The 70,326-nt window shown below is 39.6% G+C and overlaps 3 protein-coding genes across 6 annotated transcripts in view; 2 read left to right on the forward strand and 1 right to left on the reverse strand.

Annotated features, from left to right (window-relative positions):
* LOC109213090 (protein TORNADO 1) lies at window positions 31,700-37,967 on the forward strand. The gene is made up of 4 exons (XM_019376848.1): window positions 31,700-32,134; window positions 33,371-34,880; window positions 34,974-36,214; window positions 36,350-37,967. Exons 1-4 carry the CDS (start codon window positions 31,868-31,870, stop codon window positions 37,733-37,735), a joined length of 4,404 nt encoding a protein of 1,467 aa, XP_019232393.1. The 5' UTR covers window positions 31,700-31,867; the 3' UTR covers window positions 37,736-37,967.
* On the reverse strand, window positions 38,492-40,251 carry LOC109223043. The gene has a single exon (XM_019387306.1). The coding sequence runs from the start codon at window positions 39,706-39,708 to the stop codon at window positions 38,782-38,784; it is 927 nt and encodes a 308-aa protein (XP_019242851.1). The 5' UTR covers window positions 39,709-40,251; the 3' UTR covers window positions 38,492-38,781.
* Window positions 67,146-70,326, forward strand: part of LOC109213098 (mediator of RNA polymerase II transcription subunit 6) — a 14,290-nt gene continuing 11,109 nt past the window's right edge. For 3 of the 4 annotated variants that reach the window (XM_019376858.1, XM_019376871.1, XM_019376877.1), the window contains exons 1-2: window positions 67,195-67,509; window positions 67,887-68,061. In XM_019376858.1, the coding sequence (XP_019232403.1) occupies window positions 67,259-67,509; window positions 67,887-68,061 (426 nt within the window). In that variant the 5' untranslated portion in view covers window positions 67,195-67,258. Of the gene's footprint in view, window positions 67,510-67,886; window positions 68,062-70,326 lie in introns of all 4 variants that reach the window. The other variant, XM_019376864.1, reaches the window with a different exon arrangement.

Raw genomic sequence — 70,326 nt, forward strand, 5'->3', positions numbered from 1 at the left:
AGTTTTGTGACTTTTGTCGGATTTCAAGACGTGGGCCCGAGGGCCGGGTTGAGCCGATTTCGGATTTTGGCTATAATTTAGTAGTTTGCTTGTGGAATTGATCCCTTTAGCCTATATTAATTGTATTGTACAGCTTGTGGCTAGATTCGGGACATTTGGAGACCGATTTGAGAGGGAAAGGCATTGCAGAGTAGGATTTTTCCCTGATTGAGGTAAGTAACGCTTTCAAACTTGGTTCTTAGGGTCCAAAACACCAAATTATGTGTTATGTGATTGGTATTGAGGTGACGCACATGCCAAGTGACGGGGGTGCTGGCATGCGCGCATGGGAATTGTGACCTGGTTCCATGGCACTATATAGTGACTCCATCTTGTTGATATCTGTGTTTTCATCATGTGATAAAGTAATTGAGCTATAAATCATGCTAAATATAATGTTTAGGCTTTACGCCGGTACTATGGTACCCCTAGTGGTCGTTTCTTCCTGTCATCTCACCGATTTCATTGATATTACGTACTCAGTCATGTTCATGCATTTCATATCATATCTCAGTCTCAGTTGTTACTTTTTGATACATCATATCATTGCTTTGGGCTAGTTTTCTTGGCATTGTGAGCCCGTGAGTGAGATTGGAGAGATTGATGACTGAGTGAGGCCGAGAGCCTGATTATGAGTGACAATTATTGTAACGACCCGACCGGTCGTTTTGATAAATTAAGCTCTATTCGGCAGCGTAAGGTCTGGAACAACTTCATAATATGAGTATCGACTTGCGTGCATGGTTGAATTCAGTTAATGGATGACTCAAAGTCAAATTGGAAGAATGAATCTAGTTTTGGAAGTTTGAACGGTGAGAATTTGACCAGAATTGGACTTTTGAGTAAACGGCCCAGGAATGGGTTTTGGGTGATCTCAACAGCTTCGTATAGTGATTTTGGACGTAGGCATGCGTTCGGATTGTGTTTTGGAGGTCCGTAGCTAATTTAGGCTTGAAATGCCGAAAGTTCAATTTTTGAAGTTTCCGGTTCGATAGTGAGATTTTGATATCGGGGTCGGAATGGAATTCCAGAAGTTGGAGTAACTCCGTAGTGTTGAATGTGATGTGTGTGCAAAATTTTAGGTTATTCAGACGAGGTTTGATAGACTTTTTGATCGAAAGCGTGATTGTGACGACCTGGCCGGTCGTCTCATGAGTTACCGTTCCGTTGTCCCCATTTTTACTTCTATTTGCTTTAATTATCGGTTTTACTGTGATCGGGGTTGGTTGGTTCGGGTTCGGAAAGGTTTTGAGGAGGTTTGAGACACTTAGTCTCTTTTAAGAAGGTTTAAGTTGGAAAAGTCAACTGAATGTTGACTTATGTATTAGAGGGCTCGGATCTGAGTTTTGATGGTTCGGATAGCTTTGGGAGGTGATTTGGGACTTAGGAGTGTGATCGGAATGTGATTTGGAGGTCCGGAGTAGAATTAGGCTTGAATTGGCGAAATTGAGTTTTTGGCGTTTTCCGGTTGATAGGCGAGATTTTGATATAAGGGTCGGAATGGAATTCCGGAAGTTGCATAGGCTTCGTTATGTCATTTGGGATGTGTGTGCAAAATTTCAGGTCATTCGGTGTGGTTTGGTATACTTTTTGATCAAAAGCGGAATGCGGAAGATTTTAGAAGCTTAGGCTTGAATTTGATGTGTTTTGGTGGTTTTGATATTGTTTGAGGTGTTTTGAAGATTGGTATAAGTTTAAATAAGGTAATGGGATATGTTTGTGCTTTTTGTTGAGGTCCTGGGGGCCTCAGGATGATTTTGGATGGTTGACGGGAAGTTTGGAAGTTGGTTGTGGCAGCTGAAGTTTCCCATTTGCTGTCATAACCGCACCTGCGGCTAGGGGACCGCAGGTGCGGTCTCGCAGGAGCGCAAATGTGGTCGCAGATGCAGCCAAGGGCCTGACTAGCTAGAACCGCATAAGCGGTAGGGGAAGCGCACATGCGATAGCGTAGGTACGGGCAGCATATCGCAGATGCGATTTTGGCCCGTTAAGTGGAATCCGCAGGTGCGGCCATAGGGACCGCAGAAGCGGTCTCGCAGGTGCGAAAAGCCTGGGTCAGAATGTTATATTTCCTCCTTCGCGATTTTTAGAGGGTTTCTTCACTTTTAAACACGAATTTGAGAGCTTTGGGCGATTTTTAAGAGAGAATTCAAGGGCAACTCATTGAGGTAAGTATTTTGGACCTAATAACTCGATTCTATGGTGTTAATGCACGGATTAGAGCTGCAATTAAAGGTAAAAGTAGAGAAACTAGGGCTTAGAAGCCTAGGCCTTTGATCGAGGTTTTGGAAGACCATTTGTGGTCGAGTTTTGGAACTTTCTATATGTATGAACTCATGGGGAGATAAGAAATCTAATGATGTTAATTTTATCGAATTCCGAGACATGAGCCGGGGGGTCGGGTTTTGGTAATTTCGGGATTTGTGATGTTTTTCGATTATTTTCGAGTGGGCTTCGTCCCTTTAGCATAATTTAATGGTTACGTTCTAATTTTTGGCAGATTTGGAGCATCCGGAGACTGATTTGAGGGGAAAAGGCATTGGGAGCTAGATTTCGGGCCGGATTGAGGTGAGTAATGATTTTAAATGTTGTCCTGAGGGTATGAAACCCCGAATTACACAACGTTCGGCTGTGTTGAGGTGACCCACACGCTAGATGACGAGCGTGGGGTCGTGCACCGTTGGGGATTGTGACTTAGTCTATCCCGAATGACTGTTTACTGCGTATTTGATAGTTAATTAATTGATATTGTTATGTTTTGGGATAAATGCCATATTTGGGCTTCGTGCCAACTGTTTGAACCCTTGGGGGATTTTTACTGATATTTTCCTCACTATTTGATTTCATACTTGTGTTCAGTCATGCCATATTTTCCTGTTTTCAAAAACTCAGCTAAGTTATTCTGTTTTAGACATCTTAAATGATATTTTAAAAGATGTTTTGAGCCGAGCATCATATTTTACTGTTGCCCGATGAGCTTATGAGATTCTGACTGAGTAAGGCCGAGGGCCTGTATTGTGAGGATACTTTTGGGTCGGGCTGCACGCCGCAGCGGTGATATACTAATTATGATAATAAGGCCGAGGGCCTGAGACTGTACGCCACAAGGTGGCTTGTGAATTATATGAGGCCGAGAGCCTGTAAATGATGCCACAAGATGGCTTGATATTGCGCTTGGGTCGTAAGGGGCCCCTCCTGGAGTTTGTACACCCCAGTGAGCGCGGGTACCCATTGTGATATGAGATATAGCTAGAGGGGCTGGTATTGTTCTGTGATATTGCCCGAGGGGCTGATTGTGCTGTTGTTACTGAGCCCGAGGGGCAGTTCTTGTGTGTTTCCATTTCTAGCTGCTTTTCCTTTACATGTTTAACTGCTTAAAAGGTGTTTTATGAGATTTTACTGTTTAATTGTGTTTACTGATTTTGTTCTGCCTCTTATAGCTTATTGTTGTGTTTAACGTGATTTTATATCGCTCAGTCTTCATTTATTGTTATTACTCACTGAGTTGGAGTACTCACTTTACTCCCTGCACCCCGGTGTGCAGATTCGGGCGCTACAGGTCCTGCTACTGAAGGTTGATAGTTTCCAGCAGATCTTCGGAGATTTACTAGGTAGCTATTTGGCGATCCGCAGCCCATTGCATTCTCCCTCTATTTTATTTCCCTAGTTTGATTCAGTTATGTAGTAGTGGATTAGACTTTCAGATTTGTAGTATTGTTTTAGATGCTCATGACTGGTGACACCCTGATGTCGGGCTGTGTTGGTTTTTAATTCCGCAACTTATACTATTATCTCGGGATTTTATTTCTATTTAAGACTTAGTATTTATTTATTTAATTGCTTAAAGTGAATTGGAAGTGTGTCGGCTGGCCTTGTCTTCACGAGAGGCGCCATCACGATCGGGTTTGGGTTTAGGGTCGTGACAAGTTGGTATCAGAGCCTAGGTTACATAGGTCTCACGAGTCATGAGCAGGTTTAGTAGAGTCTCGCGGATCGGTACGGAGACGTCTGTATTTATCCTCGAAAGGCTGCAGAACCTTTAGGAAAATTCCGTATTCTTGAAGTTCTTGTCGTGCGAATTTGTTGATCTGAGTACTAAACTTCTGCTATTCTATTCTCTCACAGATGGTGAGGACACGAGCGACCGGTCAGGATGGACGACCACCAGTACCACCAGCTAGAGCTACTAGAGGCCGAGGACGTGGTCGAGGCCGTGGTAGGGGCAGAGGTGCAGCCCCCACAGCACCCGGGGTAGCACCTGCTGATCCACCAACCGCCCCGGTTAAGGAGCAGGTCCCAGTTGTGGAGACTCCAGCAGCACTAGCTCAGGCACCAGCTGTGCCCATTGTGATTCCGGGTCTTCAAGAGACGTTGGCTCAGATTTTGACAGTATGCACGAATCTCGCTCAGGCGGTCACGGTCTCTACTACCGCAGCCACTTCTCAGTCAGGGGGAGGCTCTCAGACTCCCGCCGCCCGCACACCCGATTCGGTGGTTCAGGGAGTGCAGACACCGGAGGCACAACTAGCCAGCCAGTGGCAGCTACTCAGGGTTATGTAGCTCCAGTTATGCCAGATGATGAGCAGCGCAGATTGGAGAGGTTTGGAAGACTCCAGCCTCTTACTTTCAGTGGTGCAGAGGGCGAGGATGCCCAGGGTTTCTTAGACCGATGTCATAGGATCCTTCGCACTGCAGGTATTCTGGAGACCAGCGGGGTTGCATTCACGACCCTTCAGTTTACTGGAGCTGCCTTCACTTGGTGGGAGGCATATGAGAGGTGTAGGCCTGTTGGTTCGGCACTTCTGACTTGGCAGTAGTTCTCCGCTCTATTTCTGGAGAAGTATGCTCCACAGTCCCCTAGAGAGGAGCTGCTTAGGCACTTCGAGTAGTTACGACAGGGGGATATGACTGTTACCCAGTACAAGATGAGGTTCTTGGAGTTAGCTCGACATGCTATTTGGCTGGTTGCTACTGAGAGAGAGAGGATCAGGAGGTTTGTTGATGGCCTCACCTACGAGCTTCGGGTTCTCATGACTAGGGAGAGGGTGTCAGGTGCTACATTTGAGGAGGTTGTGGATATTTCTCGAGAGATTGAGTTAGTTCGTCGCCAGGAGTGCGAGGAGAGGGAGGCCAAGAGGCCTCGTGGTCATGGTAGTTATGGGGGTGCTCCTTCGAGGGGCTAGTTTCAGCACGACAGAGGCCATCAGTTCAGGCATGCTCAGTCAGCTCGCCCATGTTATCGTGGGGCATCATCAGGTCATGGCTCTCACAGTTCTCAGCAGGGTCATTCCTTACTCAGTGCACTTCCAGCCCAAGGTTCGTCCCGCGCTCCATCAGTTCAGGATTCTTCTATACTAGGTGCGTCTGCTAGTCATTCCGGTGCTAGGGGTTCCCATCAGTCCTCGTCTCCAGCACTCGGGAGTTGCTATGAGTGTGGAGAGATAGGTCACATGTGGAGGCAGTGCCCTCGTCGTCTTGGGGGTTCATCTCAGCAGAGGGGTCAGTCATCAGCCTCAGCCCCAGCCACTTCACCACCCACCCAGCTAGCTAGGGGTGGAGGACAGTCATCTAGGGGCTGCCCCAGAGGGGGAGGTCGATCCGGTGGTGGTCAGGCCCGCTTCTATGCACTTCCAGCTAGTCCTGATGCAATTGCTTCAGATGCGGTGATTACAGGTATTGTCTCAGTCTGCCACAGGGATGCTTCTGTGTTATTTGACCCTGGTTCTACTTTCTCTTATGTGTCGTCTTATTTTGCCCATTATCTGGATATGCCCTGCGAGTCCCTTGTTTCTTCTGTTCTTATCTCTACGCTGGTGGGCGATATAGTTGTGGTAGACCGTGTGTCGTGTGTTGTGACTATTGGGGGTCTGGAGACCCGAGTTGATCTGTTATTGTTATGTATGGTGGACTTCGATGTTATTTTAGGCATGGACTGGTTATCTCTATGCCGGGCTATTCTGGACTGTCATGCCAAGACAGTGACTCTGGCTATGCCAGATGTGCCACGGATTGAGTTGCGAGGTTCGACCGATTATGTTCCCAGCAGAGTGATTTCTTTCTTAAAGGCCCAGCGTATGGTTGGGAAAGGCTGCCTTTCATATCTAGCCTTTGTGAGGGATGTTGGTGAAGAGACTCCCAGTATTGATTCTGTTCCAGTTGTGAGGGATTTTCCCGACGTATTTCTTGCATACCTGCCGGGTATGCCACCGGACAGGGATATAGATTTTGGTATTGACCTGGTGCTGGGCACTCATCCCATTTCTGTCCCACCATATTGTATGGCACTAGCGGAGTTGAAAGAGTTAAAGGAGCAGCTTCAGGAACTCTTGGATAAGGGGTTCATTCGTCCTAGTGTGTCACCGTGGGGTGTGCCGGTTCTCTTTGTGAAGAAGAAGGATGGCACGATGAGAATGTGCATTGATTACAGGCAGTTGAACAAGGTAAAAATTAAGAACAAGTACCCCTTGCCTCGTATCGATGATTTGTTCGACCATCTTCAGGGAGCGAGAGTGTTCTCCAAGAATGATCTCCGTTCGGGTTATCACCAGTTGAAGATGAGGGACTCAGATATACTTAAGACAGCTTTCCGGACCAGATATGGTCATTATAAGTTCTTGGTGATGTCTTTCGAGCTGACCAATGCCCCAGCAGCGTTCATGCATTTGATGAACAGTGTGTTCCGGCCGTAACTCGACTCGTTTTTCATAGTTTTCATTAACGATATTCTGGTATACTCGCATAGTCAGGAGGAGCACACGGAGCATTTGAGAGTGCTGTTGCAGAGATTGAGAGAGGAGAAGCTTTATGCAAAGTTCTCCAAATGTGAGTTCTGGCTCAATTCAGTGGCTTTCTTGGGGCATGTGGTGTCCAGTGAGGGTGTTCAGGTGGACCCGAAGAAGATAGAGGCGGTTCAGGGTTGGCCCAGACCGTCCTCGGCTACAGAGATTCGCAGCTTCTTGGTTTGGCGGGTTATTATCGCCGGTTTGTTCAGGGATTTTCGTCCATTGCATCGCCCTTGACCAAGTCGACTCAGAAGGATGTTTCATTCCAGTGGTCTGATGAGTGTGAGGAGAGCTTCCAGAAGCTCAAAACTGCCTTGACCACAACTCCAGTGTTAGTTTTGCCATCAGCTTCAGGTTCTTATACCGTGTATTGTGATGCTTCAAGAGTCGGTATTGGGTGTATTCTGATGCAGGAGGGTAGAGTTATTGCTTATGTTTCTCGTCAGTTGAAGCCTCATGAGAAGAACTACCCTGTTCATGATTTGGAGTTGGCTGCCATTGTTCACGCGTTGAAGATTTGGAGGCATTATTTGTATGGTGTGTCTTGTGAGGTGTATACCGATCATCGTAGCCTCCAGCACTTGTTCAAACAGAAGGATCTCAATCTGAGGCAGTGGAGGTGGTTGGAGTTGCTTAAGGATTATGACATTTTATCTTGTATCACCCGGGGAAGGCCAATGTGGTGGCCGATGCTTTGAGCCGAAAGGCGGTGAGTATGGGGAGTTTGGCGTAAATTCCAGTAGGGGAGAGACCTCTTGCAGTTGATGTTCAGGCTTTGGCCAATCGGTTCGTGAGGTTGGATATTTCGGAGCCCAGTAGGGTATTGGCTTGTGTGATTTCTCGGTCTTCCTTATATGAGCGCATCAGAGAGTGCCAATGTGATGATCCTCACTTGCTTGTCCTTAAGGACAGAGTTCAGCATGATGATGCAAGGGATGTGACTATCAGCGATGATGGGGTGTTGAGGATACAGGGGCGGATTTGTGTGCCCAATGTGGATGGGCTTCGGGAGTTGGTTCTGAAGGAGGCCCATAGCTCGCGGTATTCCATTCATCCGGGTGCCGCGAAGATGTATCAAGATCTGAGATAGCATTATTGGTGGAGGAGAATGAAGAAAGACATTGTGGGATTTGTAGCTCGGTGTCTTAATTGTCAGCAGGTGAAATATGAGCATCAGAGACCGGGTGGCTTGCTTCAGCGGATGGATATTCCAAAGTGGAAGTGGGAGCGGATCACCATGGATTTTGTAGTTGGGCTCCCATGGACTTTGAAGAAGTTCAATGTTATCTGGGTAATTGTAGATCGGCTGACCTAGTCCACGCACTTCATTCCTATATGTACTACTTACTCTTCAGAGAGGTTGGCAGAGATATATATCCGGGAGATTGTTCGTTTGCATGGTGTCCCGGTATCCATCATTTCAGTTCGGGGCACTCAGTTTACTTCACAGTTTTTGAGTTCTGTACAGCGAGAGTTGGGTACTCAGGTTGAGTTGAGCACAGCTTTTCACCCTCAGACGGACTGGCAGTCCGACCACACTATTCAGATATTGGAGGATATGTTACGCGCTTGTGTCATTGATTTTGGAGGGTCATGGGATCAGTTTCTACCGATCGTAGAGTTTGCTTATAATAACAGCTACCAGTCAAGTATTCAAATGGCTCCATATGAGGCTTTGTATGGGAGACGGTGTAGATATCCAGTTGGTTGGTTTGAGCCGGGCGAGGCCAGGCTATTGGGTACATATTTGGTACAGGATGCTTTAGACAAGGTGAAGGTGATTCAGGAGAGGCTTCGTACAGCGCAGTAGAGGAAAAAGAGTTATGCGGATCGGAAGGTTCGTGATGTGTCCTACATGGTTGGTGAGAAGGTTCTGTTGAAGTTTTCACCCATGAAGGGTGTTGAGATTTGGAAAGAAGGGTAAATTGAGTCCGCGGTTCATTGGGCCTTTTGAGGTACTTTGGAGGATTGGGGAGGTGGCTTATGAGCTTGCTTTGCCACCCAGCTTGTCGAGTGTGCACCCGGTGTTTCATGTTTTCCATGCTCCAGAAGTATATTGGGGATCCGTCTCATGTTCTAGATTTTAGCACGGTTGAGTTGGAGGGTGATCTGACATATGATGTGGAGCCAACAACTATTTTGGAGCGTCAGGTTCGAAAGTTGAGATAAAAAAATATAGCTTCAGTAAAAGTATAGTGGAGAGGTCGGCCCGTGGAGGAGGCTACCTGGGAGATTGAGCGGGAGATGTGGAACAGATATCCTCACCTATTTGAGGCTTCAGGTATGTTTCTTAACTCGTTCGAGGACGAATGTTTGTTTAAGAGGGGGATGATGTGACGACCCGGCTGGTCCTCTTATGAGTTACCACTCTGTTTCCCCCATTTCTGCTTCTATTTCCTTTAATTATCGGTTTTACATGTGATCGGGGTTGGTTGGTTCGGGTTCGGAAAGGTTTTGAGAAGGTTTGAGACACTTAGTCTCTTTTAAGAAGGCTTAAGTTGGAAAAGTCAACTAGATGTTGACTTATGTGTTAGAGGGCTCGGATGTGAGTTCTGATGGTTCGGATAGCTTCAGGAGGTGATTTGGGACTTAGGAGTGTGATCGGAATGTGATTTGGAGGTCCGGAGTAGAATTAGGCTTGAATTGGCGAAATTGAGTTTTTGGCGTTTTCCCGTTGATAGGCGAGATTTTGATACAGGGGTCGGAATGGAATTCCGGAAGTTGCAGCAGCTTCGTTATGTCATTTGGAATGTGTGTGCAAAATTTCAGGTCATTCGGACGTGGTTTGGTATACTTTTTGATCAAAAGCGGAATGCGGAAGATTTTAGAACCTTAGGCTTGAATTCGATGTGTTTTGGTGGTTTTGATGTTGTTTGAGGTGTTTTGAAGATTGGTATAAGTTTGAATAAGGTTATGGGATATGTTTGTGCTTTTGGTTGAGATCCTGGGGGGCCTCGGGGTGATTTCGGATGATTGACGAGAAGTTTAGAAGTTGGTTGTGGCAGCTGAAGTTTCCCATTTGCTGTCATAACCGCACCTGCAGCTAGGGGACAGCAGGTGCGGTCTCGCAAGAGCGCAAATGTGGTCGCAGATTCGGCCAAGGGCCTGACCAGCTGGAACCGCAGAAGCGGTAGGGGAAGCGCACCTGCGATAGCGCAGGTGCGGGCAGCATATCGCTGATGTGATTTTGGCCCGTTAAGTGGAATCCGCAGGTGCGGCCATGGGAACCGCAGAAGCGGTCTCGCAGGTGCGACTTCTGGACCGTAGGTGCGAAAAGCCTGGGTCAGAATGTTATATTTCCTCCTTCGCGATTTTCAGAGGGTTTCTTCACTTTTAAACACGAATTTGAGAGCTTTGAGCGATTTTTAAGAGAGAATTCAAGGGGAACTCATTGAGGTAAGAATTTTGGACCTAAAAACTCGATTCTATGGTGTTAATGCACGGATTAGAGCTGTAATTAAAGGTAAAATTAGAAAAACTAGGGCTTAGAAGCCTAGGCCTTTGATCGAGATTTTGGAAGACCATTTGTGGTCAGATTTTGGAACTTTTTATATGTATGAACTCGTGGGGAGATAAGGAATCTAATGATGTTAATTTTATCGAATTCCGAGACGTCGGCCCGAGGGTCGGGTTTTGGTAATTTCGGGATTTGTGGTATTTTTCGAGTGGGCTTTGTCCCTTTAGCATAATTTAATGGTTACGTTCTGATTTTTGGTAGATTCGGAGCATCCAGAGACTGATTCGAGGGGCAAAGGCATTGCGAGCTAGATTTCGGGGCGGATTGAGGTGAGTAATGATTTTAAATGTTGTCCTGAGGGTATGAGACCCAGGATTACACAACGTTTGACTGCGTTGAGGTGAAGCACACGCTAGATGACGAGCGTGGGTCATGCACCGTTGGGGATTGTGACTTAGTCCCTCCCGAATGACTGTTTTACTGCGTATTTGATAGTTAAATGTTTGATATTGTTATGTTTGGGCTAAATGCCATATTTGGGCTTCGTGCCAACTGTTTGAAACCTTAGGGGATTTTTCCTGATATTTTCCTCACTATTTGATTTCATACTTGTGTTCAGTCATGCCATATTTTCCTGTTTTCAAAAGCTCAGCTAAGTTATTCTGTTTTAAACACCTTAAATGATATTTTAAAAGATGTTTTGAGCTGACTTCATATTTTATTGTCGTCCGAGGGGCTTATGAGATTCTGACTGAGTAAGGCCGAGGGCCTGTATTGTGAGGATACTTTTGGGTCGGGCTGCACATCGCAGCAGTGATATACTGATTATGATAATGAGGCTGAGGGCCTAAGACTGTATGCCACGAGGTGGCTTGTGATTGATATGAGGCCGAGAGCCTGTTTATGATGCCACGAGATGGCTTGATATTGCGCTTGGGCTGTAAGGGGCCCCTCCCGGAGTCTGTACACCCCCAGTGAGCGCGGGTACACATTGTGATATGAGATATAGCCCGAGGGGCTGGTATGGTTCTGTGATATTGCCCGAGGGGCTGGTTCTGCTGTTGTTACTGAGCCCGAGGGGCAGTTCTTGTGTGTTTACCTTTCTAGCTGCTTTTCCTTTACATGTTTAACTGCTTAAAAGGTATTTTATGAGATTTCACTGGTTAATTGTGTTTACTGATTTTGTTCTGCCTCTTATAGCTTATTGTTGTGTTTAACGTGATTTTATATCCCTAAGTCTTCATTTATTGTTATTACTCAGTGAGTTAGAGTACTCACTTACTTCCTGCACTCTTGTGTGCAGATTCGGGCGCTACAGGTCCTGCTACTGAGGGTTTATAGTTTCCAGCAGATCTTCGGAGATTTACTAGGTAGCTGCTTGGCGATCCGCAACCCAGTGCATTCTCCCTCTATTTTATTTCCCTTTTTTATTCAGTTATGTAGTACTGGATTAGACTTTCAGATTTGTAGTATTGTTGTGGATGCTCATGACTGGTGACACCCCGATGTCGGGCTGTGTTGGTTTTTAATTCCGCAACTTATACTATTATCTCGGGATTTTATTTCTATTTAAGACTTAGTATTTATTTAATTAATTGCTTAAAGTGAATTGGAAGTGTATCGGCTGACCTTGTCTTCACGAGAGGCGCCATCACGACCGGGTTTGGGTTTAGGGTCGTGACAGTAATTTGAGAGTTTTTGGAATTCTTAGGCTTGAATCCTATGAAAAATTGGTGTTTTGATGTTGTTTTGAGCGTTCCGAAGGTTGGAACAAGTTGGGATGATCTTTTAGGATTGGTTGGCATGTTTGGTTGCGGTCCCGGGGGCCTCGGGTATGTTTCGGGTGGGGCCACGGGTCATTTTTCCCTATGTTTGTACTGCTGTTATTCTATCTGGTGTTTCCTTCTATGCGATCGCATAGGCATAGCCGCGATCGCGTAGTACAATGTCAAGCTGCCATATATTCCTTCATTGCGTTCGCACAGATAGCTTCGCGATCGCATGCTCTGGGCCTCAACATTTTTCTTTCTTTGCAATCGCATTGTTTTGTTCGCGATCCCGCAACACAAAATTTGGACAGTAGCCATTTTCCTTCTACGCGATCGCATCAGCCCTTTCGCGATCGCGTAGCACATTTTGGGCCAGCAACTATTTCTTCTATGCGATCGCATTTCTTCTCCCGCGATCGCGATGTGCAAATACCTGGGCAGTATTTAAATAGCCCATCCGCGACCCTTCTTCATTTTCCCACCATTTTTGAATGGGATTGAAGCTTTTGAGGGAGATTTTTGAGGAAACCAAAGGGGAATCACTTGGAGGTAATATTCTTGACTTCATAACTCATTTATATGTGATTAAAGGTCTAATTAGTGGTGAAAAATTAGGGAAAAATCAGTGCAAAATGGGTAGTTAGGGCTTAAGATTAAGAGACCTTAAAATGGGTATTTGAGGGGTCAATAGAACTCCGATTTCAGTGTTCTTGATATGTATAGACTCGTGAGAGTACAAGAGTTCTGAAAATGTAAATTTTACCCAATTCCGAGGTGTGGGCTCGAGGGGCGTTTTGGTCATTTTACCTAATTTCGCGTATTAGCTTAGAATTTGTTTGTAGAATCAGTTACTTGAAGTGTTATTTACATTATGCAATTGAATTGAGTAGATTTGGGCCATTTGGAGTTAAGTACTCGTGGCAAGAACGTGGTTTCGGGTTGATTTTGAGCCGGTTCGAGGTAAGTATCTTGCCTAACCTTTTGTGGGGGACTTCCCCTTAGGATTTGAGTCTGCTGTGTTGATTGTAGTTCGTGTACGCGAGGTGACGAGTGCGTGCTTGGACTTATTTGTTGAAAAATTGGCCTTTTAGGGTTCTTAGGTCCTTATATTCACTGTGTATGAATGTGTACTTAATATGCTTGAGTTTTCCACTTACTAGTTTCACCTCTACATGCTCTAATTGGAATTAATTGCTCATGATTCATTATTATTGCCTATTTGACTCTTATTTCACTTAACTGAAGATTTTTACCTCTTCTATTGTCATGCTATCTTTTATAACTGCTCATCCTTAATGGAAATTATTGTATATTCTTCGTAAATTGCCCAACCTTAAAAGAAGTTTAGATGATCTATATTTAGTTGACATTTTCTTATTTGGAATTATTTGATCCGTGTTGGCTTCCTTGTTGTTGAATTACATATTGTGGGATCGTTGCTTCATATTATTTTCTCCCTTGTTGAGTTGTTCTTATCACGCTTAGTATTCTCTATTGTGGTTATTCCTTGTGAGCTAGTTTTACCGTCTGTTTGAGATCGAAAGTTCTTGAGTTGATTTACTTGTCGTGTTATTGTATATATTGTCATTGTTGCTGTTGTACTTTTGTGGTGGTGCACGAGGTTTCTGCCGTGCAGTTGTCGATATTGTGATGCACGAGGTTTCTGCCGTGCGGCTGTTGTTATGGGGTTGCACGAGGTTTCTGCCATGCTATTGCTACTATTGGTATATTGCACATGCGGCGTGACAAGGCGGGGTATGTATATATATGCTTATATGTGGGTTGTGCATGTGGCGAGACAAGGTGGGAACATTATGATGCACGTGTGGCGAAACAAGGCGGGCACTTATTATGTTATTATTTGCACACGTAGCGAGACAAGGTGGGCTATGTCAGGGATTGATTGTGATGATTTGTGATGGCCTGGGGGCATTCTTGGTGTTTAATATTGTGTTGTGGTACGCTTACCTGTATGAGCTTTATCTCGTGGAAGTTGTGAGGGAACATCTTATATGCTGTCCGTTCTTTTCCTTACGCTTATTAGCTGGTAGGAACTATGTTAAAGCACTTGCACAAGCATACACGTAGTTGAACACTCCTATTGGATGTGAGGTCCTCCTGATTCTGCTGAGTATAGATATACACCCTTGTTTACTTGTTATATGTGTGAAAGTGGCTCTAGTTAGCAAGTGAGTTGTCAGCATGACCATGAGGTTGATGGGGGCACAGGATGCCAAGTGTTAGATTCAGGTATCGGGACTCGTGAGCTGTAATTTGTCCGAGATTAGGTACTTTGTGGAAATTGTTGGATAAGACCTGATGTGAACACTGTCGTAGGACCTGAGTTATTGCTTACCTTTACTGTATTGTGAATTTAGGATTTGGGTTTGTGTTTTCGCTCGCTCTTCTATGTCATTATTTTGGTATTTCCGCTGTTACTTCCTGATTTCTTCCCTTATTGTGCTTGTAGTATTGTTAGCCGTTTCGTGTAGTCTTTACATATACATCATGTTCCGTTATTCCTATATTTGTACAGTTTATTGGATCGCTATGTGTCTTGACTGTTCCTCGTCACTACTCCACCGATGTTAGTCTTGATACTTACTGGACACCGTTGTGGTGTGCTCATGCTACTCTTCTGCACATTTTTGTTGTGCAGATCTTGGTACTTCCACTCAGTATTATCATCCTTGAGGTGAGACGCTTCTGTAGAGACTTCGAGGTATATCTGCCATGTCCGCAGACCGAAGAGTCCCTTTCTATCTTTCTGTAATAAGTATAGCCCTTCAGTAGTTTTCCTTTTTGTTAGACATTCTGGAGTTAGAGCTTCTTATGTATCTCTTAGCTTGTGATTCATGGGGTTCCTGATTTTGGGAGTGTTAGGTTGAGATTTTGTACTGTTATGTGCCAGGCGGCATCTTAAACACTGTTTTATTTTACTATTTTAGTTTTTAAATTATTTCTTCCGCAATTGTTTTTTATATTCCGCATTGTTAGGCTTACCTAGTCGTAGAGACTAGGTGCCATCACGATGGTTCACGGAGGGCGAACCGGGGTCGCGACAGTTATGGGATTGGGCTGCACGCCGCAGCGGTTATGTTGATGTTATGATAGCGGTTGGGCTGTAGGAGACCCTCCGGAGTCTGTAACACAAGAGCGGCTCAATGGATTTTGTGACCTAAAGCCAAAACATACTAAAAAGCCATTAAATTTCTTTTGCAAAATCCATAGAATAAAAAGATACAAAGTAAATTTATAGGACTTTGGCCTAGTGTTAACTATATAACGCGTGATGTGTGAATTAGGTGCACGTCACGGTTTGAAACTCTATCGTAAATCAAAATATGGCATTAATTAGGCGGAAGAAGGTAGATGAGGCACGACGATAATCTGTTGACTTTTGAACCTTGTTCCCCATTGCATTCGGGGATTTCTCTTAAAAAGATGAACAAAAAATAATTGCTTTCTAATTGATGGATCAATAAACTATGGTGAAAAGAAATAGACAATTCAGAGAGACTGAGTTAAACTAAAAAGTGAAATTATTAGAAACATTAAAAAACATGAGTGTACATAGAGGAGAAAAAAATTAGATTTGGTAACGTTCATATTTTATTAAATGAGAGAGAAATTTATCATTATTTATTACTCAATTGTATAACCTTAACTAAAACTTTTAAAATATTTTATTAATAATAATGACATAAAATATATGTGACACATAGATTGGGACCCTTAATATTTTGGGGGCCTAAGGCAATGGCTTCATTTGCCTTACCCTTAGGCCGCCCCTACTGTAACACACCCCTAGTGAGCGTGGATGATATTATTGAGGGATGGATCTTCCTGGACATGGATCTTGTCCGAAGTACTTGATACCTGGAGATGGATCTTCTCCATTGGGCTGGATTGGCCTTCCTAGGAGCTGGGTGACTTATAATCAGTGACGTATATATTCTGGGATGGATCTTCCCAGGGCCGTATGGGCCATATACAGTACCGAGTGATTGAGTATTTGAGAGTGTGAGCACATGAGGCTGATAGCATGGTGCATCACGTACAGTATGTGCATTGGTATGTAGAGGAAGCATCGTTATATTCTTTATATTGTTCGGATCTGCTTTACTTTACTGTTTTGAGGTGCCTATTTGATTTAAAAGCATGCCTACGTTTCTGCACAATTATTTCTATTATATCTGTACCGATTGAGTTCGTCACTACCTTTCAGTCCATAGTTTGGACTCGTTACTTACTGAGTTGGATGTACTCACGTTACTCACTGCACCTCATGTGCAGATCCAAGCGTTTCTGGTCACGGCGGAGGTTGATGATTGAGGCTTCAGAGCTTGGAGACTATTAAGGTAGCTGCACGGCGTTCACAGGCCTTGACTCTCCTTTTTTATTACTAGTTGCATTTCAGTTTATTTCTTTAGACTCTGTAGTGGACTGTACTCTGATTTAGACGCTCATGTACTCAGTGACACCCCGGTTTTGGATTGGATTATGATGCATTTTGGGATTTATTCCGTTTTCAAAAGGTTTCTTTAATGTTAAATGATTCCGTTGTTATTTTCAAAGTTATTCTTATTGTGATGAGTTGTTAAGTAGAGGCTGGCCTAGTTTCACGATAGGCGCCATCACGGCGGTTGATTTTGGGTCGTGAATCATATTTGTTCTGAACCTACTAATTAACTCTAAATGATGGATCCATGTATATATATATGCCAAAAAAATAAAAATACAAAATTTCTATATGCAATACATCATATATGTTCTGGACCTACTAATTAACTCTAAATGTTTGGATTCGTCTCGCCTCTTCGAGCTATGCTTGACATTTCAATTTGAAAATGAAGGTAGTCACCTGATCAATGAGATACGTGGATTTCAACCAAGAATACCAAATGGCTATTTCCTCCTCACCTTTGTCGATAAAATTGCTCACTTCTTTTAATTCATACTGACAGAAGGAACACTTCGTATTGAATCCACATTCTTTACCACATTCTAACACAGGCATCACCTGTATTTTAAACAAACATAAGATATAGATAACACACTAATTATTACTTATCAGACAAGCAATCAACCTAAAGCAAATGACTATCACATGTTTGCCGCATTTCGGATTTAACTCATATACACGAATAAAGTAATTTAACTTTCTAAAATATGTTACCTAATTTATTTTTCAGGTTACTATCCAACCTATTATAAACATTACCTGAAGTTCTTTTTCAGGTGACGTTACGTATAAAAGTTAAATTCTTATGTCTTGATGTCTACAAATAGGAAAGTATAAGGGTGTGTTTGGTGCGAAGGAAAATATTTTTCAATTATTAGAACTTTTTTTCAACCTTCCCACCTTATTTCTCATTCCCACCAACCAACCCCACCCAACCCTCCAAAACCACCCCTACACACCACCACCCCACCCCCTCACCCTCACCCCACCACTCACCCCCAACCACCCACCCCACCCCATCCTAAATAGAAATATTATTTAGAGTACTTTCTTTTTATGTTGTTATAGTAATTTTTTTTTCATCTCCCAAAATTGAGTATTTTCTTTTCATGATATAAAAAAAGCATTACCTTCATTTCAACAAAATGAGACTTTCTTTTCATGAGGTAGAAAAAGTATTTTCTTTCATTTCAACAAAATGAGTATATTCTTTTCATGACGTAGAAAAGTATTTTCTTTCGTTTCAACAAAATAAGTGGTGCTTTCTTTTCATACTGCAGAAAAAGTATTTTCTTTCATTTCAACAAAATGAGTACTTTCTTTTCATGTTGTAGAAATTAAATTGTACTTTTGTTTTGTTTCAACAAGAAAAAGAGTATTTTCTTTTTAGTTATGGAGCTCACATTTCAACGTTGTTCATGTGTAAAAAAGGTAAAACAACATATTGGTTCATTTAGGTTTGTGTGAATTTTTAAAAGAACAATTAAATTCTTGAAAAAAATAGAGTCCTGAAAATATTGGGTATTTGGGTGGGGGTGGGGGAGGAGAGAGGGGGAGAAGCACATGAAACATGCGGATTTGGGGGAAGGGGGGGGGAGGGGGGGGGATGAGGAGAGTTGCATAAAGAATTATTTTTCTAGGAATTTCCTACTCTCTAACCAAACACTTAGAAAATATTTTTCAGAAAAAGTTTTTCATTCACCAACCAAACATGGAAAAATAAGTGATAAGACTAGGGTTCTGCATAATATGGTAAATACCGAATTACCGTACCAAAATCAAAAATTTTGGTATATGATTTTCAGTATTTTGGTATTTGGTATGGTATTTGGTTTAAGTTTTGAAAATTATTTGGTATTAGGTATGGTATTTGGTATTTAAAAAAATAATACTGAAATACCGATGTCGTACCGAAATATACATACTAAGTTACACAATACTTTTCTTTGGGAGGTTGGAAGTAAAGCCAATGTACTTCTTTAGGAAAATGGAGGAACAAGGTAGGATGCAGTTCTAATCTTGCTCTCTAGGTTGCCAAGAAGTTTAACAAAATATTTTAACGGTTTTGGGGTGTTTCTTACTCCGTTACTCTTGTATTGTTATTGCATATGTTGGATTAGCCCTTGTTGTATTCTCTAATTTTAACAATTAACTCTAAGTACGTAACAATATTTCCAATGATTAAATGTATACCTTTATGTCATTTTTCTCTTAGTTGATACTTGATGGTTTTGGACAAATATTTTGTCAACGGTCAGGTGAGTTTAGAACGTTTTCATTGAGTACTTTAATTTAAACTATGGCTCTATACACTAGTTAATCTTCAAGCTGAATGAACCAAAATTACCGAGCCGAATAAAACGAAACCGGAAGGTGAAAAGCGAACCATACCGAATGTAATTACGTATGGTATTGGTATAGAATTGTAAGAAACCGAATATAAAAAATATCGAACCGAAATGACTAAATACCGTATCGTACCGACCGACGAACACCCTTAAAATATTTTCTTTTCCTTCGTACTAAACACACCCTAAGTTTGAAAGGATTTCCAAGTAGAGCAAGAGATTACCTGGAGTAGTATGCTATTTGTACATGGAAGTATGGACATGATTTTGGGTCCGTAGAACATTATATTGTGTATGACTGATTGAAAATGCAGCATAGGTGCAATGAATATCTTGACATCATAACTTGGGGGAACAACATTTTCTCTGGATCTTCATAAATAAGGATGGTGTTAATCTGCAACAATTTTGTCAATGACATAGCTTAAACGAAACCCAAGAAGTTCATAAATCAAGTAAAGTAAACAACTGAAATATATTTTACCCATGTAGCAAAAAAAGAAATAGAAGTACTTTCACTTACCTTCTTGCAAAATATTAGTAATATCAAACCTTTAGAATAGTTGAGCTTCTGAACAAAGTTATGAGGGTTTCTGTACCAATTCCTGTCCACATCTCCAAAGTTTGATAGCACTGAGCCAGGCAAGACAAAATCGAGCGTGGCTCTCTCCAGGGAAGAAGGATCCATAGATGAGAAGGGCATATTTTGTCACCATGGAAACCGAATTCCAATAATGTTGGAGCTTGAATCTCGACTTGTTCTAGATTTGTAGAGAAATTTCATCAGATTTAGAGTCTGGACTGTCAAACTTTCGAGTTTGCACAATAGAATCCTCAAATTTTCCAGATGTTGTAGCCCAAAAACATGCAATTTGTTTAGTTCTAGATTCCTGATTAGCGGGCATCCACATATAACCCTTTGCAGTTGACCTTCCGAGATATGGACATGATGCAAAAAGAGATCCTTAAGACAAGAGAATCTTATGCTAGTGGTGCTAATGTCAAATTCAAACTTGCACCTGCTTAGCCTCAATTTCGTCAGACTTTTAGCAGCATAAATAGTACTTATCAACTATAGTAGAAAAACGGAGCGTGAATTTTCAGCACCTTGACCTTAAGTTTGACCGCCAATTCAATCCAACGATCCATATGAGAAGCCAAATTTGGATCATGATACGTAAGACTAAAGTTTTGTTCGCCATGGTGTTGTAAGGATTGATCAACGAATTAACTTGACTAACTTTTCCAGGGACATATAGCAAGAGGAGTTGCCTCTTGATTGACCGAGTACCAGATTAGGTCTAGAGGTCCAACAATAGTACCATCTCTTGGATAATACGCAAGTTCGAGCCGCCTCTTTCAGGTTAAGGCTAGTGTGCATAAGATGTGATGAATGATATGCACATGCAATTCTGATATTCTATCCTCGCCATGAACTGTTTCTGCAATCTTAAGCAATTTGCTACGTTTTGCTTTTCTTGGTTGTGTAGTACACCCTTCTTGCATTGCTTTACTAGTTCTATTATAAGAAATAAGGGAACACTTTTATTAGGGTTTCACATCCCTAATATAAGATTAACTCTGGTGGTCCATCTCTGATATATAAGATCTACTGTTCTTAATGTTAGGTGTTGCCATAATTCTCTTTTAACATATTTGGTTTTCCTATCTCTTGAAAAAAAGGGCAACATATTTACCATAATTGGGTTTTTCTTTTCCTAGAGGAAAATATAATTCTTCCATATTTGGCTAGTCCCTTTTCTTGTAGGAAAAAGTTTGGAGTTCTATAAATTGAAGATTTGTCCTTCTCATTCGTTAGCATCCACAATGTAGCCATAGGGGGCTTGAGTGTCTTGTTTAGGGGGAGAACTTTACGGGACAAGTGTTAGTGTGTCACTTGTGTTTGCCTCTTCGTGAGGTTGTTCTCTCGATATTTTGTACTCTCTTTTTATTATAATGGATTGCTCATCTCCGTTGTGGACGTAGGTCAGTTGACCGAACCACGTTAAATGTTTGTGTCTCTTTTGGTAGATTTCTCTTTCGTTGTCTGATTTATGGTCATTGAAGGTTTGCATTACCAGCTTCCGCATGGCACCTGACTTTTTTCGGTCCTAACAAGTGGTATCAGAGCGAGGTTCAAGACAGGTTCATCTTTGCGGGTTCAGTTCTAGCCGCAACATATTTGACGATAATCGTAATTTTTGTCTGAGAAATTTGACCAGTGTGCTACGCACGTTGAGACAAACTTTGTGGTGGAGATTTGGAGATGCGAGCCTGTTGAAGGCTATGCGAGGAAGGTAGATCAAGTTTATTTTGTCAGAAAATTCAGGCCAAGGGGGAGAATTATTAGGTGTTTGTCCAAATTTTCTTACCATAATTGGTTTTCCTATCTCATGAAGGAAAGGACAACATATTTACCATAATTGGGTTTTTCTTTTCCTAGAAGGAAAATATAATTCTTCCATATTTGGCTAGTCCCTTTTCTTGTAGGAAAGGTTTGGAGTTCTATAAATTGAAGATCCATCCTTCTCATTCAGTAGCATCCACAATGTAGCCATATGGGGTTTGAGAGTTGTGTTTAGGGGGAGAACTTTACGAGACAAGTATTAGTGTGTCATTTGTGTTTGCCTCTTCGTGAGGCTTTTCTCTCGATATTTTGTACTCTCTTTTATATAGTGGATTGCTCATCTCCGCCGTAGACGTATGTCAATTGACCGAACCACGTTAAATATTTGTGTCTCTTTTGGTATATTTCTCTTTGTTGCATGATTTATTGTCGTTTAAGGTTTGCTTTGCTAGCTTTTGCATGACACCTGATTTTTTCGGTCCTACCACCAAAAGTACTCCTATGATGACATTGACTGCTTTTATCGTCAAACTTAAACCCTAGAACGAAAAATTGTTTTCCAAAATAACACCTTTCATGTAAATGGAATTAATTACATATGCATAGATGGTATAAGCTATTTTTACATTATTAGTACTTTTACATATACAGTATTGTATTGTAATTCTTATTAGTCCCACTCCTACATTTTATGAACGTTATATAAAGCTGTCTTTTAATAATCTGATAGTAAAAAAGACTTAACTATGTATGTATATAGTGCGAGATTACAATTCTTCAATAAAATCTCTTGGACATTTATAAATGCTTTAAATCTTCTGAACAGAGTTCACAATTTGGAATACTATTTCATGATAGGCTATAATTACGTATTTTAGTCGCTTATTACACTCTAATGTACTGCACTTTAATTGAGTTTAAGCTTTAATCGCTAGTGTGTTGCACTGAATTGTGTATTTTATGCCTTGTAGGAGTGATTTCGAGCTATGTAGATATTATGGAATGAATTCAAGTGATTTGGAGCTTTGAAGTCTGAGTAAAAGCCCAAGGAATCAAGCCGGGATCATGTTCGGGGATCAATGGATGATAGTTAAGAACGAAACGGAGAATCGAGCGGGCATACGGTGCATTGTCTAATAAAATGCACATAACTTTTCGCTCAGAACTCCGTTTGGGATCCACAATATATTGTTGGAAAGCTATTTGAAAGGGCTACAACTTTCATGTTTTGCATTTTTGCGAATTCCCACTAGCGCGGCGCATGGAACGGCGCGCCTGTGGAAAATTCCTGCAGCCTGTCAAGATCAGCTCTCTGAACTTCCCCACAAGCACACCGCGTGGCGCGTCGCCCCATGCGGCGCGCCTGTGCAAATTTTACAGAGCTAGAGTCCTATTTTGTGCAGGAAAAGATATTTCATCTGGGCCCGACCCTACTTGGTATAAATACATGTAAACACGCTATTTTGAGGGAGGGGGACATACTTTGAACAGACTTTAGACCTAGGGAGAGCAAGGAGCTGCCGTGGAGGCCGGGTATTCGACCTAAGGAAGCAAGAACACACTAGGAGCAAGGCGGAGAATTCTTCTACGAGTTTTTCACTTCCTTCTTCCTATTTTCATTATTGGTTATGAATTCTAGTATTGTAGTTATGCATACTTGTTTACCTTGAAAATGGTAACTACAATTATATTTGATTTTGTGGTTCTAAAAATACGTGATTTATTTTAATACTAATTGTTAAGCAATAGATGCTAGGTATGATTAAAGAGAATAAGATATGCAAACCAATGGGGACACAAAGTTAGGCCTCGAGCTGGCTGAAGTAGGGCCTCGAGGTCTAGACGGAGCTAATAACGATGAACTATTGATGAAGAATCAGTGGCAGTGAGGGCCTTAAAGATGGCTTTTTACGATTAATAATGAGCAATAAATGAAGAACAATAAATGAACAATGAATGAACAGTGTAAGAATAAGCAATAAATGTAAAGAATAGTTGTTTTAGCAAAGAGAGCAGAGAATGTTGTATGTTATTCAATCTCCAGGTTCCTTACAAAATGACAAAGGTCCCCTTTATATAGGAGGGGTGAATCCCAGCATAGTACATGTCTAATAAATGATGAATAAATGCTACTAGTACAGCTGTATAACGGCTCAATGCGGATTTGTACTATTCTTGTAGACTCTGTCAATCCTTATCGCGTGCCCTCGAGGGTTTCTCTCCTTTCCATGTCAATCATCGACGCGTGCCGCTTTAAAATGGACCTTCGATGTGCCCCCTCGAGGGAAGCACCTCGGGGTCCGCCTTCAAACTCCACTTCGAGCTCCTCGAGGTCGGGCGTTGGAGTGCCATAGTAGCCCTAAAGTCGAACTCTCCGATTTTGGCTGTATACAGATAGTCCCCACGTTTCTTAGAATGAAAAGATAAGAAACGATTTTGACTTCGACTGTCTCGAACCTCTTGTGATGACGTTATGCTGACGACGCTGGCGTTTGAAATGATTGAAATGACCTGTTGGTTCATTCCCCCAGAAGCATTGAGTGCTCTGCTGGTCCGTTTCCCCAACAACATTGAATGTGCCGTCAGTTTCGTCGCCATTCCACTATAAATAAGGGATTTCTGAAACTAAAGCTTCATTCATTCTTTCTTCAACAATCTTTAGTCCTTCCCTTTCTCTGTATCCTCTTCTGATCTCATATTCTTATGGTTCAAACCTGTGACCATAAGGTCATAAGGCAGCAACCTCATCAGTTATGCCATGGCTCTTCTTCGAAACCTTTCCCCTCTGACAGGAACTATGCTGAGTTGTTGTTGTTGGCCCGAATCGATGAGAGGAGGGCATAAGATTTTTCCCGTATCAGAAGATATGTGGACTGTAAACTGCTGCTCATCTCTCTTATCTTCAACCTGATGTGGCGCTTCACTCCTCTTGCTTTCCATGGAGTGAGGTGGCACTATCTACTAACTTTTGCATCCCACACAGGTACAATGTCTCAAAAAGTGGCTTCAGAATAGTAGTGCTAATGAGACCCGTACTCGCCAAGCTTTTCACCAGGCCACAATTTTCCTTGCTTGTCAAAAGCTTTTGCTCTTTGATAGGCTATAGCCTTTTCTTCATCTATTGCTGCTTTGGAGGAGATTCTCGAAGGCAACGTTCTAAAGATCAAAGTGAAGTCTCCGAAAAAAAGGTTCTCGAGGATGTTGCTCTTGAAGATAATCCCTCGAAAGTAGATTAGGCCTAGGTCTGTTGTTTTATGCTTCTTCTTTTCTGTGTAAGGGCCCCCGTGGGCTTTGTAAATCATCTTTTATTAATATAAGAATATCTTCATTTTGCCTTCAATTTGGTTTGAACTCCATTCTGTTATCGTTTGTGAAAAGTCCAGATGTACGACCTTAACGATTGGTCCGAATACCGGATCCGAAACATAACAATAATAAACCCTTGGGTTTTTAATTTAATTAATGCGATGCTTCTCGAAGTCCTTTGTTATCCCTTGGACTGAGCTTGGATTGATTCGATGCGAATTTAGGTCACCGGGACTTCTGAGCCCGACTTGATTGAGAGCTGGTTCTCGATTTTTGAAATAAATCTAGCCCTTTTAGGTTTTGTCAGCAGCCCTCGAGTAAGAGTTTTCTCGAACCCAAATGACCTTTGGATTTAGCAATCGGGTGCCCATTCGTTCGATGATCTGAAAAATGGGGTTGCACCTGCGTGCGTGCTCGTGCGGAAACTGTCCGCTTCTGCGGTCCTACGCCGCATCTGCGGTTCCTTAGGCGCATTTGCAGGCATCGCAGATGCGGTACTACCCTCGCACCTGCGATCCCTGGCCAAGTCTCCGAACTTCGCATTTACACCCTTCACTCCGCACGTGCGATCCCGCACCTGCGGTCTCCCCACCGCAGGTGCGAAAACACCAGAGGCCTGATCACTTCAGCAACAACACAACTTCAATCTTTGATTTGTCAAGCACCCGAAACTCACCCGAGACCCCCGGGACCTCAACCAAACATACCAACCAATCCTAAAACACCATACAAACTTAGTCGAGCCCTCAAATCACATCAAACAACGCTAAAATCACGAATCGCCCTCTAAATCAAACTTATAGAACTTGAAACTTCAAAATTCTACAACCGATGCTGAAACCTATCAAACCACGTCCGGATGACCTCAAATTTTGCACACAAGTCATATTCAACACTATGGACCTACTCCAACTTCCGGAATCGAATTTTGGCCCCGATAACAAAAATTCCACTACCGGTCCAAATCTCCAAAAATTCGACTTAGGCCATTTCAAGCCTAAATGAGCTACAGACCTCCAAACCACAATTCGGACACGCCGTTAAGCCCAAAATCACCCAACGGAGCTAACGAAATCGACGGAACTCCATTCTGAAATCGTCTTCACACAATTCTGACTACGGTCCAAATCCTACGACTTAAGCTTCCGTTTAAGGGACTAAGTGTCCCAAAACACTCCAAAACCAAAACGAAGCCTCCCGACAAGTCACACTAGCAGAAATAGATATAGGGAAAGCAGTTAATAAGGAGATTGGGGCTATAACTCTCAATACGATTGGTCGGGTCGTTACATCCTTCCCCTCTTTAAACAATCGTTCGTCCTCGAACGAGCATAGAGACATACCTGACGTGGTAAAAAGATGAGGATAACAGCTGCGCAAATCCTGCTCGGTCTCCCAAGTCGCCTCCTCGACCGGATGACCTCGCCACCGAACCTTTACTGATGCAATGTTCTTTGACCTCAACTTTTGAACCTGCATGTCCAAAATAGCCACTGGCTCCTCAACATAGGATAGATCCTTGTCCAACTGGACTGAACTGAAATCCAACACATGAGACGGATCGCAGTGATACCTCCGAAGCATCGAAACATGAAATACCAGATGAACTCCTGCTAGGCTGGGAGGTAAGGCAAGCTCATAAGAAACCTCCCCAACATGCTGCAATACCTCAAATGGGCTAATAAACCTTGGGCTCAGCTTGCCCTTCTTTCCGAACCTCATAACGCCCTTCATAGGCGAAACCCGGAGCAAGACCTGCTCTTCGACAATGAATGCCACATCGCGAACCTTCCGGTCCCCATAACTCTTCTATCTAGACTAGGCTGTGCGAAGTCTATCCTGAATCACCTTAACCTTCTCCAAGGCATCCTGAACCAAGTCCATGCCCAATAACTTGGCTTCACCCGGCTCGAACCAACCCACTGGGGACTAACACCTCCTACCATACAAATCCTCATACGGTGCCATCTGAATGTTGGACTGATAACTGTTGTTGTAGGCAAACTACACAAGTGGCAAGAACTAACCCCAAGAACCTCCAAACTCCATCACACATGCACATAGCATATCCTCAAGAATCTAAATAGTGCGCTCGAACTGTCCGTCCGTCTGAGGGTGAAATGATGTGCTCAACTCCACCCGAGTACACAACTCATGCTGTACGGCTCTCCAGAATCATGATTTAAACTGCGTAACCCGATTAGAGATGATAGACATCGGCATGCCATAAAGTCTGACAATCTACCGGATATAAACTCGAGCCAGCTGCTCAGAAGAATAGGTAGTCATCACAGGAAGGAAATGAGCTGACTTGGTCAGCCTATCTACAATCACCCAAACTGCATCAAACTTCTGCTGATTCCGTAGGAGCTCAACAACGAAATCAGTAGTGATCTACTCCCATTTCCACTCCGGAATCTCTAACTTCTGAAGCAACCCACCAGGTTGTTGATGCTCATACTTCACCTGCTAGCAATTTAGACACCAAGCAACATACTCCACTATGTTCTTCTTCATCATCCTCCACCAGTAATGCTGCCTCAAGTCCTGGTACATCTTCGCGGCACCCGGATAAATAGAGTACCGGGAGCTATGAGTCTCCTGAAGAATCAACTCACGCAAACCATCTACATTAGGCACACATAGCCTTCCCTGCATCCTCAATGCACCATCATCCCCAATAGTGACCTCCTTAGCATCACCGTGCTAGACCATGTCCTTAAGGAAAGCAGATGGGGGTCATCATACTAACGCTCCCTAATACGATCATAAAGAGAAGACCGAGAGTCCACACAAGCCAATACTCGACTCGGCTCAGAAATATCCAATCTCACTAACTGGCTAGCTAAAGGCCTAAACATCCAATGCCATGGGCCTCTCTACTGCTGGTAGATATGCTAAACTTCCCAAACTCTCTACTCAGCGACTCAAAGCATCTGCCACCACATTAGCCTTCCCAGGGTGGTATAAAATGGTGATATCATAATCCTTAAGCAACTCTAACCACCTCCTCTGACGCAAATTAAGATCCTTCTGCTTGAACAGATGCTGCAAACTCCTGTGATCGGTGTAGATCTCACAAGGAACACCATACAAATAGTGCTGCCATATCTTCAAAGCATGAACAATAGCTGCTAGCTCAAGGTCGTGGACAAGATAGTTCTTTTCATGCACCTTCAGTTGTCTGGATGTGTATGCAATCACCCTACGGTCTTGCATCAACACCGTGCCGAGGCCAACTCGCGACGCATCACAATAAACTGTATAGGACCCCGAACCTGAAGGTAATACTAATACTGGGGTTGTAGTCAAAGCCATCTTGAACTTTTGGAAGCTGTCCTCACACTCTTCCGTCCACCTGAACTGAGCACCCTTCTAGGTCAGCCTGGTCATAGGGGCTACGATATATGAAAATCCCTCAACAAATCGACGGTAATACCCCGCCAAACCAGGGAAGCTCCGGATCTCTGTAGCTAAGGACGGTCTGGGCCAACTCTGCACCACTTCCACTTTCTTCGGATCCACCTTGATCCCTTCACTCGACACCATGTGACCCAAAAATGCTACGAAATCCAACCAGAACTCACATTTTGAGAACTTTGCATATAACTTCTTTTCTCTCAAGGTCTGAAGCAATGTCCTCAGGTGCTGCTCATGATCTTCCCGACTCCGAGAGTACACTAGAATGTCATCAATAAAGACAATGACGAATGAGTCAAGATAAGGCCGAAATACATTGTGCATCAAATGCATAAATGCTGATGGGGCGTTGGTAAGCCCAAATCATATCACAAGGAACTCGTAATGACCATACCGAGTCCTGAAAGCAGTCTTTGAGATATCTGGCTCCCGAATCTTCAACAGATGATAACCTGAATGCAAGTCAATATTGGAACACACTCTGGCACCCTGTAACTGATCAAATAGGTCATCAATACGAGGCAAAGGATACCTATTCTTCACTGTGACTTTGTTCAACTGTCGATAATCAATGCACATACTCATAAAACCATCCTTTTTCTTCAAAAACAAGACCGGAGCACCCCAAGCTAACACACTGGGCCGAATGAAACCCTTATCAAGCAATTCTTGTAACTATTCCTTCAACTTATGAGGGGCCATACGATAAGGAGGAATAGAGATGGGCTGAGTGCCCGGCAACAGATCAATGTCTCTGCCGGGCGGCATGCCTGGAAGATCAGCTGGAAATACATCAGGGGAATCCCTCACTGGGACTGACTCAACTGTAGGGGTATCAATACTGACATCTCTCACATAGGCTAGATACGTGTTGCACCCTTTCTCAACCATTCGTTGAGCTTTAAGAAATGAAATAACTCTGCTGGGAGTGTAATCTAAGGTACCCCTCCACTCTAATCACGGTAAACCTGGCATAGCCAGCGTCACGGTCTTGGCGTGACAATCAAGAATAGCATAATGGGGTGACAACCAGTCCATGCCCAAAATAACATCAAAGTCTACCATTGTGAGCAATAATAAATCGGCTATGGTCTCAAAACCACTAATAACAATCAAGCACAACCGATATACACGGTCCACAACAAGAGAATCTCCCATATGAGTAGACACATAAACAGGGGAACTCAAAGGATCCCGAGATACGCCCAAATGCGGGGCAAAATAAGAGGACACATAAGAATAAGTGGAGCCTGAATCGAATAAAACCAATTCATCTCTATGACAGACCGGAACAATACTTGTAATGACAGAATCGAAAGAAACGGCCTCGGTACAAATTTAAAGTAGATTATGCACCTAAGGTGCTTGATAATATGTTTGCAAGAGGTGAATTTGGACTTTCATTTTCTGTTAGGTTTCTTTACTTATGATTATGTGCGGCTTTCACAATGGAACGAAATTACATTTTACTATTTGGTTTAATTACTCGCATCTTTTGTTAACTTATAAAGTATTCCCTGTCCGACATGAGAGTCCATGAAGATATGCACTTGCTCCATATCATTCTGAATCAAGAAATTAGAAGGCTGTCAAAACATGTACCTTAATCTCGTGGTTGCAAGAATTTGTATTGTATTTGGTTTAGTTACTAGCACCGTTAGTGTTCTGTGTTCATACATAACTGAAAATGATGTTAATATAGTTGGATAGCTAATTAAACAAATGTAAAATTTGATTTAATACAAAGACGTTTACAAGATAAACGTACACGCAAACATGTAGTTGAAGAAAAAGGTTGTTGTTTTCATCCAACCCGTTTACTGGATAAACGTACACGCGCACAGAAACATATAATATAATTGAAGAAAAAGATTGTTGTTTTCATCCAACAATTTAAATCGTTAAAATTAACAAATAAAATTTGGTGGTATATAGTTAGATGGATAGATTTCACATGACAGGAAAGAAGGTTAATATGGATGTGGTAGATTAAATGATGAGATGCTTCTGAATTAGATAGTTATGCTTGTGTGTATCAATATTTAATTGAGTTATTAGAAATACAAGGGTGGATAACTCATTATATGACTAGGTGTTTCCAGAGCCTAAAGTTGCAATTCTTTTGTACAACAGAACACGACTATGGCAAAATGAGGAAGAGAAAAAGATGGTAGCTTGCAGAAGCTCAAATTCAAGAGCTCGGGCATGTACTTTTGTGGCATTTAAGACTAAAAAGACGGTGACACACTTACATAGTTTGAAAATTTAAGCGTGATAAAAAACTTATTTTCAGGTATGTACTTTTATGGCATTTATAGCTTAAAACACAAACGTACTTATATGGATGGGGTCTTTGTAGTTTCAGATTTTATGTGTCTCTCTTTCCTAGCCTGCATGATGAATATATATATATCACTTGGTTTAGTAGGTTGTGTTGGCATTTTCCCAATGTAGTTTCTCATTTCATTCTTGTCAGAAGTTGATTCAGCAAATAGAACCTGAGAAATCAAGTGCTCTGAGATACCATTGCATCAGCATAAGGACCCGTGCATTTAGTGTCTTACAATCTTTTTCCTTTCATTTTGTTATTGCAATCTCAAATTCAACCGATTTTGTCCTCTTCGGTTATCGGTTTATCGATAAATCGATAAGATATACTAAAAAGACAAAATATTTTTTTTTTACCCTTATTCTATAATACCCTTTCCTTTGCCCTAAGTCCCTAACCCTATTATTTCATCTACCACATTTAATGAATGATCATATTTAAAGCTCAAGGGAATGAAGTTCAAATTAATGGAAAACAAAATTAGCCATGATGATGTATTTATTTTTTTTTATATACCGTTGGAGTGTTGGTGGCATACGTTTGATCCCTTACTTTAGTTTCGTTGCATGTGCTTGTTGACACAATTTTTATGCTATAATCGGCGTTCATCTTATTTTAGCTTCTTATTGTCCATATTAGTTAGGCGTGTTTGTAGCGATATACTTTCCGTGAAATCCCGCAAATTTTCTTATTGGTGTAACCGATAACCGAATCGATAAGCCCCAAAAATCGATAAATCGAAATCGAAAAAATTGAAACCTTATTGAAACGATAACGATAAGCATATGTACAAATCGATAATCGATAAGTAATTATCAATAAAGGTCAAAATCGAATCGATAAATCGAATGCACACCCCTACATGTAGTATATGAAAATAATTTTTATTTTCTATTTGGCGTAAAAAGCTGAGCTCACTAGATGATGGAAATTTGAGAAAAAACCGCCTTAGTCTTGAGTATTCCTTGAAGCATAATAATCAATTCGATATTGATGGTTTAGATTTATTTTCTAAATTAAAAGTGTTAAGAAAAATAATACAATTGGAAGATAACAGTTTAATTAATATACTTAATCAAATAAAAAGATTTGATTCTTTTTCAAATGCCTATATTGCTTATAGAATGATATTAATAACTCTTGTTATCGTTACTTCAGCAGAAAGAAGTTTTTCGAAATTAAAATTGATAAAATTTTAACTAAGCTCAATAATGTCTCAAGAGATGTATGTTGTCAATTCGAGAAAGAATTATTAGGAAAAAAATGATTATACTAATAATTTTGCATCTAAAAAAACTAGAAAAATGAACTTCAAATTAAAAAAAAAAAAAAATTAAGCTCCCTTATAAAATAAGGGATATTTTCACAAATAGCCTGTTAGATTAACTATTTATGTTCTTAAGCAGTTTACATAGATTGTAGAGAGTGTAATGAAGAAATAGAATTCTTGGCTTCTCAATAGGTACAAGTAAATAATATTCTTAGCTGTCTTAATCAAACCGCCGAAAGAAGATTAAGAAAAGCAACAACGTCTTTTTCTCGGAATAGTATAAATTGGTCAAAAAGTAACCTCTTTCCTTTTCCCACTATTTCCTCTCATGGAAAATGACAGGCTCGTCAAAGAAGAGGTTACATAGAAAACATTTCATTTCAGCTTCACTAATCCCTTGTCTTCTACCAAATTCAGTTTCAGAGAAGAAGAAAAATGAGTTAAATACTGGGTCGTCTAAGCAAAAATTACCCGTACCTAATACTCTACCTCCGCCCCATCTCCGAGAAGAAGGGCAGCAGTCTTCAGTTCCTGGTGATTCATCGTCTGTTGCTGATACTATGTCCGGCATTGATACGGCTTCTTCTTCTACTTCATCTCAGGTTTGTAACTACATTTTCTTGTTTTCATTATGTATTTTAGACTTACTCTATGTGTTAAATAGTAACAAAAACCACCTTTACTATTAGTGAAGTGCTCTAGTCTAGAGAGAAAAAAACAAAACGAGAAAAGACTCGTCCCTTTTACCAAATATTGAACTTAAAAATCATTTTGTATGCTACTTACATTATTACATGTGTAGTAATAGTGCAATGCGTACACTTTTATTTGCATCAATTTTCAAAAATATATTTTGTTTTACTAGTAAATAGGTTCAAAATGAAAAAAAAAAAAAAAAATATTACTCCATTAAAGATGCCTTACATAGGTTAAAACTAAAGGAGTCGACAAATATTTAGGGAGTGCTTCCCCTTTAGCGCGTTCTACCGACACAAATTTAAATTAGTCTGCCCACTAAGTTTTGAATATTGAATGCTTAAAGCAAAAAGAGAAAAAAAGAAGTTCAAAGTTTAAAGTCAATAAAGGGTGGAGAGTAAGGCCCTAAAGAGTATTGTGTGTGTTATAGTGAGGGGTCATCGGACCCTGTAAGCTTAGTATATACCTTAAAAATGGTTAATTTAAATTATTTGGCACCCTGAACACTAACGCCTTTAGGGGGCACTGGTTGAGCAAAATATTATGTCCCTATCGCATAAAAATCCTGAGTCCGCCCTTGAGATTTGTTGAAATCTTAGAGCACATTACATTCCAGTTGTAACAATTGGAAGAAAAAATTTCCTTTAAATAAGCTCAATTTGTCCAGCACTTTCTTGCCTTTTGCTTGCTGAGCTTGAAATCTCCCAACTTACCCAGTAGGAAAAGTCAAGAATATAAGGGCATGTCATTACAACTATAAAAAGCTTAAAAGCAATAAGATAGGCTATCTTTGATGTCAATTTGGCACCAAAGTAAAGAAAAAATCATAAAAAAGAAATTTATTGTTGACGACTTAGAAGGGAGCCTTGGAGCAACGGTCAAGTTATCTCTGCGTGGTCTTTGAGGTCAGGGGTTCGAGCCGTGGAATCAGCCACTGATTACATTAAGGTAGGCTGCCTACATCATACGCCCTTGGGTTGCGACCCTTCCCCGGACCCTGCATAAAAGCGGGATGCTTGGGCTGCCCTTTATTGTTGACGACTTAGCCTTTACTGTTGTAGCAATGCTTGTGAATGGTCTGTTAGTACAATGTCTGAATGGCACCACATTAGTAACTAAGAGATTTTCAAATGGCTTATTAGGTAAAGAAAATGGAAGCACGTCAGAAACTAAGAGACCTTCAATGGGGTTATCAAGTGATCAAATCTGCAAGTCTCAATCTGCATAGTATTTCCTTCTATCTTTCTCAGCCTACATCAGGTTGTCATCAAGAAACCGAAAACTCAATGAACATAAACATATCAAAAGAGAGTCTTTCCCACTTGTCTGACCTCCTTCTGCTTTTGACAACACAAAGTACTCAAGCTTCCTTGAGTAACTTGGAGTTCCACCAGGTTGAATGGGAGTTGCAGCAAGTGAGAAATCTTGGAAGTTTACTTGAAAGTAGCTCAAGTATTAACCAATTAGTGTTTAAGAGAAACAGTCTCACTGTGGAATGTTTATCTGAGCTGTCGGAAGTTTTAAAGAAGAATGTAGGGATCAAGGAAATTATGCTGTCAGAATCAAATATTGGTTCGATTGGTGCTTCTCTTCTTGCTTCAGCACTTAAGGTGAATCGAAGCTTAGAAAATTTACAAATATGGGAAGACTCCATTGGCTCAAAGGGTGCAGAGGAGCTGTCCAAAATGATAGAAGTTAACTCAACATTGAAGCTACTCACTATATTTGATTCCAAGTCTATTACTGCCACACCTTTGATTTCAGCAGTTCTTGCTAGAAACAGGTCAATGGAAGTACACATATGGAGTGGACAGAACAATGAGAAAACTTCAAAGGTGGTTGAATTTGTACCTGAAAACAGCACTCTTCGGATATATCGCCTTGATGTTTCAGGTGCTTGTAGAGTTGCTGGTGCTTTAGGAATGAATTCAACCGTGAAGTCACTCGATCTGACAGGAGTCCGGTTGAACTCCCGTTGGGCGAAGGAATTCCGATGGATTTTGGAACAGAACAGGACCCTCAAAGAGGTAAATTTGTCAAACACTTGCTTGAAAGACAAAGGAGTTGTTTATGTTGCAGCTGGGCTTTTTAAGAACCAGAGCTTGCAGAAGTTGTATCTTAATGGAAATTGGTTTGGAGGTGTTGGCGTAGAACATTTACTTTGCCCTTTAAGCCGGTTTTCTGCGCTGCAATATCAAGCAAATGTCACTCTCAAATCACTAACTCTTGGAGGAAAAAGAAACAAAATTGGTAGGGATGGGCTTGCAGCAATCCTGCAGATGTTGACTAGTAATGAAAGCCTTACCAGCTTAGGAATATATGATGATGCGAGTTTAAGACAAGTTGATATAGTCAGAATCTTTAGGAGTTTGGAAAAAAATGGTACATTAAGAAGCATATCTTTACGAGGTTGTAAAGGGGTGGATGGTGAAACAGTGTTGCAAACTATCATGGATGTTTTACAAGTAAATCCTTGGATTGAAGACATTGATCTTTCAAGAACTCCACTGCAGAACGCGGGGAAAACAGAAGCGATATATCAGAGATTGGGTCAGAACGAAAAGGCAGAACCAGAGATTGATTTGCTCAAAGACATGCCAATGACAGTGCCAAAGAGCTGTAGGGTCTTCCTCTGCGGGCAAGAATATGCTGGTGAGACACTAAAGTAATATTTATTCAACTATATCACTGATTAGAAATATTGTTTTGTTTGGTAATTTTTTTAAATCCTTTTTGCATCTGCAGGAAAAACTACACTATGCAATTCTGTACATCATCACTTTTCTTCTACAAAATTACCCTACATTGACCAAGTGAGAACTCTTGTGAAACCAATTGAGCAAGCTGTTAGACCTATAGGGATGAAGATAAAAAATTTCAAAGATGAAGACACAAAGATCTCAATTTGGAATCTTGCCGGTCAGCAAGAATTTTATGCACTTCATGATCTAATGTTCCCAGGACATGGAAGCACCTCCCTTTTCCTGGTCATCTCTAGTTTGTTCAGGAAACCAAATAATCGAGAAGAGAAAACTCCGGACGAAGTTGAAGAAGATTTGCAGTACTGGTTGAGGTTTATTGTCTCCAATTCAAGAAGAGCTCTTCAGCAGTGCGTGCTGCCAAATGTGACTGTGGTTCTTACACACTATGACAAAATCAATCAACCGTCACAGAACCTACAGGTTATTGTAAACTCAATCCAAAGGCTACGGGACAAATTTCAAGGCTTTGTTGAATTCTACCCAACTGTATTTACAGTTGATGCAAGATCGTCTGCATCAGTAAGTAAACTCGCACATCACCTCCGAAAGACAAGCAAGACGGTTCTCCAAAGGGTTCCTAGAGTCTATGAGCTTTGCGATGACCTCATGCAAATTTTGTCAGACTGGAGATTGGAAAACCATACCAAGCCAGCAATAAAGTGGAAGGAGTTTGGTGATCTATGCCAAGTCAAGGTTCCATTGCTCAGGGTTCGTTCCAGACTCGATAATAAGGAAAAGGTGGAAATGAGGAGAAAGGCTGTTGCTACGTGCCTTCATCACATTGGCGAGGTGATTTATTTTGATGAACTCGGTTTCCTAATCCTAGATTGTGAATGGTTTTGTGGTGAAGTACTTGGTCAGCTTATAAGAATAGATGTCAAAAAGCAGACTTCAGTTGGAGATGGATTCATAAGCAGAAACGAATTGGAAAAAGTTCTTAAAAGTAGTCTTGATAGCCAGATTCCAGGGTTAGGACCAAAAGTTTTCGATAACTTGGATGCAAGTGATCTTGTGAGAATGATGCTGAAACTTGAATTATGCTATGAACAAGATCCTTCAGATCCCAATTCACTAATGTTGATACCCTGCTTTCTTGAAGAAGGTAGGGGAAAACCACCAAAGTGGCAGATAAACTCAAGCGAATGCGTTTATGCAGGAAGGCACCTCCAGTGTGACGACTCAAGCCACATGTTTCTAACACCGGGCTTCTTTCCCCGCTTACAGGCAAGATCTCTCATCTATTTTTACACTCTATTCTCTATTTCTTGAATCCTATGATGGTGGCAATGAGTAGCAGCCCTTTTGTTTTTATTTATTTCATCTCCTCGTATAAGAATAGTATTCGCTATATCTGTTTAGGTACATTTGCACAACAAAATAATGGGGTTGAAGAATCAATATGGAGCAACTTATAGCCTAGAAAAGTACCTCATCACAATGAGCATCAACGGCATCTATGTCCGCATAGAACTTGGGGGTCAATTAGGCTATTACATTGATGTGCTTGCTTGTTCCACAAAGCACCTGACAGATACCCTAAGGCTATTCCAGCAGCTTATAATACCAGCAATCCAGAGCCTTTGCCATGGGGTCACACTGACTGAACACATTATCCGACCAGAATGTGTAAGAAATCTAATACCACCAAAGTACAGGAGAAACCAATTTGTGCCTCTCAAGCAATTAAAGCAGGCATTGCTCTCAGTGTCGGCAGACAATATGTATGACTATCAGCACACTTGGGATTTGGTAACAGATTCTGGAAGGACTATTGTTGGAGCCGGTTTTGACTATGCTCGGGATCTCTTATCCGATGATGATTTTCGGGAAGTCCTTCAATGCAGGTACCATGATCTGCATAACCTTGCTGGGGAGCTTCAAATTCCTTTGGATAACAACCAGGATGGACAGACTCACGCTGCTACTACAAGTGAAGAAACTGAAGGAAAGATTGAACCATCATTTGCTGGAATAGCCAAGGGTGTTGAAGAAGTTCTGCAGAGACTTACAATTATACAGCAAGAACTTAGAGATATAAAACAAGAAATCCAAGGCCTCAGATACTACGAGCACAGGCTTCTTATCGAGCTAAACTGCAAAGTGAACTACCTTGTGAACTACAATGTCCAAGTTGAAGAAAGAAAAGTGCCAAACATGTTTTATTTTGCAAGAACCGAGAATTACTCAAGGAGACTGATCACCACCATGATTTCAGGAATGAATGCTCTCCGGCTACACATGTTATGCGAGTATCGAGGAGAAATGCATGTGGTTGAAGATCAGATAGGTTGTGAAGTGATGCAAGTTGATAACCGGGCAGTGAAATGCCTAGCCCCATACATGAAGAAGTTCATGAAATTGGTCACATTTGCTCTCAAGATTGGAGCTCATTTAGCGGCAGGGATGGGAGAAATGATACCAGATTTGAGTAGAGAAGTTGCACATCTGCTTGAATCTCCTGCTGCATATAGTGCAGCGGGGGCAGCAGCTGCTGGTGTTGTTGGAGTTGCAGCAGCAGGACGCGTGGAGAGAAATAGGGGTTCAAGGGACATCCAACAAGATCTTAAAGCAGCACAACAATGGGTTGTTGATTTCTTGAGGGATCAAAGGTGCTCGGGTGGAAGAGATATTGCTGAAAAGTTTGGATTATGGAGAGTTAGGTACCGAGACAACGGCCAAATTGCATGGATCTGTAGGAGGCATATGTACGTAAGAGCAAATGAAGTAATTGAAGTCCCACTTTGAAGTTTAGCTTTAGCCATAGAGCACTAAGAGAGTAAGTTTCCAATTCTTAAACATTCTGAAACATATGTCTATCAAGATTCCGATGCTCCTTGTCTTTATTTTAGCCATTTTCCCCTTTACTAGTGCTGCTCAGTTTAATCTTCATGACATTATTTGTTTTTGAGATACACATGTTAAGAGTTAAAATAATCTGTGTCGTCAAATTCATGGTGGCCGCTAAATTTATATTCAATAGTGAAATATCTCGTCCATTCATGCATTATTTCCATCATAAAATTGTTATGACATATTATGTGAAGGAGGATATCTACAAAGTTCCTTGCTACCTTTTCCATTCATCGACTTCCACCTTCTGCATCTGTCTGCGCTATTTTTTTCTTCTTCTCATTGTATTGCAAAGCTAACACGGCCATCGCTCTTCTTCTCATTATTTTGCATCAGATATGACTTTATAGTTTTCACTAAACTTTAATTTAGTTCGTTACCGTTGCACAAACACAGGCATCGCGAAAAGGGTAAATGTACATTATGGCTATTTAAACTTTTGTTATATATATTCGTTTAGAACATGGAACCTTACTGATGATTTACTCTTAATGTAGCTCAATTAGAATGCTAACAATGAATTCTATAACTACTCATGAGAAACTGTTTTCCTTGTCGAACTCCTCAATTATAACTTGCAAAAGAGAAAAGTTAGGTCAAGCATCAAGAAGAAGTGAAAAGCTGAGCTCATAATATTTTAATTGAGTGAATGCGAAATATCACTAAACTCATTAGTTATTGGTGCGGGGAAAACATAAATATATATAAATCTCTTAAGATTTGTCCAAATATACATATATGAGAGTGTGTCCCTTCTCTCCTGCATCCGCCGAATAGAGTTATATAGAATACAACATTTTCACACAAATTAATTTGGAGTCCCCAAAAACTTACTCTGCTGATCTCCACAAGTCATTTGCTAATCCAGTTACAACTTCATTGAAACTGGAAGCTCATGCTTAAATTCTTACAATTTATACCACTTTAGCATTTCTTAGTCCTCACTCAACTTTCCATGCATATAAGAAGAGGCAAAATGGTGAAGCTTTAGAGTAGCTTAACGTCGAATAATACTTGCTATGATCACTGCAATCGCTGCCACCACCCACACTACTCTCTTCCCTGTCACTGTCGTCCTCAGACGCCCCTGGCTTGAAAATAAACAGGCCATGACCCGACCCTGGTGAACAAAACAACCAAGCGTGCACGTCCCAAAAGACTTGCACGGGTTGTTTGTTTACTAATACCGTTTCGTTTCCCCTGAATTTCCACTGCAAGTTTTTTATGTGAATCAAAACAATTCCATCTATACTTATCCACATTTCAGGATCTCTAGGCCCTGAAGTTGAGCTTTCTACAACAATATCACTTTCTTGCTTCCTTTGATCAAATTTAGCTCTTGTTGAGAAACTTTTCTTACCAAAAACATGTTCTTTCTTGTAAAATAATAAAGCATCAACAAGAGCTGGCCTTGATTTAGTTTTCTTGTAGGCTTTTTTCTTGTAATCACCTAAGAATAACACAACCTCTTCCTCAGAAACTAAGGCAACGTAAAAATCCGAACATGGTTCTGGACTTCCTGAAAATTTTGCTGATCTTAGATCCCAATATGCCTCCAATTGATTTCCATCAACCTCAAAAGTTTTGTATCCTTTTTTGGCCCAAAAATGCCAAGGTTTAAGATCAATCTTACATGTTTGATGATAATCACTTTCCACGCTATCGACCGTTAGGGTCACGGAATGATTCATTAGATTCTTGCTCCATATGACAGTCACGTTACGCCAATAACCTCCAATATGAGATTGATAAACACATGTAACGCTACTTTGAGCGTTCTTAGGGTTTACAGGATCATCTGTTAGTTTTTGAACGACAGGTGGTTGAGAAGAAGATGATTGCGCCCTCGTGGTAGCATGATAAGCCATTTTTTAGAATATTCTTTTTGCCCAACTTCTCAATTCATCAACTGAATAAAAACAAAATTTAAAGGTGATGGAACTCATGGAATAAATATATCTTTGTACGCTATACGTAAATGTCTAGGTTGTTGAGCCACTCATATACATCCAACGTTGAATTGTATTCTTTTAGCAGATCTTCACAGGAATTGGAAACAACATGCATGTCAGAAAAATTATACTCAGATTTTCATCAAGATATGTGCCATTTGCAGGCATGTCAATGCCTAGCTTGATTAAATGGGGTTGGCAATAACAATATTGAATTAAAAAAAGGCAGACCTGGGAGTTTGAAAGAGATTAATTGGCTGTGGATTGGGAATTTTGCAAGAAAAAGGTAGTTAGTGTTATTTGGTTGAAGAAAGAAGGAAGTTTAGACATTAGTTTTTTTTTTTTTTTTTTTTTTTTGTTTATTATTTGTCTAACTTTTTCTTTTTGTGTGGAGAAAATATCTCTTGATAGAGGCAGGGGGAGAAAGGCTTCCGGGAAGGAAGGCCACAATGTGAGAAAATATTTTTACAAGCCTATGAGATTCCTGCTAAGTATTCATGGCTGAATGGTTAAAGCGTCACGAATTCGATGCGAGTTATTATCATAATTAGTAGTATGTCCTAACTAATCTATTATATTTGGTTCGAGAGTACTTTCTTATTAAATATACTTGTACTTAGTTTTCAGTCTTTCGCATGAAAAAATGCATTAATGCTGAAGGAGATTTATTGTTTTCTTTATTTTCAAAAGGGCGGAGGTTATTAGGGATGGAACTCCCCTCCATTTCCTTTCTCTCCATTTTTCTCAAGTTCTTACCTGGATGGGAGACACTTGTCATATTTTAAAACTAATGGTATAGATTTAATTAGTTAAAATAAGATTCTAATCATGGTTAGAATAAATATATTTCATATTTACTCCCTAAAAATTTGGCATTCTCATAATTCTAGCTACACTTTTCTCATCCATAAATATACTCCATTATTTTTCAAAGTTCTAACCTTTCTATTGGCTATATGTTCTACTTTATCCCTTCTCTTGACTATATACTTCATCTGCTACTAAAAATTTTGAGAATCAATAATGCACGAGTGCAAGTTTGCTAAAATGTAAATTATTATGACAATATTTAAAATTTGAAAAAGTTGTAGTTGGTCTAACCAAATACAAAAAACTGTACTCAAATTCCATAAGCTATAAAATTGTCAATATCTTGATCATTGGCATCACTAATTACTGTCAATATTAGTTAGATCCATGAGAAACAGCAAAAATACAATATAATGTCAATCATTTATCAAATGTGCATCAGAAGCTGCATATTAGAATACCAATAGAAATTGCACTTTTTTAATTAAGAAAATAATTATGAACGGGAATGATATCACAAGATGCACTATGTAAAGAGTAAAGAAAAATAAAAATAAAAATTAAATAAACCTACTACATTAATAATGCTCAATTACTGCATTGCAATGTAATAATCCTTTAGATGGAGGAAAGAGGATAATCAAGATAAGGGAAGGAGATGGAAGTTAAATCTGGAAAAAGGAGTAATTATGGAAAAGTTCATAAATGTGCTAGAACCTTATTTTTACTAATTAAATCTAAACTATTAGTTTTAAAATATGACAAGTGTCTCCCATCCAAGTAAGAACTTAAAAATGGATGGGAGTTCCATCCGATTATTAGTAACTTTACTGTGTTAAGATTAATTATCTATTTTTCCTTACTTAGCCTAAGTCATTAGCTAGTTAGTTAGTTTAGTGGAGTAGCTGACAGTTGTCAGTTAGTTAGTTGCTTTGTCATTCCATCCGTGAACTCCACTCAATTTTTCAGTCAAGTGAATTGAGCAATTAGATTCTAGAATGTTCATCTCTCTCTGTCTTCTTCTCCTTTCTTCTCTATCTCTAGTGTCGTAAGGGCTAAGCCCTCTCCACTATTGAAGCTCAGCCTCTTCGAAGCTCAGCTGAGGTCTAAGTCATTGTTCCATTGGTGAATTTGATATGGTATCAGCGCCAAGCCACGGGTTTCGATTCGTCCCTCTAAATTTGTTATATCTAAATTCATTAGTCTCGATTTCAATTTGATCGCACACATGCAAACTCTTTTGTCATCAATTTCTGAGTCGTAGTTTTTGTAATTCACTGTCAAAGTCCCAAATTTGTAGTTACAACCTTCTAGTCTTCAATTACCTAAAACTCGCACATTATACGAGATGGTTACCGTCGGAGACGCTGAACAGTCTACGCCACCCATGGCTGAATCTCCTAAGCAGCCAACTATTGATGTTAGTTGTCCTCTTGACATGCATCCAGCTGATAATCCAGGATCAGCATTAGTTCCTATTTTATTTGATGGTTTTGGATATCGTTCATGGAGAAGAGGTGTAGTGCGAGCCCTATCAGTGAAGAATAAACTAGGTTTCATCAACGGAGAATGCAAAAGACCAGATCCAGACTCGTCGAATTATCGACTATGGGAGAGGTGTGATGATATGGTGACTTCATGGATCCTGAACTCCTTGGCTAAGGAAATTGCAGACAGTGTTGAGTATGTAACATATGCAGTTGAGTTGCGGAAAGAACTTGAAGATCGACATGATCAAACTAATGGAACAAAATTGTACCAGATCCAAAAGGAAATCAACGATCTATCCCAAGGAGCCTTTGATATTACTCGCTACTACAATTAAATGAAGAAGTTATGGGAGGAACTCATCACTCTAAGCGCTAGATCTCATTGTACTTGCAATTGCACATGTGGAGCTAAGGAAAGTATGCACAAAGCTGAACAGGACAGGAGGTTGATACAGTTCCTTATGGGACTGAATGAAACGTACACTATGGTTCGAGGTAGTATCCTCATGATGAATCCTCTTCCCACAATTGCACAAGCTTTTTCATTGTTGATTCAAGAGGAAAGATAGAGAGAAATCAAGCCTCATAACCATTTGGCTCTTGAGTCATCAGCCCTAAATGTTAACACGGGCAAGGCAGGGTCGTTCAAAACAAATTACTCTCCCAACAACATTCACAACAACAGAAACAGACCTTTCTGTGATTACTGCAAAAGACCAAGGCACACAAAAGAGAAGTGTTACAAACTTCATGGCTATCCTCAAGTTTTCAATCAAAATCAGAATCCAAATACAATTCACAATCAAGCTTCCAATTTTAATCAAAATCCAAGACAAAATTCCAACTATGGGCATAATCCTAATGGGAACCAGAACACCAAGTTCAATAGAGGAAATAGAGCAATGGCTAATGCATATGTGGCAACCACAGATGCTCAACATGCTGATAATGAGAATTACAATGCTCAAAATGTAAGCCTCACCAAGGAAGAATATAGCCAGCTAGTGAACCTGCCGCAACAATTTCAATCAGGAGGAGGAAGAGATTGCACAAACAGTGCCAACATTCCATCTGGAGCAGCAAACTTTGCAGGTATCATAGCTTGCACTTCCTCTATTGACTTTGGTAAATTCTCATGTGAATGTTTCAAAAACAAAATTGGCTCATGGATTATAGATTCAGGGGCATCAAACAATATGACCTTTAACAGACCTTATTAACCAACATAATAACCTTACCTTATCCCTTACTTGTCATACTTCCAAATGGATATAAAGTAAAGGTGACTGAGATTGGTAATGTTGTGCTTACTCCTTAGATCACTTTAAACAGGGTGATGTTTGTTCCTTCTTTTAGATACAATTTGATTTTTGTTCACTCCTTGGCCTCTCATCTCAACTCTCTTGTTGCCTTCATTAAGCATTGTTGCATACTGCAGGCCCCTTCAATGAAGAGGCATCTGATGATTGGTAGAGTCAAGGATGGGTTGTACATCTTTTGCCCAAGTTGCTTGAAGAACAACAGTGCAAGCCTTGCGGTAAAGACCATTGATTCCTTGTCGACCCTCATTACTTGTTGCACTTGTAACACACAATGTCCTTCTCATTCTGTTGTAAATAAGCCATTACATGTCAATAAGTGTGTTCCCTCTTATCCAGTTGTAAATAGCTCAAGTGCAAGCACCGAAGAACAATTTTCTCTTGTGAATTCATCCTCTAAAACTTCTAGTGCATTTTCTCATTTGTGTGTTGGAGACAGTGTGGATATATTGTGGCATAACAGACTTGGACATGTTCCCTTTATCAAAATGAAAAACATTTTCTCTATTCCTGTAACCTTTTCTTCCAAACAACCTTTCAATTGCACCATCTGTCCAATGGCCAGATAGAAAGACTTCCATTTCCTCAGAAAACTAGTACAACCAACAAAATTTTTGAGCTCTTACATGTTGATTTATAGGGACCATATCATGTCCCTACACATGCAAAATACAAATACTTCATGACCATTGTAGATGATTTCAGTAGGTTCACCTGAACTCACCTTTTATCTAGCAAAAGCAATGCCCTCCAGGTACTCAAAGGATTCATTAGTCTGGTGGAAAACCAATTTGGAGTAATTGTCAAAGCTATGAGGACAGATAATGAACTAGAGTTCACTAATACAGAAGCAAACATGTTATTCCAATCTAAGGGTATCATTCACCAAAGAACGTGTCCTTACACCCCACAACAGAATGGTGTGTTGGAAAGAAAACACAAGTATCTCCTTGAAACAGCCAGAGCACTTCTCTTCCAATCCATACTGCACCTAAGATACTAGGATGAGTGTGTACTCTGTGCCACCTATATCATAAACAGACTCCTTCCCACATCTATTAATAACCAAACTCCATATGAACTGTTGTATAAGAGGAAGCCAAAGTATTCTCACCTAAAAAGCTTTGGTTGCCGGTACTATCCTATTGTACCTAAACCACACAGGGACAAGTTCGAGCCCAGAACAACACCACATGTGTTTGTTGGCTATCCTTTCAACACAAAGGGATACAAGGTTCTAAGTCTGGCCACTAGAAAGATTCTTGTCTCCAGAGATGTAGTCTTTAATGAGTCCATCTTTCCATTTGCAGTCAATATGAATGCATCTTCCTAACCACGTGTTCCTCATTCAATACCCTTCATTGAGACTCTATGTGAACAACCTTTTGGTAACACAAATATCACACAACAAATGTCTGAAACTCTCAATGATCAAAGGAGTCCAGTTGACAACACATCTAATTCTATGTCACCTACACATGATAACTCTCCATCACCTTCTATAATACCTAATTCTCTATTACCCTTTTCACCACAACATTACATTGAACAATCCCATGTAGAACCTATACAACTGAGACAGTCTTTAAGGACACATAGAGCACCTAGTTATTTACAAGACTATGTGCATTCTCTACCTAAACTCAAACCAAATCCTAGTTCTCTTAATGCCTTATTTTCTATGAATCACCATGTTGCCTCTGATCTATTAACTCCTGACAGTCAGATTCTTGTGAGAAATGTTTGTCATGACAGGGAACTATCATCATATGAGGAGGCAGCTATTAATCTTGCACGGCAAGTTGCAATGACACAAGATTTTGAAGCACTATACTCCAATCACACTTGGGACTTAGCATCTTTACCACCTGGGAAGCAAGCAATAGGGTGCAAATGGGTCTACAAAGTGAAGCATAAAGCTAATGGTAGTATTGAAAGATTCAAAGCTAGGTTGGTTATCAAAGGCTACACTCAGCAGGCAGGAATTGATTACAGAGAAACATTCTCACCAGTGTGAAGATGACAACAGTAAGAGCACTGATAGACACAACAGTGAAAAAAGGGTGGTGTACATCTCAGCTAGATGTGAAGAATGCCTTCCTTCATGGGGATCTTAATGAGTAAGTGTACATGGAAGTTCTACCGACTTGTTGTGGATAAGCCAGGACTGGTTTGCAAGTTAAACAAATCTCTCTATGGCCTAAAACAGGCTAGTCGACAGTGGTATGCAAAGTTGACTGAGGCTTTGTGTTCAAAAGGCTATACACATTCCATGAATGACTACTCACTTTTCTATAAAAGAAATGGAGAATCTTCAGTATATGTTGTAGTATATATAGATGATGTGCTACTTACTGGGACTGATCAGGAGGAGATTATACAACTAAAAGCCTTCCTACATGAGTAGTTAAGGATCAAAGACCTGGGCCAACTGCATTACTTCCTGGCCTTGGAAGTGATGTACAAAGATGATGGTGTCATAATCTCTCAAAGGAAATTTGTATTAGACATGATGAAAGAATACAATTGCCTAGACCAAAGGCCTTGTTCTTCACCCTTAGATCCTACCATAAAACTAAAGGCCAGGGAAGGCACCATCCTACAAGATCCTACTTACTACAGAAAGTTGGCGGGCAAACTAAATTTTCTAACTAATACTAGGATGGACATTGCATAAAGTGTCCAACATTTAAGTCAGTTCATGCAAGAGCCCAGAGAACCTCATTTGAAGGCAGCATTCCATCTACTCAGGTACCTGAGAAACGATCCTACTTTGGGAATCTTCATGTCTAAAGATGCATATTGCAAAGTCAAAGCCTAGTGACTCTGATTGGGCAGTCTGCCCAGACTCCAGGAGATCCATTACAGGTTATCTGGTGCTTCTAGGCAATAGCCCCATCAGTTGAAAGTCTAAGAAACAACAGACTATATCTCTGTCCTCTGCAGAAGCAGAGTATAGGGCTTTAAGCAAAAGTCATGAGGGAATTGGTATGGTTGAGCAGATTGTTTGAAGAACTGGCTGTCCCTTTTTCCATGCCTATTTCAGTATTCTGTGATAGTCAGTCTGCACTTCACATTGCCAAGAATCCAGTCTTCCACAAAAGAACCAAGCACATAGAGGTGGACTATCACTTTGTGCGTGATCAACTGCAAGCAGGTCTGATTTCACTTCACCATATTAGGACAGACAGACAGCTAGCCGATATTCTAACTAAAGCTTTAACTAGAATCAAGCATAGTGCCACATTAGGCAAGTTAGTGTGTTTACCACACCTCCAACTTGAGGAGGGGGTGTTAATATTAATTATCTATTTTTCCTTACTTAGCCTAAGTCATTAGCTAGTTAGTTAGTTTAGTGGCGTAGTTGACAGTTGTCAGTTAGTTAGTTGCTTTTTCATTCCATCCCTGTATATAATGGAAACTCCGCTCAATTTTTCAGTCAAGTGAATTGAACAATTAGGTTCTAGAATGTTCATCTCTCTCTGTCTTCTTCTCCGTTCTTCTCTATCGCTCATGGCGTAAGGGCTAAGCCTTCTCCGCCATTGAAGCTCAGCCTCTTCAAAGCTCAGCTGACGTCTAAGTCATTGTTCCATTGGTGAATTTGATATACTGCACCCCTAATATCACCATACAAAAAGTAGTGACAAAACTTTATTAATTAAAAAGGTTGATTAAAATGCAACCCCAATAATCTTTTATTAATATTCTTTAATATTCTGTGCAATTTTCTTTGACAAGCTTTTCTTTTAGTTATACTAATAGCCAATAATTGACATCTAACACTCAGGGGTACGGGTTTAGATCCCATTTGGCCGTGCTGTCAAAAACTGCTTATTTTAAAAAATATTTATGTACTTTTTGAAATAGTAAAAGGCAGTCTGGTGCACTAAGCTCCGCTATGTGCAGGGTCCGAGGAAGGATCGGACCACAAGGGTCTATTGTACGCAGCCTTACCCTGTATTTCTACAAGAGGCTATTTCCACGGCTTGAACACGTGACCTCCTACTTTTTAAAAAAGTAATTTTGCGAAATATCAATTTGTATTTGATCAATTCATTTTAATAGTACTTTTTGAAAGCACAATGTGTTTAGCCTATCTTTTCAAAAAGTACTTTTAAATATCAAATTACAAAAAAGGAGAACAAATGTTTAGTTTGCAATTAGTGTAGACAATAAATTTCGTCGAGAAAAATAAAATCAAGACCGAAAAATATTGCAATAATCGTTGTATTTTATTTCAAATATTTGACTGTTACTATCTCTATGAATCCTCTGATTCTACTCTTCTACGGTAAATAAAAGAGCTTTTGAGCTTAATCTTGAATTTTATTTTATTTTAATCCAAGTACCTGAGGCATGATCTTGATCTTGACGTATTTTTTAATCAAAGGTCTTGCAGCTTGTTCTTGAATCTTCGTCTTGATCTTTTAATCCTTAGAACACCTGAATGCTTGTAGCTTTTAGAGAAATCTGAAGCGTTTGATCCACGAGCTCTCTCTTGCTTCTTGTTACAACTTCTGGTGTCTTTTCTGAGTTATGAAGACCCCTATTTATAGTTGTGGGAGGGAAGAGTTATGATAAGAACAAACTCTTTCCGACCAATCAAATTGAAGTGTGACAAGGCCGCATTTGATTGGCCAGAACATGTCACTTGCACACGTGGCGCGGTTTCATTGGCCCTTTAGTTTGACTTGGCATGCCTTGTCATTTTGCCACGTGGCACAATCCTATTGGCTCTTCCATTTGACTTGGCGTGCCATGTCATTTGACACGTGGCACCAAACTGGGCCTCTAGGAAGATGACATCTTGGGCTTAATGAAGTGGGCTCATCACTTTAGCCCAATTAAATGGGCTAGCCCAATGGATTAAGACTTATTTATTTAATCCATATATGTTGAACTTATATAATTAATTCAATTATATTAGCCCATAATATTTATTTGGGCCAATATAATTTGAACTTAAAATATAGTCCAAATCATTTTATGGATATAATTTTTAATAAAATTTATATGTCTACAAATGCCCCCTACTTCAAGATTTATCGAGACATGAGCTTATTGAGACCTTAAGACTAGGTTTGAAGTACTAGTCAAATTAGTCCCCACATCCGAAAGAAATATTCCTGTAACTCATTTGTAGTGTGTAGATCTTACCACTTAAAACAATTTATATATGAGGCCTTAAAGACAATTCATATTCGATGAGAATAAAGATGAGCCATCTGGTACTAAGCATTTAAATTCACTCCTATAAAGGATCTCCACTTTTGCTTGATAAGAAAATTACTCTTTCCCATAATAAAGATTAAACTTGAACTCAAATGTTGCATTTTACTATTTTACGTGGCACTTCTGTATGTAATCAAGTTGGTTGGTAATTAAATAGTCTCCAACTTAAACATGGCAAAGGTTGATATAGAAAACTAAGGACATATGCCACACTACATCATGCAATGACATGCCACTAGTATCCCAATCCTTTTAGGAGATGATCTTGTTACCAAGTCCTTGTCAATAACAAATTCTGTTGTCGCCTATTTACAGATTCCACACCGAAAGCATTGTTTTAACATCCTCTTCCAAAGTTCTATATAAACCCATGTGCTCGTATTTGTTGAGCATCAATTAGCAGTATTGCAAGCCATTTGAGTCTAATTTTGTGGACTCGGAAGCATTGACGCGAAGGTATTTTTTTTTTCTTGTTCTTTTTTTTGTTTACTCTGTTGTCTCTTTTTTCTTTAGAAGTAACTACGAAGTACTTTAAAAGTTCGAGACAATGATCTTTAAAAGTTCGCGACAAACACCTTTAAAATTTACGGGGAACACCCATAAAAGTTCGCGTGAAGATCCTTAAAAGCTCGTGGTCAAGATTTTTAAAAGTTCGCAGTGAATACCATTAAAAATTCGCGGTGAAGACCTTTAAAATCTGTGGCGAAGCCCATAAACGTCTGCGATGAAAACCCTTAAAACTTGTGGCGAAGACCCTTAAAAGCTCGCGATGAAGATCCTTAAAAGTTCGTGGTCAAGATCTTTAAAAGTTCACAGTAAAGACCTTTAAAACTTTGCGGTGAAGACCTTTAAAAGCACGCGATAAGACCCTGAAAAGATCGTGGAATCTTTAAAAGTCGGCAGTGAGGATCCTTTAAAGTTCACCACAAACACTTTCAAAAGTTCAAGACGGGAACATTTACAAATTCGAGATGCACACCTTTTAAAGGTTCGGAACCAAAACCTTAAAAATTCGGATGCCTTTAAAAGTTAATGACGAACACCTTTAAAAGTTCGCAATAAAACCTTTAAAAGTCCAAGGTAAATACCTTTAAAAGTTCGCAACGAAAACCTTTAAAAGAAAAACTTCGACATGGGCATCCCTTTTTTTTGTTCAATATCAATATTTGCTTGCTTAACATGATGTATTGACATCCACAAAATAAACTTGGCTTTCTATCGTTCATGTCTCGAAGTTCTCTGTATTTGTATATACATCCTCATGTTTCTTTTGAAGATAATATTATTCATCACCTTTGTAGCTTTGCGGTAGGAAATATATATATATATATATATATATATATATATATATATATATATATATATATATATATCAATGTGAGGACGTCAAAAATATGAGCCATTTGATTTCTTAGAACTAAACTTTAAAATGTAACACATATCCAAAATTCGGAATCAAGCTCCTTAAGAATCGCCCCAGGTAATATTTTGAAACCAACTTTAGATTCCACCACGTTGAAATTTCAGATTTGTGCAGTCTCACCAAAAAAAACTCATATCTTGGTGTAGAAATGTCGAAATTATGAACTGTTTGGTTTCATAGAAACTAGACTTCAAAATCTTAAGGATAGTTTCAGATAATATTTCAAATTAGACGTAAAATTCTAACGCGCTGACGATTTCAAACTTGCGTGACTTCACCAATTTTTTCACATCTTAATGTAAGAATGTCAAAATCATGAACCGTTTGATTTCTTGAAAAGAAGACTTCAAAATCTAAAACATGTCCAAAATGTAGGATTTAATACCTTAAGGATAGTTTTAGATAGTATTTCGAAATCAACACCAGATTTTGATATACCGATAGTTCCGAATTGGCGCGGCTTCTTCAAAAACAATTATGTTTGGGTATGGAAGCCTCGGTATAACAAGAAGCTTTCCTTGATATCAATCGAATTCAAGAGCTCCATTCTTACAAATATCTTGGGTTCAAGTCTCACTGAATTTGAAACGTTGTGCCAAACAATCTTTCTTCTTATACTTGTGTTCCATTTTGACGCCTCTCTTCTCTTCCCTTTTTTTAGGGCAGTGAGCGGATATGAAGACCAATAAACTTGAAGGTTATGCGAACATGAAGACATAGCGAATCCCCAAAATTCAATGCAAATACTTTGTAGCCTCCTAAAAGACTATATCATTTCATTGAAGACACCAATTTACCATAGCGGCTTTCCCCCTTTCAATTAAATGGGATCCAAAGTTTAAAAGAGGAATGGTATCTCAGCTTGATTTTCAAATGCCGATTGAATGGATTACATTCCATCGTACTTCATTCGAACAACGATTAGGGCACTATGTATCTTTTGAACTCATGTGACTGAACTCAGAATGAAACTCTAAGCTGCCTACATACCTCGGTGAAGAGGATCAAGTCATACCATAGTTCAGAATGGGTGATTTTTTCTTATTTTTTTATTTTTTATGTCCTAACTTTTGCCTAGGCCGCCTCTTTCGAGGTTTTCAACCAAGCGAACCTTTTTTGTGTGGCTCGTACAAAGTTTAGACTCATGCGGGCCCGAAGTGTAGGAACATGCAGTTTAGGCTCATGCGTCAAGGAGCATCATGACTTGCAGTTTAGGCTCGTACGTTGAGAAGCGTCGCACGTTCAAGAATAATACTTCTTCAAAAACTTTACATTGATAGGGCCGATTCTTATGCCATATGCATCAACCACTTGAGTTAGCTTTTAGTACGACATATGGCCTATCCCATTTTGAAGTGAACTTCCCTAAAGGTTTATTGGAAGTAATTATGGGTCTTCGTACGACAAGGACTTGATCTTCTAGTTGAAAGGATCTCGGGCAAACTCTCTTATTAAAGGCGCGAGACAATCGAGCTTGATAACATTCAAGACTCTGTTGAGCTTCCAACCTCTTCTCATCAAGAACCTCCAATTCTGCTAATCGAAGTCAAGCATTTTCTTCATCAGTGATCCCTTCTTGAATAGCTAATCATAATGAAGGTTTTTGACGCTCGAGTGGTAAGACGACTTCGACTCCATAAACGAGTGCATAAGGGGTCGCTTTTGTTGGCGTGCGGTGATTTTTCCTATATGCCCACAGAGCTTCTTCCATACGGTCATGCCAATCCCGTTTGGATTTGGAGACGACTTTCTTTAACAAGTTGCATAGTGTTTTATTGAATGCCTCGGCTAGGCCACTAGCGGCAGCATTGTACATAGAAGAGTTACGTTGCTTGAAGCCAAAGAGTTCACAAATCTTGTTCATCAACCTATTATCGAACAGCTTGCCATTATCCGTTATTATGTAACGAGGAATGCCAAAGCGATAGATAATGTTTACTCGGATGAAACTTGCAACATTTTCCTTCTTTACTTCCTTAAGAGCAACAGCTTCAGCCCATTTTGAGAAGTAGTCAGTTGCAGCCAAGATGTATAGGTGCCCACCAGAGGACTTTGGCAGTGGTCCAACAACATCCAATCCCCAAGCGTCAAATGGCCAAGATGCAACAGTTAGGTACAACACTTTAGGAGGTTGATGAATAAATTTCGCATGGAATTGACAAGCCTTGCATCTTCGAGCGTAGTCCAAGCAATCTTTTACCATCATTGGCCAATAATATCTCATCCTTTTTATATAAAAGTGGAGCTTTGGTCCAGACTGGTGTGACCCACATACCCCAGAATGTGCCTCTTGCAAAGCTTGGGTGCTTCTTCTTCCCCTAAGCATCGTAAGAGTACTTCCTCGAATGACATTATGTATAGAGTACCTTTGTAGTAAAGGAAGCGAGGTGCACGACAAAGGATTTCAGTCCTTCTCCTCGGATTTTCTGGAAGTTTCCCATAGCATAAGTAGTCGATAACGGGTTGTCTCCATTCTTCTTTCTCAGCTTCACAAACAGCGACAAGATGCTCGAGTTCATTTTCTTCACCTTCAACCTTATTTAACGGTGGTACTACCCTTTTTTGGCAGACAGTAACTTGCGCTTGATCAGGCAGGGTTAACGATGAAGCTAGGCCACTTCTTGTTTTCTTTCCTTGGCACATGTTGAATAGTCACGTCGCCGACCCACCCCATTAATTTCTTAGTATAATTATGATAAGGGTGTAGTTCAGGTTTTTTGACCTCGTAACTACCTAAAAGCTGATTGCCCACTAACTGGGAGTCACCAAAGACTTGCAATTGCAACTGCTTCATATCGACATCCATTTCAAGCCCAAGTATTAATGCTTGATACTCAGCAACACTGTTGGAACAGAGTTGTGACAAGGTGGAGGAGTATGGAAAGACTTCACTTTGGGAAGTGACAAATACTACGCCAGCACCAGCTCCTCCGCGATGCATAGCACCATCAAAGTACATCTTCCATGGAGATTGAACTTCAACGACCATTGCGTCCTCAGCAGGTAGTTCATCTGTTAGCTCCCAGTCATCAGGTATCGGATGATCTGCCAAGAAGTCTGCCAATGCTTGTCCTTTTATAGCCTTTTGAGGGATGTACAAAATCTTGAATTGTTGAAATTGGAGGTACCATCTGCTAGTCGATCACTAAGAACAGGTTTTGACATCACGAACTTGATGGGATTTGCTTTAGAAACAAGACGAACAACATGAGCTTGAAAGTAGTGCTTCAACTTTTGAATTGAGAAGACTAGGGCCAAACACAACTTTTCAATTGGCGAATAATTAAGCTCGTTTGGTGTCATCATCCCGCTCAAGTAGTAAAGAGAGTTTTCTTTCCCCTCACTATTTTCTTGGGCCAACAGACCTTTCTTGCGCCGCAATGTATAGTATTAATGGCTTTCCAGGTATAGGGGCTGCTAAAACCGGAGGCTTCATCAAGTAGGATTTAATGCTCTCAAAGGCATTGCTACACGCTTGGTCCGATTTGAAAGGGACACCTTTCTTCATAAGGCGACTAAATGGTTGGCACCTCCCAGCTAGGTTTGAGATGAATCTCCTAAGGTACGCTAACTTTCCTTGCAGACTTTTCAATTCGTGAATATCCCGAGGCTCGGGCATTTTCAATATTGCATCTACTTTGGCTTGATCAATTTCAATCCCTCGATATCAGACAATGAAACCAAGGAACTTTTTGGAAGTAACTCCAAAGGCGCATTTCAATGGATTCATCCTAAGTTGGTACCTCCGCAGCAACTCAAACACCATTCTCAAGTCTTTCAAGTAGTCGCCCCCCTTTATTGATTTTACCACCAAGTCGTCCACATAGCATTCGATATTTTGTGGAGAAGGTCGTCAAAAATATTCTGCATAGCCCTTTGATAAGTAGCACCAGTGTTCTTCAAGCCAAAAGGCATTACCCTATAGCAATAAATACCCTTGGGGGTGAGATCTTTTGGTGCCATGCAAATTTTGTTATAGCCTGACGAACCATCCATAAACGAAATTGCCTCATACCCAGTAGTAGCATCGATCATCAGCTCTAGAATAGGAAGTGGGAATTCATCTTTGGGACACGCATTGTTGAGATCCCTGAAGTCGACGCACACTAGAATCTGGCCATTCTTCTTCCTTACAGGGACAATGCTTGAAACCCACATTGGGTATTTAACTTCCCGAATAAATCCAGCTTCAGTGAGTTTGTTAACTTTGGTTTCAATCAGGGGAACCAAGTCCGGCCTAAAGCGCCTTTGAGCTTGCTTAACAAGACGAGTGCCATTCTTGACCACAAGGTGATGGACTGCTACTTTAAGGTCCAAGCCAGGAATTTCTTTGTAACTCCAAGCGAAGACATCCCTAAACTCCTTGAGTAACTCAATATAAGTGCTTTCTTCATCAACTTTTAGTAAAGCACTTAGGTAGGTGGGTCTTGGTTCTGCATCGGTGCCAAGGTTAACTTATTTTAAGGCATCAATCATTGCTGTCACCCCTTCTTCAAGTTCCAAGGGAGCATCTTTTGCATCTTCATCTTCTTGAGGGTCCCCATCATTGAAGGATATGTGATAACATGATGAAACATCATCCAATTTCTCGCCATCCTCCATTAGAGATAAAACGCCATGCTCGCCTTGTGTAGTAACATGATACGAAGAACCCACACTTTCTTCGTCTTCATCACGTTCTTTAGTGTAGACCACAGTGTATGGCTTCACCTTCAGTACCTCATCACACGAAACCATGACTTATGTTTGTCGCTTCATTCTAGACGGAACCAAACTTTGGAAATCCTTAGAGATCTTCTGAATTTTTGGCGAAGCGGGTGTTCTTGTATTTTGATAATTTATCCAGAACTTATTCCCCTTCTTTAATGGACCCAATCTCTCAAATACGGAAGTTCTCATAGTTGATTTTCCAAGTCGATCAAAGACAGAAGGCCTGTTAGAAGTGGCAAATTCGTCTTCTACGGTGATATAATTGGTGCTCGCCCTTCTAACAAGCCTTCTATCTTTGTTAGAACCACGTGCTTGTATCCCAAACCTTCACGTGGTTGCCTCGTCACAGCTTCTGATGGGAGCTTCCCTAACTTTGATGGCTCATTGGCATTGTATCCAGCTTTTGCAAATAGCATGTAAGCGCTAGGATCAAAACCTTCATTTATTCGCTTTGTAGGGAGTGCCACATTCTGCAAACGATTTTGGGCCACAAACCCTGCAAGTGGCTTGAGAACAACTTTACTGCTTCAATTCGTTTTCCCGGAAGAGTTAACTCCTTTAGCATGTTACTTTTGAGATTAGATGATTCACCTTCATCTTTCTTCCTTTTAGGGACATATTGGTTACTTTCTTGCCATAAGACGCAATATTCCCTCTATAAGATTTATTCGCGTTGGGTTGTACCTCATCAGTATCAGCTTTGACTTCACCAATAGTCACATATGCTCTTTTAGTTGTGGGCTCTTTATTCTTGCTTTTCATGCCATCATCAGATTTTAGCTCCTTCACAATGCGGTTCTTCAAGTAGAACTTTGCATCGGCGAAGTGTGACTCAACCTCGGTGAATGGCTCATCATCAGCAACTATCTTCTTCTCGATTTCACCCTCCTAGTATTTAAACATTGATGGTAGGTAGATGGAACTACTTTATTCTCATGTATCCAAGGCCTTCCAAGCAAGACTTTGTATGAAGTATTTGCATCGATCACATGCAGCCATACACTTGATTGCATATCTTCAATGGTGATTCCCAGCCTGATCGCGCCTATGGCTCTTTTCCCTCCTTAGTTGAATCCTTGGATCATCAAACGACTTTCTAAGAGTTCGTTCTGGAAATACCAAGTTCTTTCACAGTGCGAATTGGCAAGATGTTCACTGAGGATCCTCCGTCAACCAAAATTCGATTTACCTTTCCATCACGCATATAGCCAACTAGGTACAATGGGCGGTTATGAAGAGTGTCACCTAGCAGAAGATCATCATTTGTGAACGTGACTTTTTCCTCGCATGTATTAACTTCTTGAGGAATAGACTCGATGAGATTTCTGAAGATGGTGCCAACGGTAGGTCATTACTCTTTTCCTCCCCTTTATCAGCATTGCAACAAGAAGCCTCAATACCATCATGGAAAATCTTCATGCGGAACCAACATGGCAAGAAATGCTCCAAGGTCACTGGATGTCGTGGCTTTTGAGGGTGGTGCACCTCTACTTTTTCTTTCTTCAAACACCTAATTGGATTTCGTTTCCTTCGTTCTTTTACTATCATTTTCTTGTTGGTTGTTCTATTGTTTCTTTTTGTGGGCTCCTTTTGGGGAACCTTCGACGAGTCACCAACGGCCAACCTTCATCATCATCAGGCTGATCAACTTCAACCTTGTTGTTCTCCAGTAATTCTTCATCTTTACTTTCTTTGAAACTACATAATTCATATGGACTAAATGAGCCAAAGGTGATAGAGACTTGGTTTGCGCTTGCTTTCTCATCTTCAAGCACGATCTTCTTTTCACGAGCCAAGTCCATAACTTTGTCCTTGAAGACAAAGCACTTCTCCAGAGGGTGGCTCACAAGTCGATGGTATTTGCAGTAATTTGTGTCATTTGTTTTCCCGGCTTCATTTGGCCGCTTCATCTCTGGAAGCTCAATAAAATTTAACTCGAGGAGTTCTTTAAAAATGGCTGGCACATAAGAATCTAGGAATGGGTACTCCTCTTGTATTTCTTTTAGAGTCAATTTTCCACTTGGCTTATCTTGAAAAGAAGTTGATTTCGTACTCTGTTTCTTGCTCACCTTCGTTGTGAACTTCACAGGTGATGTGTTGACATTCATAGCTTCTTTGTTTTCAGATTTGGGTACAAACTTACTCCATTTCCTGACTTCTTGCTTATCGTTCCCTTTGCGAGGCTCATAGATAGGCAACCTTTCATTTCCAGCGGAGGCCATGCTCAACTCCATGTCATGGGCACGAGTCGCAAGTTCTCCAAATGTGCCAGGATTGATACCTTGCAAGATGTAGCGTAGTCCCCAATGCATGCCTTGGATGCACATCTCTATTCTCGAAGCTTCAGTAAGCATGTCTTTGCAGTTGAGGCTTGCATTCCTCCAACGATTGATTAAGTCGATAACTGGTTCACCCTTTCGTTGACGAGTATTTGTAAGTTCTATCATACTCACAGTACGTCTCGTGCTATAAAAGTGATTGAGAAGTTCTTGCTCTAGTTAATCCCAGCTATCAACAGATCCAGCCTCAAGGTCCGTGTACCAATCAAAAGCATTTCCTTTTAATGAGTGGACAAACTGTTTGATGAGGTAATCTCCATAAGTCCCAGCATTGTTGCATGTCTCAATAAAGTGCGCTACATGTTGCTTTGGATTGCCTTTACCGTCGTACTGATGAAATTTTGGAGGTTGATAGCCAGCAGTCATCTTCAACATATCGATCCTTGAAGTGTACGGCTTTGCGTAGGTAAATGAGGACTTGGAAGCAACTTCATATTCGTTTTTTATAGTCCCTTCAATGAACTCCCTTAGTTGATTGATTGGAATCATCCCTTCCGATGAGACCGGAATTTCTTTAGTGGATGCAACTTGTCGTGGGGGAGGATCAATCTCTTGAACTTCTAGGAGTTTGCCGGGTGCATGGGTGGATTCTTTTTCCATCAAGATTCCCACCATGTCTGTTAGCTTGTCAATTCTAGCATCTTGATTTTGCATGCATTTGGTCAAGCCAGCGATTACTTCCATCAAGTTTGCCAACTGCTCTTCCACAGATGAAGTGTTTGTCACCGTGGCTTGCGTGATTGTTGTAGATGATGGGGATTAGCATGGATTGTCACACAGATTGGTTCTCGAATGGCTCGCGCTATGCGGTGTAAGTGGAGAGGATCCATCACTTGAAGCATCATCATCTCCCTTCATAGCATAGTTCTTGGATCTGGAGAGGTCAAGCAGAGCAAGAGTTTTCTTTATCTTTTCAGCAACATTGCTTCCTCCTTCAGGTGCGTTTGTGGCAGATCTTGCTCCTTTTGAGGATGAAGATCTGAAAATAGGGGTTGATGCGGACGACACTTGGGGTGCTTGTTGTCCTAACGAGCTTGCTTTGCTCCTCGTAACTCGTCCAAAGATTCCAAAGGTAACATCGAGAACGCTTTCCCCATCAGCATAAAACCTGGAATTAGTAGCCTTGGTGGAAGTTGATCTGGAGTTGGTTTTCTTTGAAACCATTTCGTTGTTCTTGAACTTTGGTATTGAAAAATTGAGATGAGAGGTAGAGATTATCCCACTGGGCATGCCAGAATTTGTAGACAATAAATTACGTTGAGAAAAATAAAATCAAGATCGAAAAATATTGCAACAATCGTAGTATTTTATTTCAAATATTTGAGTGTTACTATCTCTATGAATCCTCTGATTCTACTCTTCAACAGTAAATAAAAGAGCTATTGAGCTTAATCTTGAATTTTATTTTATTTTAATCCAAGTGCTTGAGTCCTGATCTTGATCTTGTCGTATTTTTTAATCCAAGGGATTGCAGCTTGTTCTTGAATCCTCGTCTTGATCTTTTAATCCTTAGAACACTTGAACGCTTGTAGCTTTTAGAGAAATCAGAAGCGTTTGATCAACAAGCTCTCTCTTGCTTCTTGTTACAACTTCTGGTATCTTTTCTGAGTTATGAAGACCCCTATTTATAGTTGTGGGAGGGAAGAGTTATGATAAGAACAAACTCTTTCTAACCAATCAAATTGAAGTGTGACAATGCCGCATTTGATTGGCCAGAACATGTCACTTGCACATGTGGCGCGGTTTCATTGGCCCTTTAATTTGACTTGGCATGCCTTGTCATTTTGCCATGTGGCACAATCCTATTGGCTCTTCCGTTTGACTTGGCGCGCCAGGTCATTTGACACGTGGCACCAAACCGGGCCTCCAGGAAAATGACATCTTGGCTTAATAAAGTGGACTCGTCACTTTAGCCCAATTAGATGGGCTAGCCCAATGGATTAAGACTTATTTATTTAATCCATATATGTTGGACTTATATAATTAATTAAATTATATTAGCCCATAATATTTATTTGGACCAACATATCTTGAACTTAAAATATTGTCCAAATCATTTTATGGATTTAATTTTAATAAAATTTATATGCCTACAATTAATATTATTTAAAAAAATAGATTTAAATATTTATTATAAGAATTCAATTAAAATATAAAATTAGGTAAAAATATAAATTAAAGATTCTATTCAATATAAAATATCGATATTCCAATGCAATGATATTGAATATTTGTATTATTTATTGCTTATATAATAATTTAAATTTATCAAAATACACCATTCCACATGAATTAAAAAGGAAGAATTACACTATAGATCACTCCATATGGTGGTGACCTTGCAGTATTTTAGCCCACTTACAAGTTTGTAAATGTGTAGCCAAATATCAATAAACTCATATCTGAATTTTTTTTCCTTTTTGTTTTTTGATTCTCCAGATCTTCCGGCGTGAAAGATCCTTGAGTTTTCATTCTCCTTTTTACCTCAAGTTTATACATACCTATCCCATCTATAAAAATGCAAAAATGACGCGAGAAACCTAAAATCTCTTCTTCTTCAATGCTAATCTTGTTAAATTTCAAATAAGATTTTGTGAGAAATTTGGAGTGGGTATTGTTTGAACTTATTAGAAATAGTCTAAGTAGGTTGTCTCCCTGTTGAATGGCATGTTCTCCCCGGCCGGAATAGCCGGTGAGGCCTCAACCGATAGCCTTGCTTTGTATACAAAGTTTGAAGTCATTTGATGGAGTTTTGGACTAGTTTTGAACAAGAATTGCAAGTGAAATCGTATAAGAAGTTCGTCAGAGATGTTTATACACTTTTATACGACATTATACATTTTGATACAAAGAGTTATGTATATAGTTATATAAAAGTGTATAAAGATGTATAAGCACTGTAAAAAAAAATGTTCGTGATAACTATGTATATACTTGTAGAAGAAGAAGAATATGTGAGAAATTTACCAAATACATGTGAATAATGTATTATTTTGTATGAGAGTTTGTTTATACTCTATTATACTATTTAATANACTATATACATAATGTAGCTCTTTGTATACAACTATATACATAATGTAGCTCTTTATACGACATTATACATGTTTATACAAAGAGCTACATTATGTATATAGTTGTATAAAAGTGTATAGCACTGTAAAAAAAAATGTTCGTGATAACTATGTATATACTTGTAGAAGAAGAAGAATATGTGAGAAATTTACCAAATACATGTGAATAATGTATTATTTTGTATGAGAGTTGTTTATACTCTATTATACTATTTATACAATTTTATACATTGCTAGTTTTAGTATACGCGCTTTGCGCGTGTAATTTTGCGTTTATCAATAATATATTTAGATATTCATGTAACTATAAATAATATCAATCTGTTAATAGAAAAGAACTATTAAAGAATACTACGGAATAACGCCATAATTTATTACTTTTATAAAAATCTTGTACAAATATTTGCAATAATTAAAACGGGATATATATGCAATGCACCTATAATGAGACTATATAAAGAAGACACTAATACTTGAACCTTTTAGAAAGATAAAAATCAAATAAAAGAATAAATAGAAAAGATATATCTGTATGGGATTTTTTCCATGCGTTTAGGTCAGCATGCAATGTAATATATATATATATATATATATATATATATATATATATATATATATATATATATNCAAATAAAGAAAGAATTTATATTTTTATAAATAAATATTAAATTCAAAAATATTATGAGCTTTTACCTAGTTCAAATAAAAAAAAATATTTGAATGTAAATACTGAGTAGTTAGCTTGTGAGAGAAATTGTATAAATGAGATTAGGAGGTAGGGAAGATTTAGAGTGAGTTGTTTTTTCCAGTATAGAAGTAGGTCGAGGTGATCTACTGCTTTTTAAATATTTACATTGGTGGTTAATAAAAAGATGTTTAATTACCTAAAAATAAAAAATAAAAAAAATATTTAATAGTCAAACTTTTAGTTATTAATGTGAAAGTCGAAAGATTACTAAATGCCACTTTTGTCCAATGTCAAATTTATTTTTAAAGGGCAAAAAATGTAAACAATATTTTACCTGGGACATTTGTGCTTTTACGTGCGATTTCGCATGTATCCCATTTTAGTGATATAAGGATTTAAAAAATCATATAAATATAATAAAGATTTCAGATTAATAGTTCAAATAACATATATTTTATATAAAAATTTTAATTGATTTTAAAGTTGTAAGTATTAGTGCTTTCTATATACTTCAAATAAAGATAGAGTTCGTAAGCAAAATTTTGTATGTATTGGTGTTTTGTTCTTTTATAATATTTCCTCCGGACAACTGTGATGACCCGGCCCGTCGTCACGGAGTTACCGTCCCGTTTCCCCCATTTTCTGCTTCCTTATGTTTCATTATGAGAGTCTTGGGTGAACGAGTCGAATTGGATTGGTTTTAGAAGGAAATGAGACACTTAGTCTCTTTAAGGAAGGTTTGTTTTGAAAAAGTCAACCGGATGTTGACTTATGAGTTAGAGGGCTCGGATGTAATTTTCGGTGATTCGGGTAGCTTCGGGGGATGATTTGTGACTTTGGAGTGAGATCGGAATTGCTTTTGGAGGTCTGGTGTAGACTTAGGCTTGAATTGGCGAAGTTAGTATTTTGGCGAATTCCGGTTGATAGGTGAGATTTTGATCCGAGGGTCGGAATGGAATTCCGAGAGTTGATGTAGCTTCTTTAGGTGATTTGGGATGTGTGTGTAAAATTTCGGGTCATTCGGAGGTGTTTTGGTCGGGTTTTTGATCAAATGCGTATTTCGGAAGTTTTTTGAAGAACTTAGGTTGAATTCGATGTAATTTGATGGTTTTAGCGTTGTTTGAGGTGTTTTGATGATTGGAGCAAGTTTGAATGATATTTTAGGATGTGTTGGTGCTTTTGGTTGAGGTCCCGGGGGCCTCGGGGTGATTTCGGAGGGTCAATCGGACCAATTCCGGCCTTTGAAAGTTGCAGGTTTTTCCAGCTATTTGTTGCAGAAAATTTACCTTTCGCGTTCGCGTGTGTGGGTCCGCGTTCGCGGAGGGCTAGCTAATTGTGCATCGCGTTCGCGTGGCAGTAGCCGCGAACGCGTATAAGGAATTGGGTTTAGGGGGATTTTTAGTCTTCGCGTTCGCATATGTGCAGTCACGTTCGCGTATTGGCCTGTGAGGAAGCTTCGCGTTCGTGGGGTGGGGATCGCATTCGTGAAGGGCATTTTTGGGCAGATGAACATCGCGAACGCGAGATAGCCCTCGCGTTCGCATTGAGGAAAAGGTCACCTGGGCAGAATGGTTTTAATAACATTTCCTCCGCGAGTCTAAGGTATTTTTCCACCATTTTTGAACATCCTTGAGAGCTTTTCGAAGGGATTTGAAGAGGGATTCGACTGGAGTTGATTGAAGGTGAGTTCTATGACCTAAATACATGATTTAATGGTAGAATCAACATAGAAATTTATGAAAATTCATCAAAAAGGGGGAAAAGCTAGGGCTTGGAATTTGATATTTCAAAGTGGGATTTGATGGGTCATTTGGGCTCGAATTTGGGAGTTTTTGGTATGTATAGACTCGTGGCGAGATAAGGAATCAGATGATGTTAAATTTTTTGATTTTTGAGAAGTGGGCCCGGGGCTCGGGTTTTGCAAATTTCGTAAAATTCGATATTTTTCGAGTCTTTTCGATTGGGTTATGTTCCCTTAGCCTATTGTAACGTATTCGTTGTGGTTTTGATCATATTCGACGCGCGAGGAGGTCGATTTTCGAGGCAAGGGCATAGCGAGCTAGGATTTTGGCCGGCTTGAGGTGAGTAATGATAGTAAATGATATCCTGAGGGTTTGAAACCCCGGATTTGCACAACGTAGTGCTATATTGAGGTGAAACACGCGCTTCATGCCGAGCGCAGGGTTGTTTACTACTGGAGATTATGACTTGGTCCATCCCGATTGATATTTTTACCGCGTATTTGACTGAGATGTATTTGTTATCAACATGATTTGTGCCTATTGCTATATTTTGGGCTTCATGCCGATTACTTGAATCCTTCGTGGACTTTTATCACTGTTTCCTCACTATTTTGATATACTACTTGAACTCAGTCCTGTTGAATATACTGTTTTACAAACTCAGCTGCTTTAATTGAACTTTGAGACTTAAATGATATTTCCACTGTTGTTTGGGCTGGGCACTACTATTTTATTGATGCCCGAGGGGCCTATGTTGATTTCTGGACTGAGTGAGGCCGAGGGCCATATGTGAGGATATGTTGAGTGTGATGTGAGAAGGCTTTCAGGCCTTGAGTGTGATGTGAGGAGGCTTTCAGGCCTTATGTTGATATAGCGCTTGGGCCGTAAGGGGGCCTTCCGGAGCCTGCACACCCATAGTGAGCGCGGGTACCCATATGATCTAAGAGTGAGCCCGAGGGGCTGATATTATGCTGAGTGACTGATACTAAGCCTGAGGAGGGGCAGTTTTACTATTCACTATTTATTTGTTGTCTTACCTGATTTACCTGTCTTTAACAGCTAAGATTTCATTTGACTCTTTAGGGATTTTACTGTTTAAAGTGATTTACTGCCTGATATAGAATTGCCTTGTGCTATTATGTGTTTTCTTACCTTCGGTTATTATTTATTATTATTACTCACTGGGTCGGAGTAATCACGTTACTCCCTGCACCATGCGTGCAGATTCAGGCATAGTAGAGTCCGCACCTGAGCACTGATATTCTTCCCAGACCAGGCAGCGAGTTGGAGCTTCGAGGTAGCTGTTGACGTCCGCAGCCCCTTGACTCCCCTATTTTATGTTATTTCAGTTCCTTCAAACTATTGTATCAGATATTCTATTTCCTAGACTTATAGCAACTCTGTAGTAGCTCATGACTTGTGACACCCCGGTTTGGGCTGTGTCGGGATGGTTCCCTTTGCTATTGTCGCTGTTTTCGCTTTTATAACTGTTTTATACGCGTTTTGGATTTATTGATGTTAAGTAATTGTTAAAAGGAGTGTTTCCGTTGTTCTGACCGGCCTTGTCTTCACGAGAAGCGCCATCACGGCCGGGGTTTGGGATTCGGGCCGTGACAACAACTTTAATTGATTTTTTGGCCTGTGATTCATAATATTTGATTTTTTTTATATATCAAGAAGGTATTAATTTCTTTGTTCCAAAGTTTCTCTTGGAGTAAAGAGTCTTGAAGTATCTATTATATTTTGAATGAACAAATTAAGGTTAATATGGTCAATTTTATTGTTAATTAATGCTAATATATATAAATTTATGTATAATACCAGTTTGAAAAGTTATGTGACATCTATGAGGGAGTAGGGGTAGTTTGGAACAAATAAAATCTTTGAGTCTAGACTAAATTAAATTGAAAAATAATTGAATAACTATTTTGTTTAGTTTAAAATTTAACTTAATGAATATAAAAGTCGACCAAATACTTTTAATTGGCAATAACAACTCTTTGAAGCTCAAAAACTTAGTTCCTGACTATATGTAACGTTGTTATGATTTATTTTCACAAAATAAAAGTTTAAACAAAATAGAAAAATATAGAATGTTCAAGTTAAGTGATTTCCTAGTAGAAAGGAAATCTGAAAATGTTTATTCAAGGTCTATCGGCTTTCCCCCCTAAATATTAGAATAAGTATAATGTAGTTGTATCATAATTAAAGTGGATCGTGTATATAAGGTAAACTCTTTACTGATTTTCAAATTTATTTTTTCAAGAGTTTAAATAAGGAAAGATATAATAAATAGAAATTTAGTTGATGTGAAAGTCCTAAATATTAGGAAGATAAGTAAAATGACAATTTTATTCAATGTAAAACCTATTTAAAGGGGTAAAAAAGGCGAAAGACATTTTGCTAAGGGCCTTCATGCTTTTAATATAGTATAGATAGATAGATATAGATATAGATAATACAGATGAATCCTATCAATGTAACTTTACATATTCTTCTTCTTTCTTGGGGATCTTCTGAAATTTAACTCAAATCTAGCTTAAATCTACGCCAAATCACTTCAAATTTAAGTTTTGAACTCCTCTTGATGATTGCAATCAATTGGGACAACACCCAATCCAAACAACTAACAAATCAAATAACACAATTTCTGAAATCGAAGCTTTGAAACACCTTTAATGGTGACTTCTATTTTCCAAGTTTTTAATCAACCACTGAAATTAGAATTACACGTGGAATGAGGATAAGACTGAGACCATGCCAATAAGTTCTTTCTAGTTTGGTGATCCAACAACATACCAAGTGAACCTCTTTAGTGCAAACACAGTTCTTTCTACACTCCATTGAAGGAAGTGATCTTCATATGACTCTAAAAAACTAATTCTTCTATGTATTATTTTTTCTTCTTCATCCAAATAGTGATATCGGCTTTGAATCTGGAAGAGCATTGATGAAGAATAACAATGATGGAGAAATTTGGGATGCAAAGTTGGGACACGAGGAGAAGAAGAACAGAGAAAAGAAAAAAATTTTTAAAAGGAGTGGGCTAATGGGTGAAAAGTAATTTTTACATTATATACAACCTGAGCCATACTGGGTAAGGGCTTTAAACGCGGGCCATTTTTTGATGGGCTATTGAGCCAAGTGATAAGGAGTGTAATTCTCCCAATTAAAAATGAGAAATTTTCACAAACCACTATTGTTTAGTGGTTATTAGCTAGTTGTAGCTACCATTTACTATATTACTTCCTATAGCTATATTTTCAGTTTTTTTAGAGTGTATTAGATGTATTTAAGCTACTGTACTCATGAATACAGTAGCAAAACTCGACGTGAATCAGGGGATTCCAGCTAGACAATTATTGTATTCGACTGTATTCACGATATGTATTTGTGAATACAATAACGTAAATAGCGCAAATCGTGATCTATTAAGCTGTTTTTAAACGGAAAGTGAATCAATTAACATAAATAGACTCCTAATATAACTCAACAAACTCAATTATAAATCTGAATACATAAATACATCTGAACACATAAATTGTATTAATTAAAAAAAAATATATGAATACATTCATGGAATATAGCGAGACAGTGAATACAATGAAATACATGGAATACATCGAGATACATTGAAATACAATGAAAAAAAGAGACAATGAATACAATGAAATACATAGAATACAACGAGATACATTGAAATACAATAAAAAAGGGTAGCAGACTCTTCAAGTTGCTCAGCCCCAAACTCCGTCGTCTTTGTTCAAGAATGAAGATAAATCATTGGAGAAAAAAGCAAAAGCGAGGGGAGACGCGCGTGAGGACACGCACCGGCGTACAAAAACAACTCTGGGTACCCAATAACAAGCCCACTGTCCGAAGACAAATTCGCTTATTCAAAATTGAATTTAGAGAGTGAACTGAAAATGGCTTTGCCTTTGAAATTGAAGGAGACGTTCTTCATATCACATGGTTCCCCTACGCTTTCCATAGATGAGTCTTTGCTCGCCAGGCACTTCTTAAAAGGCTTTAGAGAAAGAATTTTAAATCAAAAGCCGAATGGGATATTGATGATTTCTGCTCATTGGGAAACTTCTGAACCAACTGTTAATTCTATTTGTGGCCGCTATGATACCATTCATGACTTCTACGACTTCCCTAAACCCATGTATGAGGTGCTTTAATTCTCCTCTCTTCTCTATTTTTTTTTTATTTTCTGATTCTCTGGAAAGGAATTCATAGCCAAACTAGAAATACAATTATAGAGATGAATCAGTGGAGAATCATGATTGTATTCATGGCGAAAGACTGGCATTGAGAGAGAGGATGGAGAAAAATCTGAAAGAATGAAAGAGAAAAATAATACGAAGCTTATTTTATGGCTTAAGAGTAGAAGGTGTCCATAAATAGATATTTTGGCAATAAAAATTAAAATATAACTATGGAATATAATTTTTTAAAAAGGTATTTATTTAAATCATTCCAAATTTCATGGTTTTCTGGAAAAAAAAAAAAAGGAATCTTTTTTGGCCAAACGGGCACTTGGAGTTTAAACTTTATAATTGAAAATCCTAGTACTAGTTATGCTTTTATACAGTGAACGAGCCAATTGTCTAGCAAAACAAGCCAAACGCCGGAGATGGCGACGACGCCAATGATGCCGCCGATGGGGAACCCAAACTTTGATGGAGGTGCACCGCCGCAGCCGCCGCAGCCGGGGACTGACATGACAGGAATATGCTTCAGGGACCAGTTATGGCTGAATACATATCCGCTGGATCGTAACCTAGTATTTGACTACTTTGCCCTTTCCCCTTTCTATGACTGGACTTGCAACAATGAGCAACTCCGATCACGCGCAATTCACCCGCTCGATATTTCTCATTTATCGTATGATTTTTATCTCTGAATCCTTCTGCATCTGTTCAATTTTATTCCTTTTTCTTTAACTTTTCATTTCCCCCAAATTAATGGTTCCGTTAACCTGAACAATTAGTAACAAATTACCTCTAGTTTCATGCACAACTTATTTACCGTGCAATTGACCTATTATTTGCTAGAGTTTAAGTTGTCTGCAATGACGGTGTAAAAATATATTTACAATCAGGTGATTTATAAGGTAGTTACAAGTAAATCTTTGTTATAATCATTACTTGTTAACCTGATAAAAATTGTAGTTAACCTATCATTACAGGTTAAACTAAGCTGATAGTGTAAAGATTATTTAACAGTGCATATAATTAAATCATTTGCTAATTGATGTGCAGGAAAATGACGGGCAGTGAATACACGCTGAGTGAAGTTATGGAACCACATCTTTTTGTCATCCGTAAGCAAAAGAGGGACAGCCCCGAGAAGGTTACACCGATGCTGACTTATTATATACTGGATGGTTCAATATACCAAGCTCCACAGCTCTGCAATGTGTTTGCAGGTCGACTGGTTAGTAATCTCCTCTTGTTGCACCTTGGTACAGAGTGTATTTTTATAGGTAGTAATTGTTTTTCACTGTATGCATCTTGCATTCTTGTTTGCCATCACTATAATATAAAATTGATTAAAATTTAACTGAGATTCATATGTGTGTGTGCGCCCAATGGCGGAGTCAGGAATTTCACTAAGGGGTGTCAAAATATAATGAAGTAAACACACGAAGATGTTAACGGGATTCTACATATAGTATATATACATACAAATAAAAAAAATTCCTAACTACACTATTGAAGACATAATTAAGTAAATAAAAGTGTTTCTCTCTAACAACTTAAGCTTTTAGATGGGATGGTTACACACTTCAACATGGTATCGGAGCAGGTTAAGGTCTTGGGTTCGAGTCTCACCACCATCCAATATCAAAAAGAATTTCCACGTGCTTGGCTCATAAAAAAGGATCAAGCCCGCACGTGCGGGGGCGTGTTAAAGACATAATTTAGTGAATAAAAATATTTCTCTCTAACAGCTTAAGCTTTTAGATGGGATGATTACACACTTCAACATACACAATGTAATTGACACCCCTTAGCTTAAGGTGGCCTTAGCTTAAGGTGGCCTTAGCTTAAGGTGGCTCCTCTGTTGTATGTGCCTGTGTGGTATATCGACCAATAGGGATGTCCGCTGATCAGTGTTTTTGCCATCTAGGCACCTAAACTTAACTGAATACTTAATGGTGGATAGAGTTAAATTAAGAAATTTAGATTTTATCCAAGAAAAAAGAATAAAAAAAAGGGAACATTCTTAAAAGTAGGTGGCAGCACTGAGAGCAAAGTACTGAATGGAAGTAGATTGGAACAAGGGCTCTGTTCAGCCACACGAAAAGCTGCGCACAGTGAATAAACGAGCTGTTTTCACTGTAGTTGTATTCCAGCAGAGATCACTTATGTTATTTTCTTAAAACTTTGTTTCTGTTTTGCCCTCTGGCACCAAATGTTGCAAAATATATCATATACGACAGAGTTTCATTCCTATTTGTTGACTGTAGTGTAACTGCATGTTTGGACTCATTAAAGGCATTTTCATAATTTGGCATGGGATGTGTAGGGATTTCTAGGTAGTCGAAATGCTTGAGGAGTTCTCTGTAGGAAAATTATGCAGTTAAGTGCATCTTAAAGATCTCATTTTCATCCGGTCTTTCTTTGACGGTGCAGTTTAATAGGTGATATTAAGGTGGTTAGCTTGGACAGTGGATAGGGCAGTTATGCTTTAGAGGAATCTGAAAGGATATAAGATGAAAGAAAAATGGCGGAGATACCATGAATTCCACCTAGAAATTAACATAGACATAAGAATCCCTAGAGGAGGTGGTAATGGTAATCTGTGCAGAGTTTTTCATTGTTTTATGACAATCAGTATTGAGTGTGAGCACCTAATTTTTGATTATATTTAAGTTTTTACTACTTTTTAGTATTTAAATTGTTTTAAGTTTAATCTTTATATTTTAGCTTTTGTTTCACCTTCTTATAGGTTTTATGTGAGAAAATTGAAAACCAACAAAAAGATTCACATTTTTAGAGTATTAAATTTCGTTCTAATTTGCAAAAGAAAAGAAAACTCATAAAAATATGCTTTCCTCTTAAGTTTAGTAAGTTAGTGATTTTGAATTATTTGAAATAATTTTTAGAGAAGTAGGTAAGTATTATTTTTATTTCTTGTTATTTTAGTTAAATAGGAGTATTATTTTTATTTTGTCTATTTATATATCCTTTTAAAAAGAAAATCAAAAACAAAAAGAAAAGAAGAGAAAATCGTATGTGGACACATCATCACAAATGGACAAAGTTGCATAACAAACTCACATGCTCAAGGGTTCTTTCTGATCTTTTTCAATTTACAGTGCACACCCATCCCTTTTGGCCAAAAAGAAAAGATACCCACACACAGTCAGAGCATATTTTTTACTCGTCCTTACCCCTTCTTTTTCTTTCTCCCCAAGTCACGTACACAATATAAATACACACACTCGTCAGGCAAAAGGGGGAGGACATTCTTTGCACAAAAAAAGGGGTTGGGGAAAAACAGAGAACGAAAAAGGGAGGCCAAGCAAGAAGAATAGACCCCCAAACCCTCTTCTTGCTCCATAAAATCCCAACCTAAAGCCACCATGAAAGAACCTTGAGTCTCACAATTTCCTTCACCATTTTTACCCGAAACTAGCTCTTTAACACACCAAAAACGACCAGAAATAACTCCAAAAATACCCCCCCCCCCCCC

Source organism: Nicotiana attenuata, chromosome 2 (assembly GCF_001879085.1).
Source record: "Nicotiana attenuata strain UT chromosome 2, NIATTr2, whole genome shotgun sequence".
Taxonomy (NCBI): Eukaryota; Viridiplantae; Streptophyta; class Magnoliopsida; order Solanales; family Solanaceae; genus Nicotiana; species Nicotiana attenuata.

Coding starts and splice junctions, on each gene's coding strand:
- LOC109223043 (XM_019387306.1), bottom strand. CDS start 39,708: ATGGCTTATCATGCTACCACGAGGGCGCAATCATCTTCTTCTCAACCA.
- LOC109213090 (XM_019376848.1), top strand. CDS start 31,868: ATGACAGGCTCGTCAAAGAAGAGGTTACATAGAAAACATTTCATTTCA. Junction 34,881..34,973: donor CTGCGGGCAAGAATATGCTG/GTGAGACACTAA, acceptor TTGCATCTGCAG/GAAAAACTACACTATGCAAT. Junction 36,215..36,349: donor GCTTCTTTCCCCGCTTACAG/GCAAGATCTCTC, acceptor ATATCTGTTTAG/GTACATTTGCACAACAAAAT.